This window comes from Bidens hawaiensis, unplaced genomic scaffold (genome assembly GCF_021521415.1).
Source record: "Bidens hawaiensis isolate Kalapana, Puna unplaced genomic scaffold, B.hawaiensis_p1.1 tig00009618_1, whole genome shotgun sequence".
Lineage (NCBI taxonomy): Eukaryota > Viridiplantae > Streptophyta > Magnoliopsida > Asterales > Asteraceae > Bidens > Bidens hawaiensis.
Genome location: NW_027491719.1, coordinates 10,683 through 82,771, shown reverse-complemented (window position 1 = coordinate 82,771; position 72,089 = coordinate 10,683). Strand labels below are relative to the sequence as shown.

General features: G+C 32.8%; 4 protein-coding genes and 1 pseudogene across 5 annotated transcripts; 3 read left to right on the top strand and 2 right to left on the bottom strand.

Moving 5' to 3' along the window:
- Positions 1 to 2,754: 2,754 nt before the first annotated feature.
- LOC143533092 (cation-chloride cotransporter 1-like) lies at positions 2,755 to 14,335 on the bottom strand. Its single transcript, XM_077027963.1, has 13 exons — positions 14,143 to 14,335; positions 10,838 to 10,987; positions 10,518 to 10,593; positions 9,990 to 10,084; positions 9,734 to 9,848; positions 9,474 to 9,574; positions 8,692 to 8,753; positions 8,036 to 8,263; positions 7,843 to 7,957; positions 6,626 to 6,820; positions 5,518 to 5,918; positions 5,276 to 5,437; positions 2,755 to 3,999 (listed from the first exon to the last, which is right to left on the bottom strand). Exons 1-13 carry the CDS (start codon positions 14,286 to 14,288, stop codon positions 2,894 to 2,896), a joined length of 2,952 nt encoding a protein of 983 aa, XP_076884078.1. The 5' UTR covers positions 14,289 to 14,335; the 3' UTR covers positions 2,755 to 2,893.
- Positions 14,336 to 24,401: 10,066 nt separating this feature from the next.
- LOC143533054 (heavy metal-associated isoprenylated plant protein 8-like) lies at positions 24,402 to 29,101 on the top strand. The gene is made up of 5 exons (XM_077027932.1): positions 24,402 to 24,410; positions 25,737 to 25,962; positions 26,249 to 26,424; positions 27,332 to 27,422; positions 28,462 to 29,101. The coding sequence occupies exons 1-5, from the start codon at positions 24,402 to 24,404 to the stop codon at positions 28,773 to 28,775; spliced, it is 816 nt and encodes a 271-aa protein (XP_076884047.1). The 3' UTR covers positions 28,776 to 29,101.
- A 1,880-nt stretch (positions 29,102 to 30,981) lies between these two features.
- LOC143533053 (uncharacterized) lies at positions 30,982 to 31,846 on the top strand. Its single transcript, XM_077027931.1, has one exon. The coding sequence runs from the start codon at positions 31,217 to 31,219 to the stop codon at positions 31,844 to 31,846; it is 630 nt and encodes a 209-aa protein (XP_076884046.1). The 5' UTR covers positions 30,982 to 31,216.
- A 5,468-nt stretch (positions 31,847 to 37,314) lies between these two features.
- Positions 37,315 to 41,385, top strand: LOC143533071 (protein LAZY 1-like). Its single transcript, XM_077027941.1, has 4 exons — positions 37,315 to 37,697; positions 38,591 to 39,264; positions 40,146 to 40,380; positions 41,108 to 41,385. The coding sequence occupies exons 1-4, from the start codon at positions 37,607 to 37,609 to the stop codon at positions 41,125 to 41,127; spliced, it is 1,020 nt and encodes a 339-aa protein (XP_076884056.1). The 5' UTR covers positions 37,315 to 37,606; the 3' UTR covers positions 41,128 to 41,385.
- Positions 41,386 to 42,152: 767 nt separating this feature from the next.
- On the bottom strand, positions 42,153 to 48,437 carry LOC143533091 (sphingosine-1-phosphate lyase-like; annotated as a pseudogene). Its single transcript, XR_013135292.1, has 16 exons — positions 48,376 to 48,437; positions 48,095 to 48,322; positions 46,944 to 46,994; positions 46,507 to 46,658; positions 46,354 to 46,413; positions 46,032 to 46,256; positions 45,213 to 45,361; positions 45,067 to 45,117; positions 44,895 to 44,987; positions 44,131 to 44,257; positions 43,807 to 43,822; positions 43,217 to 43,324; positions 43,069 to 43,123; positions 42,813 to 42,959; positions 42,648 to 42,726; positions 42,153 to 42,409 (listed from the first exon to the last, which is right to left on the bottom strand). The product of XR_013135292.1 is annotated as a sphingosine-1-phosphate lyase-like (transcript).
- Positions 48,438 to 72,089: the final 23,652 nt, after the last annotated feature.

Here is a 72,089-nt window from a genome sequence, read left to right as displayed (position 1 = left end):
TAAAAAAAGTATAAAAGATGTAGAGGGTATCTCACCTCAAGTTAACACTTATAAACTGAGGTTAAGATAATATCGTGATTAATACGAATTTGAATATGTTGAAATATAGGTTCTAACTTCTAAGTTTGATTCATTAACTAAATTCAGTGTCACCATAATTATCTCTATTACATTATAATAGAGATAAACACATTTTCACCTACTAACATTCTCTCTTCACAAGACACCGGTATATTAATTGCAAATGAACTGCTCTGACTTAGTTAGTTTAAATGTATGTTAGCTTACCCATGGGGCCTGCCACCTCACAACCATTTTAACAAAATGCATCCGTCAAACCATAACATCACCATCAACGAAGGGCGTTAGCCCTTAGCGCCCCTCCCACACTTTCGACGACTGGAGTCTACTTCTCTCTATCAATCACATGCAAACACACACTTTTATTAATTATTTACACTTTTATATATTTAAATATAAGTAAAACTACAGGTTAAATGATGATTTAGTTAAAGTCCATTGTCTACGACATGAGCATAAATATGAAGGAGCTAGGGGTAGTCCAGGCTACCCCACAATTTTGCCCGGGAAGTGTAAAATTAGTTTGGAAATTCATTTTACAATCTCCGTTTTATGTATCGGCTCGGATACCCCTGAGTTCTAAGGAAATATCATGATATCCCTAGATTTGAAAAAAAAAACAAATACCCTGAAATTTTCTTATAGATCCGTTACTAGTCTACCTCGCCGTAAAAACACCTCAAGCTTTCTTTTATAAGTAGTAAATTTTATTTCTTTTTTTTTTTGTTATTTAAGGGTTGACCATAAAAAAATATACCATACAACTTTATTTTCCAGTAACGAAACTGGTTGCATGTACACCTATACTATTCTTTTAGTAGGCCGAATATATAAAGAATAAAATTTTTAATAGTGTTTATACGATAAAAATAACTTTTAGACTTTATTATATAATTTAATAATATTAGGTAATGTAAAATTTGTTATACGAATTTAAATATTAATGGTTATGGACTATTCGGCAAACCCACCCACTTTGATGTTGATGCACACTGCACACATCACATGCTCCTGTTAACATCATTAAATCAACCGTATCAATAAGAGCTGTAAAACCCCATTTGTCTCAATATTTAATGATGTGACCAAACACCTCTAGCTCTAGCCCAGCCCAACATGTGTCATGGGACCCAAATATAATTATTTCTTTTTATGACACCATTTCTTTAAATTATATATTTAAGTTTAAACTGATTTTAGGTTAAACCGTTAATAACAGTTAGGGATGCAAGTGAGCCGAGCCTTATTGAGTTCGAGTCGATCAAGAGCCTCAAGTAAAGGTAGTGTGATTTTCAGGTCCGAGCACAAGCCTTGTATGAAAAGCTTGTTTGGACACGTCGAGCTTTAACGAGCCATGTGTATTTTTAAGTTTTAACCCTTTTGGACATGTGCGTAATAATTTCACATTTCAAAGCCGAGCTTTGGCTCGTTTAAGGTTAAGGTTAAGGTACCGCACACGAGCTCGATCCGAGCTTAGGCTTGCTAAGGTTTATATCAAATATATAAAGAAATTAAGTAATAAACGAGCCGAGCCCGAACCTAGTTGAGCTCGGGCTAGAGTGGTTCATTTACATATTTTAATCCAGACTTTCAATATAGGTATTAGTACAAGGTAGATTAATCTAAAACTTCTAATACCATGTAATATTGTAACATATTGATTGATATGTGTTGACTTTTATAGGTAAAAAATAAAAATATAACTATAAGTTGAAAGATTAAATAACTTTGCCATGCCCACACAAAACATGTGAAAGTCGATTTTCATTTTGTTACAGAAAATGTTTTTCAAATCTTTGTGCAGATTATGTCGACAAATGATTAGATTACTGATGTGATGTCTTTACAAAGTCGTTACTAAATCTGACACTTCTCTAGTTAATTACAGCAACTACTGGTTTTGGGTTGGTTGTCTAACGATAAAGACAAAGTCTTTTAAACATTCAAAGGTTATGGATTCAAGTCCCGATAAGTAAAAGAAATTTGTCTTAATGTAAGACCATCCGTGGTGACGCTTCCCACACAACAATGGTGATGCTTGATGGTGATTGGCGGGTTTGGTCAAGGACCGTCTGACATCGGCTCTATAATAAAAATAATCAATTTTTTTAATATATAAACCATAGCTACAACAATTCTCACAATTTTATAAATTCTCTCTATAATTTCATAAAATTCTCTCTAAAATCGGATTCTCCATCTTCCTCCGAGATAATCAAGCGATATTTGGCGAATAATGATCACGCGGCCGATGAGAAGGCGGTTACGAGTGCAATAACACTCGCAACAAAGTATATGCAATCTATTCATTCTTCTCGTCCGGTCTCGAGAAGAGAATATATTGAACAAGACATGAGAGTGCAAACGATCGTTTTTATTTTATTTCATGAAATGTGGACTTGTTTTATTTTAAAAAAATTAATAATAAGTAATGATTGAGAGGAGGATTATCCACTACACCCCTATTTTATATAACCACATATAATGATGTGACGTCACATAACACGCAACCAACGCTCAAACAACGCTCCCTAGAAAGTTTATCCACTACACATGTTCTAACCCTATTATACACAGTCAAATATTTATTTCTAATTTACTTTATGGGTATATGCAATGTTAACATCTAAACCGGTTTCACCTAACCATGAACAAAGCATACCCAAATTGCTTCACAATTAAAGAAGCATAGTTTTAATAATATAACAAAACTGAATTGTGTCGTAGAAAGAATGAATCCAACGTTTTAATCTACAAACCCCTATATAGATATAATAAATCAAAAAGAAACAAAACATGTTTAGTTCATCAGCTACTGCGTGAACAAAGTGACATCATCTTTCCTGTAACCTCGTACAATCAAAAGCCTAGGAATATTCTCAACCAACAAGTCCATATACTCCATGTAAAAATAAGACGGGTGGTTCACCGGTGGCGGCGGTAGGCTCACCAACACCACCGCCGCCATTCTCGAGTAGTTCATAATCGTCGAGTTCAACTTAAGCGTCGTGTATAAAAACTTCTCAACTTGTTGCTCATTCACCACCACATTCTTCCCGTCCGCCATTAGTGGTTTCCCCTCCTGTTGCGCTCGGTCCTTCATCTCCGTTAAGTAATTCTTTATCCGTTTTTGGGCGGCACTAAATGCCTCCACCGAGTCATCTTGCGTGTTTGACCCACCACCGCCGTTACCGCCAGTATGGTCCCACGTCTTCATTGAAATAACGATAACTTCCGCTTGCATTCTAAGATCATAAAGAAACTTTCTCACGTCGGCTTTAAGCTCTTCGGCATCCGAATCCTCTTCCGCGATACAAAAAACTTGAATTTTACAACTTTCAAACATTTCTTTAGTTAAAAGAAGTTGAGATAAAAGCAACATTAAACCACCGTCTCTAACGATCCAATACAAATCGATCGTCCCGTACTGTCGTTGATACTCATTCGGCCATTCATCAAGTCCCTTTACAATCACAACCGCTTTATTGGCGACAATACAGTCATTAATAATCCCGACAAAAGTGGCGGGAATTTCGGTTAAGTTTTCCCTCCGCCAAATCTCGGGATACCGTAACACAACGATATTGGGCTTTAGATTCCCAAGGCCCATTGTTTGGACAATGCCTCGAAAACCGTCTGACATGGTGGGGGCCACTACGATTTCAGCCACGCCTTCACAACGTTTGTATTCGATGTATGTTGCAAGGTTTTTGCATGCGGTTTTGGCGTCTTCTGCACAATCTTGATAGTCACCGTCTAGGATGTCTACAAATATGGACATACCACGACCTTTTTTCTTCATGCAGTTTGCAAAGTCAGCAAGTTTTGGATGACATGGCACGTTTTCGGGTAGTTTTCCCCATGGTCGACAGAAAATTAGGGGGATCGGGTACCAGTTCTTTGGATGAACATTGCTTGCTGCAAAAACCCAATGTGTATACTTAATAAACAAAGAGGTTAAAGAAGTAAAATATAAATGTCAATGTGCAATAAGTATTATTAAGGAATTTTGGATTTTAATAATCACTATTGAATTGTATTGGCCGATAATAATCCCTATTCATTTTATCGCCATTGGCGGTCCCAAATTCAAAAAAGTTGGCCCCCAATGGTCCCCCGTTAAAAAGGACTTAACGACGTTATACCTTTTTCCGAATTTGAAACTAACTTTTTAGGGCTATTAATCGGAAGAAAGATACGAGTCGAGTGATATAAAACTTAGCTCCAAACAATGATCCAAACGACTTGATTTTGGTTAATTGTAAGTTCAAACACCCGAATTGAAGCATTGTTTCGTCATTTTGAAGCACCGTTTCGAACTAAGTTTTACACCAATCGACTCGTATCCTCCTAACGATCAAAAGCCCTAAAACATTGGTTGGAAATTCAGAAAAAACTATAACGCCGTTAAGTCATATTTAACGGGGACCATTGGGGGCCAACTTTTTTGAATTTGGGACCGCTAGTGACGATAAAATGAATAGGGATTATTATCGGCCAATACCATTCAACAGGGATTATTAAAAATACAATATTCCTATTATTAATGATATTAAAAGGGTCCGATTCTAACAGTTTAGCTAAAAGTAGAGGTCGGTTTTTGAGTTTTTAAAAACCGTTTGGTTTCAGTTTTTCGGTTTGGGTTTGGGTTTGGTTTTGTCATTTGAGCTTGAAACTTTTGGGCTGAAAAAAATGGCCAAGATGATAAATTTAGGCCTAAATCTTTTTGTTAATTAATAACTAATTAACTATTATATTTATTTAATTCAGATACACTAGTTACTAAATTCTTCTAAATTAGTAAAACTAAAAACAAAAAATAAAAATATACAGATTTGGTTTGGTTTTTGCAAAAAACACAAAACCAAACAATCGTTTTGTTTCGGTTCGATTTATATTTTTTGGTTTCATGCACACTCATAGCTGAAAGAAAAACTGTTGAAATGGGCCAAACTGGTCCACCAGGTTGTTAGTCGCAAAGTCTTTACTAATGCATATAATATAGTAATATTACAATATATTTTTTGTTATCAAAATTAATGTATTAACTATTTTATTAGAAAAGACTTGAGTAAGTAAGAAGTCTTTGTGGATCAACCTGGCCCAGCCCGTTTCAACGAGCACATAAACACTACCCATTTCAACCCGAACCTGATTTTGACCCGTTAACAGGCCTGTTAAGTCGTTAACTCACCTCCCAAAGAACGAAGACTGCGAAGTGCTAGTTGAAAATAAGCACTTTTGAAACCGTCTCCCCAGTCCCCGGCTTTACCCTTAATGCTCACATAATAATATATGAGGCTAGCAAGTGCAAGGGACACCACGGTAAAGATCCAAGATATCAAAAACATGATTACTGCAAGTTAATAAAACCACTAGAGAATATAAATAATATACAAACACATACTAGAAATTCAAATAATGAAAAATGCATACCAATACAAAGAGAAGCTCCGAGAAGAGAAAGGCTCCAATGATGAAACTTCCAGCGAGGACGCCAGCTAGGCGCATCTAAAAGATCCAGAAGAAAGCAAGACAAGTTGACACCCGCGTAACATAGTAGATAGAACATAGTTATGGTTGGAGAGATAAGATCAAGATTCCCGATTACAACACATGCGATACAGAGGAAAGCTGTGAAGAGTGTTGCAATATGTGGTTCGGTTCCGTCTGCAACCTTGAAGTAATTAAGAACGGGCAGAATGTCATCATTGGCTATTGCTGCTAAAAGACGTGGGGCCCCGGTTAAGCTTTGTAGAGCAGCACCTAAAGTTGAAAGAATGATTCCTATGTATATGATGGCGGAAGATGGCCAAGCTATGGTTGCTGTCAGTAATCTGCAAAAAAAAAATAAATAAGTGCAGTTGCAGTTGAATTAAAGTAAAACCTTACCGAATTTGGTCAAAGTCAACCAATCTTTTTACCTTAGAAAACTCATTAAAGTTATGGTAATATTCCCGTGTCAGGAAAATGTTAAACATGGTCAAAGTTACTGCCATGTCATCATTTTGAAGGTGACAGGTCAAATTACCTCAAAATCAAGAATTTAGAAAACCATGTACCAAATCAGAAAAAAAGTCAAACTTGGTCAAATTTACTGGTACTAATGCAGTCATGTACTCGTCATCATTTTCACAGGGTGACTGGATCAGATTACCATAACCAAAATATTCAAAAGTTGGCTATTGTGTGCCACATGAGGAAAAAGGTCAAAATTATTGCCATGTCAGCATTTTGACCTGGCTAGATCAGATTACCATGAATCGAAATTTTTTAACTTCGTAGGTTCTTTTGGCAAAAATAAAAAGCTGGTTACCTAGCTAAAACATTGACCAAATTAGTTATGTTTAAGCAATTGGCCAATAAATAGCCCAAAAAGAGTTTAGACCATGGCCGATATGTGGTGGTAAAACTAAAAAACAAAAACATGGTTTTTTTAAATACAAGGAGCAAGTTATCTGAATAAGAAGATTCTCTGGTAACTACACATCAACTATGAAGTATATATGATCTTTTTTAAAAGTTAGCAATATAGAACAGTTACCTGTCTGTAAATAGTTTCTCCCTGGTAGCTACGGATCCAAATAGGAACACAGAAACGAAGTACATGGCGGTCGTTGTCAGTGTTGCAGCCAATGTGCCAATAGGAATAGAACGTTGAGTGTCTTTTAATGAGGAAGAACGATTTGAACCAGCCATAATTCCAGTTACAGCAGGGAAGAAAAGACCTACTAATGCACTAACAAAAAGAAAATTATAAATTGTTAAAATAATTGATCAGATATATTTTGTAAAACATAGAGTACGTATGACCACATATGCTAAAAACTGTAAACCCTAGAATAGCATGGCAAATAAAATTGGCACCATGATGACAAAATCAGAATAAATAGCTGCTGACATAAAACTTTTAACAGATACAGAAGTTGAACACACTATACACCGATATATGAATATGCAAGGTTAAGATGTCAGACAAACTTATTATCAATTATTTTAACAAACTTCACCATGGATAAGAGTTCTTCAATTTCAAGATGAAACCTATATGATTAAACACCCCAAACTGCATCTTACTTTCACCTTTTTGTCAATGTATGTATGGAATTGTTTTCACATTGTCGTAACATATACTTTTAAACTTTTTACCATTGTATGCAACTAATCTTTTATAGCATGTAAAAATGCCAATGTAGCACCAGTTTTTTAGATACATGGCAGCGTGCCAGGTAACCATTTTACCTATATTTATATACAAACTTGTCATTCCATACAACGGAGAAGAACAACTTTTTTCTCAGATACGATGACAAACAGGTGAAGCAAGTTATTATTTGGTGTAATAAACCCAATTTTGAATAACATTATATTTTGGAGTTGCAAATTTGTGTAACTAACTTGGTACTAAGCACTACAATATTTAAGGGTACTACTTCAAAGTCAACTAAACAAGCTTTCTGACGGCTGACCTATGTCGAAAATCTTCCGTTAAAGAGTTAACAAAGAATCTTCAAAAATTAATTCTTGTTCACATGTGTATTCATATACAAGGAGTATAATCATATCATTCAAAAAGTAAACATTTCATGTTTGATGGCGTACATCCAGGTACTACATGTATAACTGTATAAGACATGGTAACCTTTACATCCTATACGTCTAATATCAGCTCTGTAACTTAATAATTTCTCAGTTTTTCATCATTTGCCTACTCAGAATTGAAGAACTCAAACTCGACAAAAATACAAATCAATCACTTACTTGAAATGCCAGTATATATCTCCATTAGGATCAGGTATCCCAGCATTGTTTGTTGTTTGATAAGCAGACCCCCAATTGTCTTTAAAAGATTTCAGACTCAAGCCCGTAACTCCAACTGTTTAAACATGTTTAGAATATTAGTTTTTTATTCTCATAGAAGACATTAGGTAGAGGATCTATAATGAAGGAATACCTGCCGGGTCGTCTTTCCCTGCTGCAAACATCCCAATGAATATGCAAAGAAGCGAAAATAGAACAGGTATAAGAAAGGCTGGTGCAACTTTGTTGATCATTTTAACGCCTCCAAAAACAATAAAAACTAAAATTATAGTAACAATAATCCCGTAGACTTGCAGGTCATGTAAACTTGGAGTTGTTATAGGTTCTGCTACTGTTGTGCCATTCACCTGTGTGATGGTTTCTGTTCAACAAAGATTAACATAATATCATCTAACTGCCAACTAGAACTCAGAAAAAGAATACTGAAAACATTCACTTGACGGTAAATTTAGGGCAAAGTGCAAGAAACTGCAAGCATCATTCTGATTTGCTGGTATATATTTTTTTAACGTTTTATCGCCAAAGTATGTAATATGTTGCACCAAGTATGTTGCATTAAATGGTAAAACAGGCAAGTATGCCTCATTAAATGGTTACAAATTGCTTATCGGTACGTGACAATAATGTTGCATAAAACTGTTAAAAATAAGTCATCACGCAGATATTGGTAAAAGGGTAACAGTATGTTTCCCTATTTGCAGTTTGCCCAAAATTTTAATGCGAGGCAATTGCCTATAGAGCAATTAAATTACGTGTGTGGCAAAAAACGCATATGGTTCATATGTTTACCTCTAAAAAGTCCAGCCTTTGGCACAGCATTCAAAAATGTCTCCACTGCTCCCAAGACATACCTACAAACAGTATACATGTATTTCAATTATCACGGAGAAGAAAACAGTTAGTGAGGAACACCTTAAAATCCCCATACACTGTAAATCATACTCCTCTCATCCCAAAATTAATGTCCACTAGACAAAAGACAGTAGAGAGAATGTGCACTTAAAGCATTATATAATAACTAAATAACAGTTTTACCCCTAAAAGTGCACACGGTTTCAAAAACTTGCGATACAGTTTAGTAATTAAGAGTAGAACGAAAAGCTACAAATACTTTTGGAAGTGGACACTTTTGGGAAATTAAAAAAGAAAATTAATGTGGGGGTGGTATATACTGGTACGGACTCGAAGTGGCTATTTCGAACCATTTACTTATGAATGTGACGATTTGGGTTGCGTTTTATCTCACATGGGGTAAACAGTTGAGTCATAAAGTTTAGCTAAAAAAGCAACAGGTCAAATGGGTCAAGCATAAAGTTCAATTCTAACACATACAGCCCCTAAATCATTTTATTCAAAGACTTCAATTTATTTCTGTAACAATGTTTTTATAATCATAGTTATCACATTAATCACATATAAAAAGTAACAACTAACAAAAAAAAAGTTACAGCTTAACCCGGGCCAACCTGTCTTGTTTGTAGTCTAGACCCACACCAAAATTTGACCCTTTGCAACCCATTACCCAGCCCGCTCATTAAGCCAATTGTAGTATTAACTCGTGGTATACTCACATAGATCCAGCAACCGCATTCCCTAGAAAGAAACATAGTCCTATGCTGACTCCAACTTCTGGACCCAAGGCACGGCCAATGAGATAATAAGGTCCACCACCCTAGAAACAAATGGATCAAACAGTAAAGAACTAAAAAAAATAGTATTAATTTCATACCGATTAGTAATTAAACATGCAATAATGCTAGTAACTAGAGAAGAAGCCTATAGAAATCCAGACAGTAGGAAACAAGAAAAGAAGAAAGTAATGATTATTCACCTTCATTGCACCATTAGTTGCAATAGCACTCAATGATATTGAGGTCAAGAAAGTACACAAGCCACATAAGGCAACTACTGCTAGAGACCCGCCTATGCCTGCCATGCCAACAATCCTGCATATTTAAATCTCGGTAGAGTAAGATACTAAGAAACCAGCATTTCAACTAGCACAAATGAAAAAAAACAGATCACGGGAAAACATAACTATCTTCCTTATAACAGGTAATCATGAGCATCTACGAGAAGAAACATACCATGAAAACCTAATGTAATAGATAATCCCCAATATGTTCTGCAAGCATGGGATAAAGACTCCCATCATTGTCCCTGATTTTACAACAGTGGTAGTCTGCACATCCAGAAGTATTAAAAAGACATGAAGAAAGCAATTACTGGCATATATTGTGCATCAAAGTCAGCAAAACATAGTAACTTCACGCATATTATGCTTAGAGTGTGAAGCCAAGTGTCAAAGAAACTTCTTCAGAAAAATTCAAATACAAACTGTATCCAAATGTCAAAAGATACATTTATCTGAGTTGGAGATACATACATCAGAATATAGAAGTCATTATAAATGAGTTGGCACGACATTGTTAAAAATCATTGCTTAAAGGGTGACGCCATAATGGTTAGATTGAACAAAGTTACTTTTAATCAATTTGCTTTCTCATGAATATGAACTAGAGCGTTTGCATGTTTCCTTACGCCATTTTATAATGAAATATATAGCAAAGCAACAGAATCGCTAAAATAGGATACTTATAGTAAATAATGAGTACCGTTGGATGATGTGCAGCAGAACTATCTTCAGGACCTCTAGGACTTGTAGGTACAGGAATCGGCTCTCCAGTCATACTGAAATTGAAAAGTTTAAACAAGATTTATGACCTTAAAACTAGAAAACATAATATAAAAATCTCTATAATTAGAAGCAATTAAAGTTCAAACATTACTCAAAAAGAAAAAAATGGTGATAGCAATTACAGCTTCTTTTGTGTTTTATTATTAACCTGCCCCAAACTCGTTTGGAACAAAAGGCTAGTACTTGTTCAAACCAAAGAGAAGAGATTAAAGAGAACAAAAGAAAAGCAATGCTTACCTTTTGAGACCAAGAATGTTAACAAGAGAATCAAATCCAAATAATTCCAATTTGGACTCTGTGTGTTCACCATTGACTTCTTTATCATTTGGGTTCGAGTCTTCCATTGCACCTGCAGGCTTGCTTGGCTGAATGGTTGTTTTTACTTTGCTGGCACATGTAAATCATTTTTCAAGATATTAACAGCAGGTATGAAGTAAAAGTTTGATACCCAACAACCAAGTTACAGTGTGTAATTTAAGCATTTTGTAAGAAAGATATTGTGCTTCATGACCATTAATAATTCTGATAGGAGAAGGAAAGTCCATATGAGTACACTTACAAGCAACCGAAAGAGCTTCTCGTTTAACTAATTCACTAGATGTCATATCACATATGATGTCATATTATACAGATGCTAGCAGTTTGTTCAGGTAACGTAACATATCAAAACAAAGAAAAAGCACATAATCTAGATGAAAATATTATGGCATGCCACATCCCTAGCCATATTGTTACCCAAACTCACTAAGCCTCGCCATGAAAGCATGCGTGTGATGACAAACAAGTGAGCAACATAGCCAGCCAAAGAGGCAAGCCAGATAACCCAAGATGTTTTATGACAAGATATCTAATCTTAATATATATCTATTTATTTCTGAAGATAATAACTTTAAAAAAACTGAGCATCTGATAGAAAAAACGCCTGAAGAGGGTGTTGAGAACTACAATGTAATAGGCAATACTTATTGTTCTTCTAAGTCCTACCTAGTAAATTGGATGTTTTGATTTAAATTATCAGTACAGTGTAAACTCTGAAGAATAACCCTGAGCATAAACATATAGCCATACACAGTTAAATAACATGTATGCAACAAATCCATCTGTATTTTTCATCAGCATATGTAATCATTACCTATGTTAGATCTAACACGGTAAAGCTACATCTATATACCACTACTTCAATGCCAAAATGATAAAAGAAGAGCCAACAATTTCACTACAGAAATCAAATGAGTTGCATATGCCAATTTTGTAAATAAACTTTACAGTAACTACAGGTCTATAACAAATTGATATTTATTGATGCCATAGTAGTACACTAGAAGCAAGATCCATACCAATTTTGTAACTTAAAAGTACCATACTACTATGTCTGACAGCAGATTACAAAGCAACACCTTATGCCTCATTATTTTTCAACCAGTAATACCCTCACAAAAGCAATTTGTTCCTAAACAATTAGTCTAGGGCATGTGTAAGGTAGCCTACAGAATTCGCTAACTTTGCAACACATCACAGCAAAGGTGCAGCAATAGCAACTAAGTGGACACAGTTTTTGTTATATAACTTCAATTTACTTTAATTCTTCTATTATAAGAAATATCCCACTTTCCTGTTGTCAATCGTTGCCAGTACTATATGATTGAGCGTACGCATATAGCCACGCTCAGTTCAGTAAAATATATGCAACGAATCCTTTTGTGTTTTCCATTAGCATATGCAACCATTACCTATGTTAAAATCTATTACACAACAACAACTATATACTACTACTTCAATTCTGATGAAAAGAAGAGCCAAGACTTTCACTACAGAAAATTAAATGAGTTGCACTTGCCAATCCAAAGAGCTTATTAAACATCTGAAAACTAAATAAACTTTACAGTAACTATAAGTCTATAACAAATTAATAGCTATTGATGTCTTAGTGATACACTAGAAGCACAATCCATATCCGTTTTGTGACTCAAAACTAATATGTTTACAACAGATTATGCATCATAGCCTACAATATAAAGCAACTGGACCTGAATACTACAATCAAATTAGACAGAAAATGCCCTAACAAAAGCAATTTGTTTCTAAACAATTAGTCTAGGGCAACACATTAAAGCAAAAGTGCAGCAGTAGCAACTAATTACACTCAGTTTCCAGTACTATAAAGTTACTACGCAATTAATATAATCATGAACCGCAATTAACAGATCTAATAACATATTAGCTCAAACTGAAGAAAACTAAAAGCAAATTAGGTTAAATTAGCACATATGCAACACATCAAAGCAAAAGTACACCAGCGCCTACTTATTAAACACAGTTTCCGTTACAAAACTTCAATTCACTCTAATTTTACTTTCCTATCCTCAATCATTACCAGTACTATACGATTACTAATTTACTACACAATTAACAAAATCATGTACCGAATTAACTGATCTAGCAACACATTAGCTTAAATCAAAGAAAACTACAATCAAATTCGCCAGTAATGACCTAACAAAAGCAATGTGTTCCTTAAAAACTACTCTAGGGCAACACATTAAAGCAAAAGTGCATCAGTAGCAAATAATCGCACCAGTACAATACAACTACTACACAATTAATAATATCATGAACCACAATTAACTGATCTAATAACAAATTACATTAAATCAAATAAAACTACTAGCAAATTGTTGCTGAACAACCAATCAAGGGCAGGCAAACTCGCACATTATGCAACACATCAAAGCAAAAGTGCAGCAGTAGCAACTAATTGCAAACAGTCTCTGTTACAAAACTTCAATTCACTCTAATTCTACTTTCCTATCATCAACTGCTACACAATTACTATACGATTAATAACTTCGTGTACCGTAATGAACTGATCTAGCAACAAATTAGGTCAAATCAAAGAATACTACTAGCAAATTCGCCAGTAAAAAGCAAATTGTTGCTGAGCAACTGATCTAGGTCAAGCGAAATCACACATTACTCAACACATCAAAGCAAAAGTGCAGCAGTAGCAACTAATTGCACCAGTACACTACAACTACTACACAATTAACAAAATCATGAACCGCAATTAACTGATCTAATGCTGAACAACTGATCTAGGGCACGCAAATGCACACATTATGCAACACATCAAAGCAAAAGTGCAGCAGTGCCTACTAATTGCACATAGTTTCCAGAACTATCGATTACTACACAATTAACCAAATCTAAAACCTCAATGAACTGATCTACTAACAAATTAACTCAAACTGAGGTAAACTAAAAGCAAATTAGGTTAAATTAGCACATTATGCAGCACATCAAAGCAAAAGTACACCAATGCCTACTAATTGAACACGATTACTATGATTAATAACTTCACGAACGGCCGTAATTAACTGATCTAATAACAAATTAGCGCAAATTGAGGTAAACTAAAAGTAAATTAGGTTAAATTAGCACATTATATACTAATTGAACACAATTACTATACGATTAATAACTTCATGAACCGTAATGAACTGATCTAATAACAAATTAGGTCAAATCTCAGAGAAAACACTAACTTATTAGACGACGAAGATCCGCGATCGAATGAAGACATCTCGAGCACAACTGAATCATGATCATGTGCCACGACGGGATCGTATCTCCGGCCGACACGTGGCGGCAGTTCGTTGTCGTCGGAGCTTTCAATCTCCTCGTTCCTCATCTATTCCGGCTGATCTATTATAATTATTATTATTGTGAGTGTGTTGCGGCGAAAACGGTTAATTGTGTGTGTGTGTGTTTTAGAGATCTAATATTAATGGAGGAGAAGATTTCGTAAGATTTTGATATGAGAGAAAGAGAGAGTGGACGGGGTGTTGGGTTTTGAATCGAGTAAGAAAACAGCAATTTTTTCTTCTTTTTAGTGCTTATACAATTCTATATTTTCATGACACGGTATTGGCAGGGGTACAAACAACTCGAGCTCGGCTCGTTTCGAGCTCTATTTTTGAAGCTCGAGCTCGACTTGTTTACTATTTATTACTTAACTTTTAAATAATATAATTAATTTTATATATTTTTTTCTATTATAATTTTCTGTATAGATAATAAATATTATATAGTTATTCATTATATATATATATATTAATAATTATTAAATATATATTTTTAAAAACTATACAAATAGCAAGCTCGCGAGCCGGTTCGAGCTCGATAAGTGAAGCTGGGGCTCGGGCTCGTTTATTAAACGAGCTTACTTTTAGGCTTGAGCTCGGGCTCGGGCTCGATTAAGCTCGGCTCATTCGAGCTTTTTTAACGAGCTGATCTCGAGTAGCTCGCGAGCAGCTCGGCTCGTTTGCACCCCTAGGTATTGGTAGAGCTGGCGAAATGGTCGGGTCGGGTCAGGTCGGGTCGGACGACATTTCATATTAGAACGGGTGTGAAATATAACGTGCTATTTAAAAAGAAAAAAATTAATTTGGGTCAAAACATGTAACATCATGATTCGTACAAATATAAAGAATGATGGTTTCGCCATATAATGGAGAAGATTTCGTAAGATTTTGGTATGCGAGAGAGTAAGAAAAAAGCAAAATTTTCTTCTTTTTAGTACTTGTAATACAATTCTACATTTTCATGACATGGGTATTGGTAGACTTGGCGAAATGGACGGGTTGAGTCGGGTGGCATGCTAAATTGGAATGTGTGCGGATTAGAACGGACTGGTTTAAGTAAAGTTATTTTGTTCGGGTCAGAATGGGTGCGCGTAAGAACAAGTAATATCATGATTATCATGATGGAAACATTATATTTATGTACGGTTTTTACGTTGAGTTTTAAACCGAAAAGTTGGCAATTTGGACAATATTAAGTTTCATGTACCAATAAGAAAAAATGGAGTATAGTCTCTACTAATTTCAATTATTTAAAAATATAAAAAAAATCACATATTGTACTAATTTTATTAACAAGTCTTATTGTGTCTTAATTAGGTACCCAATTGTCAGCTTTATGCGGGTCGGGTCAAACCACATGCCGGATTGAAAAGTATGTACGTTAGAACGGGCTAATTTTTTAAAAAAAAAAAACTATTTTGGTTCGGGTAAGAATAGGTGTGAGTCATATCATGATTGGAACATTAGATTTATATATGGTCATTACGTTGAGTTTAACGTGTTTCAGCTCACTCTGACCCACTCTTCATTGTCAATATTTTCCCGGTTTGACCTGTGTTTGAGTTTAGACGGACTCAAACGGACTTGAAAGGCAAAAAAAAACTGCTCAAACCTACACTTTAATGATTATACGGGTAGTGATTGTCAGGCATAATTATTAGTGATTCAAGCTAAAATTAAATTAAACAGTCCTATTGGCTATTGTATTAATTAAAAGGTAAATAATGGTTTTTGAATCGACTAAGAAAACAAAAAAAATATTATTCATTTGGTGTTCCCTTTCACCTCTTTCGTTGAATATGTGACTTGAATATAGGTTGAGTTTCAAACAAAAGTAGACATCTATAACTTACCTTGGCCCATTCTTGTCAGGCGGCAATGCAGAAGTGACAACACGAACGCACATACAATATATCACGCAGAATCTACAGAAAATACAAACGACACAAGAATTGTAATGTGATTCGGTCTCAACGATGAACCTATATCTGCATGTTACAACTATAAACATGATGGCCCGTTAATTATTTATTAAACTGGCCCAATCTTTTTGTTTCTTTCAAGCCCATAAATTAAGCTTTCATAATCCTAACAATTATAACCCGCTAAGGCGCTAAGTAACTTGTCTATGCCCATTCGAACATGCTCTTCCTAAGAGTTTCCTATTGTGTTCTGTTTGACCCGTTCTTAAGTTTAGACATACCCAAAGGAACTCGAAAGGCAAAAGGTTGCCCAAACCTGTCCGCTATCGATTTTCAGTATTTTAATTTGACTTTTCAGTCAGTGTGGTTTCATTTTCGTTTAAATTATATTTGGACATCTAACAACATCTTAATATTTCGTCACCTTATATAAAAAGACAAAAATATACATGTTTAAAAGATTATATATAAAAATAATAATCAGCAAATAAATAACAGGTCCTTTCTAATGTGGTGTAATATAGGAAGCATAACTTCTTAATAGAGACCTAAAATAAGTGAAATAGAATTTAAGACCATGGAACTAAAACTACTAGACTAATGGTTATCTTAACCAAACCACATGGATCAAAACGGGGCTTAGTTTGGGCTTGGGCCGTTAGGTTTGTGGAAACTTGAAAGCATAAAAGAAGAGAAAAAACTAAAATAAAAAATTGTTCATTTATAAGTGTTTCACATCGAACAAAGGTCAAGTTTAAGTTTGATAGAAAGTAAAAAATGATATGGTAGAGGTAAAATAGAACCTTCAAAACTAGAGGTGTTCATTACTCAAATACTCGGTTACGAACATAATAAACCAAAAATCGAACCAAATTACGTATATGGTTTTTGGTTTGGTTTTACCGTAAACCAAACTAGATATTCGCTTTGAAAAGCTAAATTCAGTCAAAACTGAATAATGAGTAATAGTATACTAAAGTTGGTCAGTTAAGTCAACCAAAATGTAGCTTTAGGCTTTAGCTCTGTTTTATTTAACACAACGCATTCCAACAACAAATAATGGTCAAAATTTTAATAAATAAATAATAGTATTCCTTCGAAACCAAAAACCAAACCCCGAAATCAAAGTTTCGGTTTGATTTTGCATTGCGTAATTCGGTTCGTTTTTTTATGACAACCGGAAAAACCTTTAGACCGACTAAATTGAACCGGTTAACACCCATAGTCAACATCATCGTCGATTGAACTCCTATAAATGGAGTTTAGATCCTTCTACTTAATTGTTTTTACATATTCACACGTTTGTAGCCGTACTTGTAAAGATCACACATGGGGGTTTCCAACTACATTTTCAAACACATTATACGCTCATTTGGTTATGTGACATTGGCCATTAAGTTCAACGTCGATTGTTTAGACTAACTAAAACACAATATTTTGGTTCAAACACGTTTTATTATGGTTTTTTAACAAATTATTTATGTCTATGTTTGATTGTAATATGTCTAACTTATAGCCCACTATGTTTAACAACAATTTTGATATTTTACAATACGTCGTTACAACTTTTAAAATAATTACATTCAAATTATACCGACATAATACAATAAATAACTTATCATTACTATAACTTATGTACAACTATAATCGTAACATCTATACCCAGTAAAAATCTGTTATATTCCTATTGTTAGTAGTATCTGAAACTCTGAATTATAATATTCCTATATTACAACATGTGGTAAACATAACAGCTTATTTTTCTTCATGTTGCTGTCTATTTTTTGTTTATATGCTGTCATATATTTTAATAAGCGTAGCAGTTATTCCTATTCTGTTTATTTTTTGTTATATATGTTCGTAGGCCCAAGAGGAAATATATTTTAGTTGTCAAGAAAGTAATTTTGGGCTTATACTCTTTCTATTTATAAAAAGTAAACACATTAATTGTACTTTAGTTTAATTTATTTGCCTTCGGTTAATAAGTTGTTTTGTAACTTTGTTATTCATCTATATAATTACTTGTCTATTACTATTTCATTTGATGTTTTGTGATTATAGTTTAATTGTGCTAGAGTTTATTATTTCTTGTTTTGTTTTGATTGTTGATGTCCAATTTTGTTTACTTATTTGTTTAAGTTAAAAGAGTTTTTTAATCGGATCACTTTGACGGGCCTGCTTTTTTACTATTCGTAAAAATACTTCTAGATCCGGCACTTACTGAGTTACTGGCAACATGTAACACAGTAAACACATATAACATGAGTTTATGTAGAAAAGTAATTTAATTGTATAAACCTCACAAAAAATTACACTCTAAAACTAACCATTTGATACAATTTTGGAGTGTTTCATCTCAAGAATTTTACTTTCTCAAATAAATATGGTATATCACTTTTTTCTTCCCTATTTATCACGCAATTTTTAAGTAATAACATACAATGGAATCTAGTGTTTATTTTTTATTAGATTGATAAATTGGTGTAGGTTCAAGTGTTACATAATAGACAATAAGTATATTTTATTGGGTATGTATAATGTATTCATCATTAAAAGAAAATGATAAGTTCATTTCATTTAAAACACGGTTAAATTAAGCTAGTGTTATATAAAAGATGAAATGGTGCCTTATTGTGTTATAACTAGTTGGATTACCCGTCGCAACGACGTAGTTGGGCTGCCAAACGTGTGTTGGGGCGCAAACATCTAAAGTTTAGTCATTATTGTTGTTACTAACATATGCTGCATATTTGAGTTACATGATTGGTGCTAGATAATTTCCAAAAGATTTTACTTCTACATACTAATACCCAAGTTGTCTTTCAATGTCTATTTAGGTTTTGCTTGGATCTTCATACGTTGCCATTACATGCACTACATGCTTATAGCAGATGCAATGAGTACCAACAAAATATGGCCTTGTGTTGCCAAAAGTGTTGTCTTTGTCATTCTAGAAGCCGCCTATGCACCCATGTTCTTCAATGTATTTTTGCCTCTTTTCTCCTAGCACATACTCATGGCTGCACACAATAAACAAAGTTGCCATGCTGAGAGTTAAGTACCATCATAGCCTAACATCATTAGATTGGTTAGGGTGAAGGAACAAATATCAATAGCAGATCAACAATAAGCATGCTTTGCAAACCAACATAATGGAAGGTTTAAGAGGTGTGTAAGTGGCAAGTAAACCAACATAACACAATAAACATTATTAAAAACCAACAGAGTTAAACCTTAGGTGGTTTAACTCAACATACTTTCCAACATTCCAATAGTACTCCTCGTAGTCAACCATAAACATGAACTGAAGTTTGACCCGCAATCCATCATTTTAACATATTTCAAAACTGCCCTTTTCATCAAATTATAAATTTGACTATAATACCCTTGGTACTAATCTTTAAAACTGATACAATATGATAATTGATTTGCAATAAACATCATAAACTAATTTTGACTATCATATCTATTCTTGCATTTGACCTTAACCTTGTCAATTTCCACATGTGTGACATCTAACCAAAGTTGCTCATATTATATATTATTGCAACTTCAACTTAAATATTTCTTATGATATTACTACCAAGTAAATGTTTGAAGTAGAAAACAAAAGCTCAACCAAATTCTATAAGCTATTAGCTATTGTACCTTTATGTCGAGTCTGAGAGGTTGTGCCCATAGATAAAGCATATTGAACCCTAGACCAACGCCACCTAGGGTTCTAAAATCGAACCCGGCAATGAGTACGATAGTTGGTGGTTAACTTAAAATGATGTACATGCTTGAAGAAAACATGTAGATGAAGAAGAAAACTGGGATTAGCAGCTTAAACGATGGGCCAAGAGAAGACACGCACCTACACGTGCTATCAAATATGATGATATAAAAGGTACAACAGCAGAACCACAACTTACAACTCCTTAAGCTGCAACTCCCCCGTAAATATCCCCTCACTTGAAAGTTAATGGTTCCGAGACACGTGATGGACATTTATACATGTTAGAGCAGATTAGATTGTGGTTAAAAAAATGTAAATAATTTTTTTTATAAAAGTTAATGATAGGAGAAATAAGAACACAAACGTAGTAGAATATAAATTTTGTATGCGTATTGTAATTGCTAGATTCATATACACACAAAAAAAGGCACATTATCTTTTATTAAAACAAGGTTTTTTTAATATCTAGATCATTTTGATTTATCATGTTGATTTCAATCCGTAAACCCGGTCACAAAACCCAGTTACTAAGCCAAAGAAATTGTACTATTTTTAACTCGACCGATTTAGTTCTTGTGGGCAGTTCGGTCAGTTTTAACTAAGGATGTAAACAAGTCAAACCAAGCCCAAGCTCGCCTAGGCTCGAGCCCTATGTATCTCGCCTCATTTATTATAAATTAACTATATACATTTATATGTATTATAATATACCTTTATTATAATTCTTATATGTACCATAAGATATAGTATGTGGTTAATTATTATCGTAATGTTAATACTTAATACATAATAAAAACTATTATATTGTTTTGGCTCACGGGTTTAGTCTAACGGATCGATAAGCTCACGTCTAACCTCGTTTATTAAACATATTAATTTTTTTTAAGTCTGACCTTATGCTTAAGTTTGTCTAAGTTCAGCTCGATTTAGTTAGAGTTTTTAACGAGTCAATATCATTTATCTCGTCGTTAATTTAACTCATATCCTTAGTTTCAACTTTCAAGGTTACAGAACTCACTGTTGGAGTCTTGGAGAGGGTGAAATTTAGAGGAAAACTAGACAAACATTTACTTTATTGGAAAAATAAAAACAGGTTAGGAAGAACCCTAACATAGTAACATACACCAAATTTGGTTAATCCCTGAAAAGCTATACAATAAAAATAAACCTTTATTGTCTTATATGCACGCTATTGGGTGTATACATATATATATTTTTTTTTGTAGTTTTGTAACTAATATGATGATTTTATAAATAAGCTATTTAGAAATATTGCATTCATGCTATTTATTATTTTTTTAATTTACTTTTTTTAATAATATTTATAAGTTCAACTCAAACTTATTTATTTATGTGCTCATTTTATTTATGAGGTTTTGAGAGATGTCAAGGCTTTAAGTTTCTTATGGCCTAAAAATAGGACTAAGAGTTTTGATGGAAGTTGGGCGAATTGGTATAAAAATGCTTTAATGTGGGTATTTTTATAGTAGTAGTGGCTCCTCCGTGCTCGGTGGATGGGTCCTGATAGCTCGTCTTTGTATTTGGCTTTTGTTATTGAAGTGAACTTTTCTAAAAGAAAAAAAAAACTATTTAGACTGAGGACGGTATCCGCCTAATGAAGTACTTATTTCACCTAACACTTGTAATTCTCAATCAGTCATTAATCTAATCATTCTCATTTTTAATATTTTAATATGCTTTAATTCTAAATTAACTTTTTTTTAATAGAAGTGAAATTTATGTTTTGTTTGTAAATCTTATTTTTGTTTTATCAGCTAATCAGTCTCGTTTCAAAAGCAAAACCTTTAAAACGCCAATGAGTTAGAAGGGCTTGAGTTTAAGTCTCCCAATGATAAGAATTTCGACGTTAAAAAAAAGTTCGTTTCAGAGAATGTTTGATTATCCTTCTCTCTTTTTTATTTTAATAGAATACGTTTTATACGAATATATATAAATATAAATACAAAAAAAAATGTATCATTGTATCATGAACTTTGAACTAGAGAAAAATACGTTTTACGGATAGGTGAGCTGCAAATTAGATACTAGTTTGTTATCATATAACAACATAGTCATTTGTGTATTTTTCATAAGAAAATAAAATATAAAATGTGATTTGATTGTTAATTAAGAAACAAGAGAGAGTGGGTGAATAAACATATGACACATGAAATAAAATGCATCAAACTGCTATAACATTTACAACAATAAACGTTCACTAATCATCACATAAGCTCTACATCATATTTTATATTTTCTTTAAAACCATTTAAATTCTTCTACAACAACAAAGTTTCACATACCTCATTAAAAACAATATATAATATAGTATATATATGTGTTTGTGAGAGAGATGACCCACCTCACTCGTCCGAACTATATTCACGATTTTGGACCACTTTTTTTACTAACATTTCTTTTACGGTTCGATTTAGGTTGGTTTAGGGTTAAATCCGAACCAAAAATCAAAACTTCGGTTTTTATAATTTTGAAAACAATTCGTTTATGGTTTTTCAGTTTTCAGTTTGTTTTCATCTTTGATTATTTAGTCATTTAAGCTTGAAATTTAAACTAATAAATGAAAGATTCGTTTTTTGTTTTATTTCATTAATAACCCTAAATTAATAAATATGATGTAAGCATAAATGCTAATCATTTACATTTACAATAACCGTTACAAGTCACATTCATTCACATTTAATTAATAACCACATGGTTACATATCACATTTCCATATTACTTGGGGCACAATCTATTATCTATTTGGATTAAAAAAAAAGTAAAAAGACTCAATCTTCCACAAATTGTTCTCGTTACATCAAATTACTAAACTACCCTCTTAGAGAAACACTTTTTTAGAAAGAGAAAAAAAGAATAAAGCACACACCATGTAATAAGAAAGTCTCAATGTAGTGGTGTTTTTTTTTCTTTTTCTAAATACCGAACTCGACTCGTTTCAAGCTTTTTTTTAAAAAAAACTTAAGTTTGAGCTCGGCTCGTTTATTATTTTATAGTTAATTTTTATACATTATTAATAACTTTTATGTATTTGAAGAGAAACTTAAACAAGCCTAAGCTCGGCTCAAACACATATAGCTCTCAAACGAACTGAGCTCGATAATGTAGTGTAAAGTTAACAAACAAAAGTCTAAAAAGGACAAAACTTAAAAATACATTAAGCTCTACTAGCCTGAACAAGCTTCCCATACAACGCTCGAGCTCATGACTCGATTACTAAATAAGCTTTGTTTGTGACCCAGGCTTGGCTCGAGCTCGAAAAAGTTTGACTCATTTCAAGCTTTTTATCGACCAAAGCTCAAGTAGCTCACGAGCAAATCAGCTCGTTTGCACCTCTAAATCTGTACACAATAAAGCTCGACTTACATAATAAAATTTAATCATTTGCATTTATCGTTACAACTTGTAACTTACAAGTCACATTAATTGTCACATTTAATTTGTAATCACAATATCACATTTATGTGTTCCTTTGTATAAAATCATAAAATCTTCAATTTGATATTATACCACTATGTAGAAAACACCTTTTATTTTATAAGAGAGAGAATAATAATATAATATGGTTAAACTTTTTTCTATCATCATCGTATATTTCTCAAATATCAATTATCAGTAACTTTAGATTCTCTCTTAAATTTCTTTAAACTCACTTATTTTAAACAACTAATTACTTGCCACGTGTGGTATATACCGTCGGCTTTACTTATATATCGTCGGAAGATGGTATATATTGTCGGCCTCACAAATATACCGTCGGATCTTAACTTAATAATTTCTTTTGTAAAATTATTTATTTTTTTAAATCATTTCCATTTTTTTTGCAAGGCCGACTGGTTATATGAGAGTTCGACGGTATGAATGACACATGACGAATAGCTATTGGTTTAAAATAAACGAGTCTGAAAAGTTTAAGACTGGTCGCTATGGGGCTCCAAAGGCTGAGCTGGCTGGCGCCGATGGGCGCGAACACCGCAGTGGGGCGCGGTTCTTCGTTGGGCGCCGATGATTTGGTGGTTCAAACGGCCGGCGCGGATGAGGCTTGGATGGTGGGGCCCTCTCTCTCTCTATCTCTCAAACACACATACATACATATGTATATATGTATTAAAGGGGCTTCGAAGCCCCCCGCACCATAGAGGGGCATCTTTCGGGTGGGGCTTCGAAGCCACAGTGCCCACGTGGCGCTGACGTGGCACTAGGGAAGGGCTTCGAAGCCCCTCACCATAGCGACCAGACTAAGAGAGGATCCGACGGAATTTTATAACGTTGTTCAAAATGGACCCTTTTATTTTATAATAATAATAATAATAATAATAATAACAACACACACTGTTGTACTATTAGTGGTCTGTGTATCCATATATATATATACACACTGTGGTGTGGGTGGCTGCCTCATACAAAAACTGTCAGGCTCAGTTGTGCTCCCTTAATAACCTCTTGCTGCCTGATACCACTACCACTACTGCTGCATTTTGCTCGTATTCGACAAACACGCCATGGGAAAGGTACACTTCACACACACACACACCTGTGCTCTGATTTTGTTGCTGGTTTCTTTTACACCATTTGTAACTTTATGTTTAATCAATCAGCATGCTTCATTGATTCTGATTTTGTAGATTAATCACAATGTTTTAGGTTTCATTTTCGGTTTATTATGCATCGGAACGTGTTTTTCTCGATTATTGTTATTATTATTATTATTATTTTTTACAATTTCTCTGAAATGAACTCGAAAATGAGATTTCATGTGTATTGAATGAGTTTCCGTACAAATTTTACGGATGAATTGCAGTTGTTTATCGATGTTTTTAGGTTTAATTTGCGATTTAATGCATCGGAACGTTTTTTTTTTAACAATTTATCTAAAAAATGAACTCTAAAATGTAAATATCACGTGTATTATACGAGTATATGTTTGATTATAACTGATTTGATACAAGTTTTACGGATGAATCTCAATGTTTTAGGTTTTTTTTTCGGTTTTTATGCATCAGAACGTTATTATTATTATTATTATTATTATTATTATTATTATTATTATTATTATTATTATTATTATTATTATTATTATTATTATAACAATTTCTGAAAGAGCATGTTTGATTAAATCTGATTTCGTACGAGTATTACGAGTATTATCGATGAATCGCACTTGTTCATCGATATATTACGTTTTTTTTAGCTAATTCTCTAAATATAAACTTCAATATGAGATTTCATGAATATTGAATCCGTACGGATAACACTGGTTGATTGATATTTTAGACTTATTTTCTGATTTGTTGTATAGGAACGATTTTTTTCTCAATTTTACTTAAAGTTATTTGTAAAATGAGATTTCATGTATATTATATGCATTGTTTGATTGAATCTGATTTCACATACAAGTTTTATCGGATGGATCACACTTGTTATCATTGTTTTAGGTTTATTTTCCGATTGGATTTATAGGAAGGGTTTATTTTCTCTATATTGGTACGATTTCATGGAGGAAAAACACGTGTATGCGACTCTATGATGCGATTTAAAGATCATACGTTCGATTGAGCGTTCGATTGAGTGAATCATAGCTAGTTTTTATCATTTTCGGTTTTAGTACTCTGTTGCTTGATTTTTGTTATATTTGTGCGTTTTCATGATAAAATCAATCGATGATACGCTCGATTGAGTTCATCATGATTCGTTTCTATTCAACTTTGCTTATAATAATCTGTTAACACAATAATATATGAATGTTGTGTTCAATTTGCTCTACTGTATGCTTACTGTTTGATTGAATATTTGATATCATTTAACTAGCTTCTTATACTCACTGTTAAAAATTGCAGAACAAGAACAACAACAACAATAATAACAATAACAACAATGACAACAGCAACAACACGGAAGAGCCGAAGCCTGAAGAAACTAGCAACAAAGCTGATGGGGCAGATGATAAATCCAACAACCAAAAATCCGACAAAAACAACAAAGCTGGAACGATCGTGTTAGGCGTTTATCTTCATTGTCAAGGCTGTGTTGAGACCCTTGTGAAATCACTCAGAGGATTTGAAGGTAACTGTTTATTATAATTAATATTAAACATTAATTGTTTCTTTTGTAACATAATACTACAATTAGTATCTTTGAATGTACCAAAGATTCTAATGTATTAATTTATAGTAACAGTAACAGTAACAATAACAATAATATGTTATTACTATTATTATTACTAATTACTGGCCAATAACCGCTATTATTCTGATCATGAATGCTCATTAAATAAGATTGATTATCATTCAATATGTTGATTTATTTATTTAATTATTATTAATGATTGGTGCATTGATTAACTGTTTAGGCGTTGAAGAAGTTGAAATTAATGCAAAAGATCATCGAGTGACTGTGAAAGGCAAGTCTGCAGATCCGGTACGTGTTGCAGAACGCGTGAGGCGTAAAACAGGGAAGCATGTTGATATCATCTTTCCAGTGCAGAAGAAACAGCAGCCTGAGAAGAAACAAGAGAAGAAACCTGAGGTAATTTCAGTTACTTTAACACTAATTGTTGTTTCAAGTTGGCAATTTATTAGTTATCATAAGCAATCAAGTAGTGTAAAGTGTAAACGAGCCATGCCGAGCCCAAGCTCGACTCGTTTTGACTTACGAGAGCCCGAGCTCGGCTCGTGAGTTGTCTTTTCAAGGTTGAACTCATTTATTATTTACTAATAATCAATCGATACACATGTCAATTTGGCAATTTTCAGTTATTAGAAGCAATTAGGTGGGTGTAAACGAGCTGGGTTACGAGAGCTCGGGCTAGACTGATTTTGAGCTCTTTTCTTAAAGCTCGAGCGCGGCTCATGAGTTGTTTTTTCAAGCTTGAGCTCGGGTTGTTTATTGTTTATTAGTTAATCAATACACATTTTTTATTGTTTAAATGTATTTTGAGAAAAACCTTATCGAGCATAAGATTGGCTTGAGCTCATGTACAGTTTAAACGAACCAAAGCTCAACTCATTTGTTATATTTTATTAAACAATATACATTTTTCAGTTATTTTTATATATTTTAAGAAAAACTTTAACGAGCCAAAGCTCGGCTCGAGCTCAAGTTTAGTTGCTTAAACGAGCCAACCCTCAGCTTTTTTGTTGTTGTCTCAAGCTCGAGTTCGACTAGTTTATTACTTATTAGTTATTTGAAATACATTTTTACTTATTTGTATAATATTTTGAGAAAAACCTTTACAAGCCTAAGCTTGGTTTGACTCATGTGCAGTTGCTTAAACGAGCCAAAGCTCGGCTCGAGCTCGGCATTACAGTGTGAAAATAATACATAGAAGTCCTAAAGAGTTAAAATTTTAAAATATATTAGGCTCGTTAAGGCTCAACGAGCTTAAATGTAAAAGAATCTTACATTTTTAATTAATTTTATATATTTGATATAGGCACCAAAAGTGCAAGAGGTGGCATTGAAGATGCATATTCACTGTGAGGGTTGTGCAAAGGATGTCAAACACTGCATTCACAAGATGGAAGGTAAATTTTTTTAACTTTCAGTTAAATTTCATCACAATTATCCTCTGTTTTGGTGGTTAAACCACAAATTGTTTGTTTATTGGTTTCATATAATGATATGATTTACTTCTGTTTGTTCAAATTGTTGGTATAATGTTAATATAATGATAATTTGAACACAGAGATCAGAATATAAGCATTAAAGATATACATATTATACCATATATGTTCATAGTTAGTTTTTTTTATTCTTTTTAACCTATAAATAAAGATGAGATTTGAGAATGTGTCGGGTCGGTTCGGTTTTTGGCTAAAATTGAACCTACAACCATGTTTTCGGTTTTTACTTTTCACATTTATGCACATGATCGGTTTTGGTTAACAATGGTTTGGTTAATTCGGTTGTCGGGAAAATGTGGTTTTGGTTAATTCGGCTAACGGTTCGTTAACAACCCGCTTTAAAGATGTCCAGATTATACCATATATGGTCATAGTTATTTTTTTTAATTCTTTTTAACCTATAAGTAGAGATGAGATTTGAGAATGTATCGGGTCGGTTCGGTTTTTGGCTAAAATCGAACCTACAACCACTGTTTCGGTTTTTACTTTTCACATTTATGCACACGATCGGTTTTGGTTAAAAATGGTCTGGTTAATTCGGTTATCGGGAAAATGTGGTTTTGGTTAATTCGGTTAACCATTCGTTAACCGCCCGCTTTATACTGGGTGGATCTAATATGTCAAGTCACATAAAATTCAAGTAATCTTTTTAATTTATAACAAAATAAACATAACTAATATGCTATTTATAAGACAGTATTACTGTATTAGATAGCCTTTTTGAGATATAAATATTATTTAAAAAATAAAAAAAATACAAAGGATGTTTTAACTTTTAATATCGGTTAATTTCGTGAATTCGGTTATTTATGCAGATGTAACCATAACCAAACTGCATAATCGGTTTAGTTATCCGGTTTATTTATTTTTTCTCACGCGTATATGTCATTACAAAATCGGTCTTTATTTATTTATCTTTTTACTGTTATGTGATTGACAGGAGTACAAACTGTCAGTGTTGAAATGGAGAAATCACTAGTGAATGTAAAGGGTACTATGGATCCGAAAAACCTGGTGACATACATTAGCAAGCGGGCCGGAAGGCATGCGGAGATAGTAAACCCGAAAAACAAAAACAAGGAAAAAAAAGATGGTGAACAGAAGGAAGAAAACCAAAAGAACGATCAAAAAAATGAAAAGAACAAAGACAACAATAAAAATGCTGGTTCACCGTACCCAAATGTCCCCCCGGGCCTCATTTACGCCCCACAGCTCTTTAGTGATGAGAACCCGAACGCTTGCTCCATTATGTAGTTAGATGAATATGTATATGATATATTACACGTTGCGAGGCGAAGTTTAGGGTGACGTTTTCGCTTGCGAAATGATTTTGTGGAAATGTTTGAAGCAGACTTTTATATTTTGATACCTTATAATCTTTTATTAACTATGATATTGATTAGTATGAATATTTTGGGGTTTAGAAGTTTGTATAGGGGATGGTTTTATGAAGTAAATGAACTAAAGTATTAGTATATTTTTATGATGTTTTTTTATGTCTTATGCCATTTGTGTTTACATGTTGGTATGTTACAGAGTTGGTAAAATAAAACTGGTTCCAAGCCCATGAACTAGTTTTCAACCCAACCCGATGACAACCCAAAACTGGTTCCAAACTGACCCAATCCGTAGGTTCATATAGCGGTTTGATGCCTTCAATTGAGTTTTTTTTTCCTAAATGGGTTTATAACCAGGACCAAATCGGTTTGATAGGTTCAGACACTTTTCTTCCTTAACAGATTTATAACCCGGACCGGTTTGGACCAAAATAGTTTTGACCAGCTGTTGACTAAACCATTCTAGTTTATAACCCGAACCGGTTTGTACACCACTAGGCAATAGTGCACAGAATACCCGGTTTCAGACCCTTACCCAACCCGCGGGCACGACCTGGTATTGGGTTTCTACCCTAACCTGTTCCCGATACAGACCCGCCGGAGCCGGTTTCATCTTTATCCGGTCAAAACCCTACCCTACCCTACCCTACCCTACCCGGACCCTGAAAAAAACCCGGAAAATCCAATTAAATACCCGACTATACCTAGAACTGGTTCCTACCCGATCTGATTTTAACTTTTGTGACCATACCCGGAGCCAATTCCTAAAAATACCCAGTTTGTACACATGTAGCATTAGTATGTTACTAAATGTTAGGATGATTTGGGCTTTTGGGTAATACACTAAGATTGGGCTTTTGTACACTAAGTTTGTACACGTGATTTGGGCTTTTGTACAAACTTCTAACCATTGTTGTTACTACTTGTTATTCAGGTGAAAACAAACAGAAAAACAATACTCCATTCGTCTCATTATAAGTGTCCTAATTTGATTTTTCAAGTTCTTTTTGTTTAACTTTGACCGACAATATTTTTGTTTGCATTATATAATACTTGATGTAAAATATATGAATGGATTGAGTTTTAAATGTATTTTACATTGATATAATTTTCATCAAGTATTATATGACACGAACAAAAATATTTACAGTCAAGGTTGCAAAAAAAAGACTTGAAAAGTAAAAGTAGGACACTTATAATAGGACAGTGGGAGTATCATTTAATCACCCCTTGAGTATATTATTAACTTTTAAGTTGCATTTTGTTATTCACTATATGTCATAAAAAGTAATAAAGATAATGGTCCTTTCCCATTTACTAATGTAGGAAAATCCAAATATGACAAACAAGGCATATTAATCTAACAAAAAAGAATATGTTATTAGGGTGGAGGGTATGGACCACAAATCCTTATAACTTTCTAAATTCAACCAATGTGTCACATTATTATTATTATTATTATTATTATTATTCTTAAACTCACAATCTCCCCAAGTTGAAGAGTGCGGAGTATGGACCCCTATACCCCAAATGTCATCTTGTATTTATTTATTTAAAAAGTAATAATATTCAATAATTTATATGTATTAAGTATTATATTAATTTTAACCATAAAATGAATAAAAACAACATTTCATTAATTAAAAACAAATGTTGAAAATAAGAGGAAAATACAATATTAATAATGTTAGTCTTATATCTAATTATAAAACTATGTCTTATACATGATCTCATACTTGTTTCTCATTACACATTAGTTTTGCGAGTATTAAACATATCCATTTATGTTCTTACATAATCAAAACTCAAAAGTTATCCCATTGAGATACTCGATCATTAGGGCTGGCACGTGGGCCATTGAAATGAATATAAGATTTAGGTCCACAGTTAATTAAGACATCTAAATATTCAATTGTCAGACTAGAAATAAAAATATCTATTGCTTTGGTGGTAAACCTGTGTATTGCCTAGTTGCAGGTTAAAAGTTCAAGACTGGTTATTAACACTTTTTTTGGTTTTATAAACAGTTGTCATGAAATGACCACAAAATTTCATTTTAATTTAGACCTACAAAATGTTAAGCTAAGGCCATCAATCATTACATGAAATATGATCTTAAAGGTTTTATAACATGTTCAACATACCTATATTTACATGTACAACATAGTATATTAACATGTACTGTTGTCAAAATATGTCGCCACGTGTACAACTTCCAATGCTACCACGTGGCCAAACAGATCCTTAATTATCTCAGAACACTTACTTAAAAAACATGTTTATCCCTTAACCACTCACACTTACTCCAAACCTCACCACCTTAATTATTATTATTATTACTTAAAAAAACAAAAAAACATGTCCGGTGTACAACTAGCGGTGGCTCACGGCTTAGAGCCACCCAAACCCGCCGTGGACCACCACCGCCGACCCCCTAACATGATGGGTTCCATCCGTTGGATCGAACTCCAACTCGTCGCATTCGTCATGGTCTTTTCCGCCATCGGCCTAGTCCCATTATTCGACCTAGTGTTCCCCGCGGTCACAACCGCATATCTCCTTATTCTGTCGCGGCTCGCTTTTCCTGGAGCCGCGAAAAATAAGGAGACCAACAATAATAATAAAAATAACAATGATATTATTATTATTCAACCTAACACAATGTTACGTGTCTATTCATTAGTTGGGACTATTATTGGACTGTTTTTACCGTTAGCTTATGTTTTAGGAGGGTTTGCTAGGGGTGACAATGAGGCGGTTAGATCCGCGACACCACAATTATTTTTGTTGTCGTTTCAAATATTGACCGAGAATGTTGTTAGCGGGTTATCGTTGTTTTCGGCTCCGGTTAGAGCGTTGGTGCCGATGTTGTATACGGTTAGAAGGATGTTTGTGATATTGGATTGGATACAGGATGTTTGGGTTCATAAATCGCTAGATGAAAACGCGCGTGTTCAGGTATGTATTGATGTTTTTCAGCCAATGTAGTACACGGGTTTGGTTTAAACTGGTATATTTAATTAATTTAGAAATAAATTGTGAAACTATTTTGGTTTTTAGAAGTTATGATTTTACAAAGAGTTTTGAGTGTTAATAAATGATTTGTAATGTTAGAATATTCAATTTAGAATAAATAAAATATGAAATATGTAGGAAATTAAAAAATTAATATGTGAGATTTTGTAAATGGAAACTTTACTTTTTTCCTTCTATAAAAATTTGGTTTGGTTAAGATTAGAGGTGAGGTGGTCAAATAAACTAGTTAATTGAACCGAAACCTAATCAGTTTGAAGCCTATTATGTAAAAACTGGTTTTAAACTGATTGAAACCGTAGGTTTGAGACTGGTTTGTTATTTTTCCATCAAAACCGGTTAACCAAACCGAAACATGCCAAAAACTGGTCAAAACCAATCATAAACCGGTCAACAAACCGATTTTGACCCGAACAGAAACCGATCATATTTGACTATTTGTCTGTTGTTGACCAAATCGAACTGGTTTCAACCCAAACCGGTTTTTAGTTTTAAACCGGTCTGTGCACCTCTAATTAAGATGGATTTAACATGTAATGTAGTTAGTTACCATATGATCGACGGGTCAGGTCTGGTTTGGTTCCGAGGACAGTGGTTTTGGTATGAATTTACAATTTAAGCAAGAATTTGTATTTTTGTAAAGAAAATTGTTTTGAAATCCAGCCCGGTTGAGATGGACTTAACCGGTTGTGTGGTCGGTTACTATACGACGTCAGACTAGTCTGTTATGAAAACAATGGTTTTGATGTGAGTTTACAATTAAACAAAGAATTTGTATTGTTAACAAACAATTTGCAACGTTAACAAAATATGAAACCTAAAATGAACAAAATATGGAGTCTCAAGTAGTAAATAAATCAGTATATAGACTTAACCGGTTATGTAGCCGGTTCCCCATCCAACTGACCGGTCTGGTCTAGTCCCGTTTCAAGAACCCGTGAATGCTAACGTGTCATGTTTTGATTGGACCAGGATATTGCATGGTATTGGTTTGGAATGAGTCTAGCATTGGCGAATTTGGCATATTTTTCAATCAATATATTTGCATTTTTAATTCCATATTTTTTTCCAAGAGCATTTGAGGTACATTTCAAGGAGAGATATGAGACAGAAGCAAAGTTGGCTGCTGACAAAAATCAAAATGAAACAAAAGATAAGAAGTTTGAGTAATGAAGTTAATTTAGTTACTATTAAGTTATGTTCTTGTTTTCTTGATTATTTTTAGTTCACTTGTTACATCTTTTTGTTTATATTGATTTTTTACATTTTGGGTTAAAAAAGTAGCTTTTGGAAACTTAAAGTTTAGGGGTTATGCGTGACAATTTCGAGTCTTGAACGAACTTGAAGGACTTGTTTTACAATTTTTTGATGAAAAAGAATCATGCATATTTTAAGCGGGTATCATCGGTTCATGTTGCTTAATTGGGTACATCACACGTGACAGATTAACGATAATGTGGCAATGTAAGAGATAATCCACACACTAGTTGATTAAAAAACATGGACTTTTAGTGTGTTTACCTGGTGAGAAAAAAGAACACGTTTTTGTTATCTTTATTTTTATATAAAATGAGTAGCGCTAAATGTACCCAATTATCTCATTTGTACTTATAGTTGAAATTCGTGAGGTCGACATAGCCATTACGGATGCTCTAATTGATTTTTAAATAATTTGCTAATCCTATTACAAATTCAAATGAAACTACAATATTTTTTTTTATCAAACATATAAAAAGGTTTATCATAACAAATTGTCAAAAATATAAACTTAATTAACTTTTTTTGTCATTATATTTAAAAAGTATTCCTGTTTTTTTTATGATTTTTATTAAACCATTTTATGATTTTTTTTTCATATTTATAATGATAAAAAAAAAAGTGAAAACAAGAAGACTATGTAGCTTTGTGTACATATTATCCTACATATAATGAACTTATTGAAATAATTAAATGTATAAAATTTTATGTATATTAATCAAATGTCTTGAATTATTGTACTATATATTTGGAAATAATTATTGTCACGCGTATACACTAATTATATGGGCTGATGGGCCTCATGGGCCGTGACAATTCATAGTGTAGTGATATAAATAGGCACTTAGTAGCTTACATGATATTAGGTAACTATAAAACATATATTCCATAGAGAAAGCAACAAATGTAGGACATAACATTAACGTGACACAAACTATGAAATAAGTTACAAGGTAATGACACATCCTATGTGCTTCTTAGTTTAAAACTTTCCTTCAAATTTATTTTATTTTTTTACTTATAAGAATTATGATAACGGGTTGAAACATATAACTTATTTTTACTTATTAAAACATCACAGGCTAACCCATAATTAGATATTCATTTCACAAAATATTTAGTGAGATTATTTTTTTAATTTTATGAGATGTTATAACCCGTTTAAAGGCTATCTGGGTTTGGTGAAACTCATACCCGTGAATTCAGATCAAATGCATGAGAAACTTTTATTTACAAATAAAACAATCTGCTGGCTTGAGAGAATATAAGAAGCAACCAAAGAGCTTTTAAAGGTTTCGTTTACCAGAATGATAACTTTTAACTTTTAGAATTTAGTACTTGAAAAAGACTATTATAATTAAATTTTATATAAATGCGTGTGTGTCTATATTTATATGTAATAAAAACAAAATGCGTTTGAATCGAATCAAACTAAAAATCATTAATTTGTAGTCATACTTGATTACTGAAACCGAATCGAATGTGAATATCTCGAATTTCGAGATTTTTGAGTCTGGTTTCAATATTGAGCACCTCTATTGGTCGGTCCCGTTAGGAAAACATTTCAATATTATGGATGTGTATAGTAATGAAGAACCAATCTATCAAGGGACCTACATAGAGGTTATGATGAAGATCTTATTATATAATTGGCTTTCTTTTATTTGGGGCTCCTATTACCATATGAATTATAGCTTTAGAGACTAATATCATCAACATGAACTAGTGGACTTGATACCAAGCTTAACAAGAATAGACAAACAGAAGAGACACATATCAATCATTTCATAGGATTCCTTCCCTCATGTATATTTTTAATTGGGTCGATTCAGGTTGTTTTAATCTCCAATGTAAGAAAACGAGTTAAAAGGAAACACGTTAAAACTCGAAAGCGACATATATATTTTTTCCTAATAATTGTTTCCAGTCAACAAATTTAGCCCGTGTAATATTGATATCTTAGCAGAGGTCACAAATTCGAGTTGTATACCTCGTTTAGGGTTATGTTTTATCTATAATAATTGGTCTATGAGCATTGCAAACGAAAAAAAATAAGTTAAAAAAGAATGAGTTAAAAGGATTGAAAGTCGTCCGAAGTGTATTTGCAATGTGTATATGATATTAATAAATTTTTTATATCAGATCTAACATTGTTATTGTTAATATTTAATATATCTTTGTGAAGCAACCTCTCTATCTTCTGGGATAGAGGTATGGTTTGTCTACATCTCACAATCTCCAGACTCTACTAATAGCATCACCATTGGAATGATATCTACTGGGTATGATTGATTGATCTTAGTGAATATTGTTTCTAGACAACCCACCATTTGCCACCTCCACATCACATTCTTAAGGAGTATAACAAGGGTTGTTCACGAGCCAAGCCAGGGCGAGCTAGCTTTGTCTCGATCTTGACTTAGTTACAAACCTAGCCAACTATGCTCGATCCATTTTTAGTTCGAACTATTAAGATAGTTCTAAGTGTTGGTAAGTTTTGGATCTCAAGTCACAACTTGGTGACCTTGGAGGACTAATATTGACAAATCAGTCATAATTTATCAAGTTTTCTAATTACATTGGAATTAGATTTGGTAATGTTTTGACTACAAAGTTAAGGTTAGTCGGTTACACAATGTAATCAAGTTTTTTAGTTATATTTCTAAATCAATAAGACGTTTGGGAGTTATTCAAATATCAATTCACCACCTTACCACATATAATATATATATTGGTAGATTTTACCACCTAGAACATCAAAAACTTGTTTGTAAAACATAAGATTCTAAAAATGTATCAATCCATGAATAGAAGGTACATGTGTATTTTCATATTCATAACTATTTTTAAGGTAATATGTTGATGTTCATTAAATTGTATTGTTCTTCTGATTTTATTTGTAAACAAAGTAAAATTATTTATTAATGTAGGACCATGCTTGATGTGACCAAATTGCTCAAAATAAATGCATCCAAATTAGCATGAAGTTGTATCTTTAAGCATTAAACAATAAAGTACAAGCTTGAATAAATGCATCTTCATGTCCCAAATTGCTCAAAATAAATGCATCCAAATTGTTCATGTTAACATCAACCTAATCATAGAGACCATTTCATTTTTAATTGTAACTAGGGGTGTAAATGAGTCTCAAATAAAGCTCGTTTAGTTATCGAGCCCAAGCTCGAGCCTTGTATGTGAAGCTTGTTTAGGCTTGTTGAGCTTTAACGAACCTTGTGTGTTTAAATTCTCTCTTTTAGACTTCTATATATTAGTTTTACACAGGGATGCAAACAAGGCGAGCTACTCGAGATCGGCTCGTTAAAAGCTCGATTGAGCCGAGCTTTTTAATAAACGGGCCCGAGCCTGAGCTTCACTTATCGAGCTAAAGCCGGCTCGCGAGCCTAAACGAGCATGTCATTGATATAATTTTTAAAATATATATTTATTTAAAATATATATTTAATCATTATCAATTAATATATATATATATATATGTATGTATATATGTTATGAAAAAATAAATAAAAATAACTAAATAATATATGTTATTTTATACATAAAATTATAGTAGAAAAAAAATGTAAAAATAAATATATTTATAACGAAATTGATAAATCGTAAACGATCCGAGTCCGAGCTCGAAAATAGAGCTCGAAAAGAGTCGAGCTTGAGCTCTGTGCAAGTTAAACAAGCCGAGCTCGAGCCTGGTCGAGCTCGGGCTCGACTCATTTGCACCCCTACTTTTACATCACCTAGTTGAGATCGAGCCGAGCTTCATCTCGTTTAAGGTACTACATGAGCTTGAGCCGAGCTTAGGCTCGTTTAAAGTTTTTCTTAAATCATATAAAATTTAATAATTTAAAGCGTATATTAATTAATAAATGAGCCGAGTTCAATCTTGAAAAAACAATTGACGAGCCGAGCTCGAGCCCTCATATGTCAAAACGAGCTGAGCTCGGGCTTGGCTCATTTACACCCCTAATTTGTAACACATAAACTAGCAAGTTCGAACGAGTTCCGACTCCCGTCACCACCATCACAACCTAATGTAACTAACATTCATGAAATGTCTTTGACAGATTTCAAATACACTGCACAAAACCTAGGATCAACTCACAAATGCATGCATATTGATATTAAAACACATCACATAATATGTCAAAACATAAAGTAAAGGTGACTAATTAACCATTGACTATTTGACCAAATTATTTGATCTTTTGCACATGCATCCAGCCCCTTAACTTTGTTATTTTCTATATGTTTTTGTCTAAAAGCCATGAATTGGAACTTCATAAACATATACTAAATATCATAATAAATAGGAACCTTTCATCTACTTTCACATTATCATACATCTTATTATTCATTAAGCTCTCTAGAGGATTCAAAATGAAGGTAATGTTTTAAATATTTAGAAAATAATATTGTTGCATAGTTATAAACTTATAATGATTCATGCTTGACTATGTTTTGTTTCAGTTACTTGATTGGATGCAGCATAAGTTTAGGCAGACGAACAATGAGCCGTCGACAGAATTCGCTCCAAGTAAGTTATTCGGCTTGTATTCAACACGACTCGTTTTTCTCAATTTTATTATTTTGTAAGTTTTTCTTTACAAAAGCATAGAATAATAAGTTACAATTAAACAATCTCAATATTTTATGTGTATCTTAGATAGTCATATAACACATTATCAAACTAACAGTATATAAGTTAATGAGCTAACAATATGAGTCTCTAATCTCTATCCACCTTTTCTATTAATATATCTATATATTTAGTAGGAGTGTTCATAAACTGTTGAAACCACCTAAACCGCTTCCTTCGAAGGAAGTTGTCAGGTTTGGTTTTAACGGTTTGACGGTTTGGAACTTGGAGCCTACGATTTATTATTTATGTTTTTGTTTTTAGGAATATAAAGCTATGTAATATTTCATATTAACAAATATCATTTCTTTTAAATTTATACAAAGTTATGCTTCAAAAAAAATTTATTTTGTTTAAAACCGACAAAACCGAACCGTCAACAGTAAAACCGTGAAAATCACCAGTTTGGTTTGTGTGTTTCCCAAAACCGTAATAACCAGTTAGGCTGAAAGTTTTGCGTTAAAACTGGCAAACCGGACCATGAACACCCTTACTATTTTGAGGTGGCAATTAAAACTTATTTACTAATAAATGGGTTGATTCGGGCTTTTTTTATATCAAACGGGCCAGAACAAATACAGCGCAAAGCCGTAGACGGGCTTAAAGTCGTCCAAAGTCTCTTTTTAATCCATACAACCTCCTAAATCTTTTTTACTCAAAGAGATTTAGATTATTGTTGCAGTAATATTATCTTGTAAATACAAAAAAAAAATCCCCAAATTTTTTTTTTTGGGAAAATGACCCGTTTTAACCCGAACCCGTTATGACAGTGTTCTATAATTAATGAGCAGGGAACTCTTGCTCATGTCTTCCGGGCCAGCCGTCATTCGACGACATACAACTCTATCCCAAATCACACTACTACGCAAAGACTTTAAACAAACCGCAACGAGAAGGGCAGTTTCGTAAATCGTTCACATGCATCGAAACCGCAAAGCAAACAACAGCCGAAGAAGAAGACTCGGCTGCTGTTTTCTCTGAACTGTTTCATGGGTTCCTTGCAATAGGAACCTTAGCTGCAGAAACAGTAACTAACGAACCGAAAACACCAACTTTTTCCACTTATAATATCGAGGAAGAAAGTCAAGAAACCGAACCGACAGATGATGAACTAAAACTCATTAATGATGAGTTGGAAAAGGTTTTGGAACCCGAAGGTAGGGAAAGTGGAGCGGCTGTTTGTCCGCTGCAAGACTATTTGTTCGGTTCGGTTATTGAGTTGTCGGAAACAGTATCAGTATCAGTAACAGCAAAGAAAGACAAGGAGCATAGGACATCACTTGGAGAGCTGTTTCAAAAGACTAAAGTAGTTGAAGAGGTTATTAATGGCGGAAAATTTATTAAAACCGAAAAGATTAAAGAGAAAGAAAGCGAAAAGTCTGCTGTTTGCTTGATGAAGAAAATACTTAAAGGAAGAACACATTCCTCTAAGCACTCCACGGGCGATAAAAAGCCGTCGCGGAAGGTATACTAGTCGTGTCCGTTCGTTTAACTTTAACTGAACAAACGATCGAACACAAACAATTAAACGAATGAAGGTTTTTTGTTCGTATTTGTTTGTGTGATTTGCTAACAGTAATTTAAATGAAAATATTAATAGACATACATAACTTAGCTAAAACCGTTAAAAGTAAATGTGAACAACAATATGCAGGGCCTAAACAGTTATTAAAACTATAAGATTTAAATTGTAATGAATATATTAACGAGCTTAAAAAAATGTAAATTAATAAACATAAATGAGTGTAAGCGAACGGACCTAAACTAGTTTAAATGAATGAATGAGACATGTATTCGTATTCACTCGTTTTAACTAAATGAACAAAAAAGCTACATTCATGTTCGTTTGTTTGCTAAAAAACGAACTAGTTTAAATGAACAAACAAGACATGTATTCACACTCGTCCTAAAAACTTAAAAGAATATATTAATGAGCTTAAAAAATGTAAATTAACAAACATAAATGAAGGAACCTAAACTGGTTTAAATGAACGAACGAGACATGTAAAATATATTAATTCGTTTAACTATATGAACAAAAAGTTAAATTCATTTTCGCTCATTTGCTAAAAAAACGAACTAGTTTAAATGAACAAACAACACATGTATTATGTATTCACGCTCGTTCATTTAAACTAAATGAACAAAAAAGTTATTATTAGACTATATTATTAGCTTGAGCCCACGGGCCCAAACCCTATATACCTAGTGGCTGGCACGTGGGCTCACACTAATTATATAGTCTAATAGTTATGTTCATGTTCGTTCGCTTTCCACCGAACGGTTCACTGAACGTTAATATTATTCGAGTACATTTATAACATGTTATGTGGAACATACATGCAGATTTTACAAATGTTTCATAGGAAGGTTCACCCTGAAGGACATCCTATTGAACCAAAGTTCGAAAATAATATAAAACATGTTGCAGAAGGCAACATGTTGTCTGAAGATGTTATATTTCCTATGGTGGATATTACTAAAAATGGTGCAAACTGCACTGTGGGCCACATGCCATCTGGATGTTGTGTGACTGATTCAGATGGGAACAGAGAATGCTGGATCAAATCAGATGCTGACTGTAAGTGTGTCTAAACACTCACCATATATTAATTAAATATAAAACATATAGATTTTAATATTTTAAGATTTATTTTTATATAATATAATATTGATAAGTCTTTTTTTCTTTTGTCTAAATGCATATATGCGTTGAGGCGAAATGTAAATGTGTAATGCAGTTCTCATGATTCTTAACATAATATTGGTTCTTAAAAGAATATGCCCCTATACACACACATGCATATCTATATGTATATGCTTTCCATATTATAATACATATAAGGAGGATAAAAAGTAATTTTACATAGTTTTAAAAGTTTAGGTGATTGCAACTTTTAAAACGATTTAAAAAATATGGTACAATCGATTTAAATATACTGTTGACTTTTAAACCAACTCCCCCTCCCCCCCCCCCCATGATTTTTAAACGGGCATAACTATTTTATACGTTAATATTATAAAATATATTACAATATAAAAACGGAAATTTTATTCTCTATAATTTGAGTATGGTATTGCAATAGTTTTTTTTCTAATTCAATAAAATTTATCATGCTACGTGATTATAAGAGTTTGTGTTCCATGTCGCATAGAGACCGTTTTATGTATGACACTTAAAGCAATAAGTATACGTGTTTATACGATTTTGGCAGTTATTACTTAAAATTGGTTTTGTAGGATCAACCTCTGTGTATATAAAACTCTAACCAAAAGCAATGTTATATTTATTATTTGTTCATGTGTAGACTTGGTGCTGGAACTGTAGAAGTCAAAAGAAAAACAAAAGTTGGCATGCAAAGGTTGTGATTGGTTGAATTTGGGCAACAAGAAGCAAGATATGATGTTTGTGAGTGCATGATATTTTATTTTATTTTTCATTTTGGTAAGTAATATAATGACAAGTGTTATATGAGCATTGTATTGTTAAAGTTTGTGAAGTTGAAGAGAATAAAAGGGAATATATATGCTTCATGTATAACTTATATTCCTTAAGATGCTTGAATTTGTGCAATGTTTTGTGGATTTAATGAAGTTTTTATTTTTTTTTATCTTCCATATAAACATATATTCATCAGAAGATTCAAAGAAACTCGGAGCGTCTAAGTTGCTTGTTACATGGTACTCAGTCTAGGGGTGTGCGTGATGCGGTTCGGTACGGTTTTTGGCTAAAACCAAACCGAAAACCAAAACTTCGGTTTCTGGAGTTTTTGAAAGCGTTCGGTTTCGGTTTTGGTTTCGGTTTTTTCGGTTTTTGCCATTTGAGCTTGAAAATTTTAGGCCGAAAAAAAAGTTAGCAAAAAATAATGAATTTAGGTATAAATAATTTTGTTAATTGTAAAATTATAAAATGTTATACATTTGATCAAAAATATTGGAGTTGCATATTTATTAAATTCTTATAAATTACTTAATATAAAATATAAAAAAACAAAAATTTAGGAATTCGCTTCGGTTATGTTTTTTCGGTTTTTTTACATGCAAAACCAAAACCGAGCCGTTAGTGCGGTTTTTACAAAAACATAAAACCAAACCATCGGTTTTCTTGGTTTCGGTTAGTTTTTTCGGTTTCTTGCATACCCCTAGTACTCACATGTCAATGACTTAGACGGACCGGGGATTTTTTTTCCCATCAGTATCTTTTTTTAGGCTTGCTAACATCTATTAACAATGTATAAACTTTTTTTGGGTAGGCCACTTTAAATATGTATAACATTCATATGTAGGAAAGATATCAAATAAAAGCCACTTATAAGCATAGTATATCAAGGTTAATATAAAAAAAAGTAATAAAAAAGATGATATTTGAATTATTTTTACATATACATCAACAAACTTTGTAATTAACAGTTTACATATCATCATCACACAATTTTCAATTTCCTTTGAAAGAATTGGATCCAAATACCCCCAAGAATCATATCATATCAGCATGTATTATCCATGTAGTCTACCAGTAACTCATTAACCATACCTCTATCGGGAATCTTCCCCGCTGCACCATATATCGGTGCAAGTCCTCCGCTTATCGGCCCAGGATTCTTTTTCACCTAAAAGAATTAATGAACAATTTAACGGTAAGATAAAACACACACACCAAACAACTAAAATTTTAATTATTTATTTTATACATTTAATATTATTTTAGGGTAGTTTTGTCATTTATTATATGTGATTACATATAAAAAACAAAAAAAATACCCTCAAATAATAATAATATATAAAATAAATAAAGTGTTTTTGAATTATTTGGAAGTTCTTAATAGGCAAGAAAATTTGGAAACTTACGGTTTGCACTGACTCCTTAAGATCGTTGAGGAATTCATCAACAACAGGAACGTGTTGGAGGGTAACGCATATATGAATGCTGAAATACAAACAATAAGGTTCAAAATGTAATTTCCTGATTTTATTTAATATTATGTTACTAAACGAAATTAATACTATTTTTACCTGTTGGGTCTTTGCAAGGGACTTAAATGCCAGCCTTTAGTGGACAATATGTCATTCACTTCAAATATGTCAATAACGTTGGAGCCAAACGCAACAATTGTCATATCGGGCCTTCCGACGATAAACAATTCAGGGATATCTTTCGCGCTACAAAAGTAACAAAACATTCAAACAATGGGCAGATTAGTAAATAGTAATTTCAATCTAGCAATAATAATAATAATAATAATAATTTAATAAAAAGAAGAGCAAATACCCTTGTTGTATTCTCTTTGATGCTTCCATTATCTCTCTTGTGTGTTCAAGGTAACCTTTGAAATAATACAAGACAATGATTATTTAACTTTATATAAAATGTAGTAAAAAGAGTGCTTAAATTATAAAATCAAAATTAAATATGTGACCTTCTTGGCCTAAAGAAATCATGGCGGCCCAAGCCCCTGCAATCATGTTTCCAGGTCAGCTACCAGCAATTGTTGGAGACACATATAGACCACCAGACCACTCGGTAACTGTGGTATTAAAATAAAATGCACTTTAAAATTCGGGTTATGCTTTATCGTTAGTGGGTCAAACACATAAGATGCGGGTTATGCTACATTGGTTTGGCTCGATTTTGGGCTCATATTGAACCAATTCGGTTTTTGAGTTCTTGAAAACCGTTCTTTTTGTGTTTTTTTTTCGGTTCTTTTTTACTGTTTTACCATTTGGACTTGAAATTTTGGATTTTTTTGTTAAATTAATGATTAACTGATTATTATACAAATGAGCCTAGTATACTTAGGTTACACTATTTATTAAATTCTTATAAATTGCTTCGAAATCAAAAAATGAAAATCCATACATTCGGTTCGGTTTATACTGCATGCAAAACCAAAACCAAAACCAAAACCAAAACCAGATCGAGAGCTCGGTTTTTACTATAACATAAAGCCAAACCATGGGTTTTTGTTTGGTTTCGGTTATGAGAAAACATAAACCCAAAGAATCTTACCAGCAACAAATTGATGCTGTTTAAGTTAGCCAAATTCCAGCACGCCAGCCACCATCAAATATGAGAAAAGCAAGGAAAGATAATAAAAATTCAAACCCAAAATAATGCATGATATACCATGTGTGCTTGTATGTATATAGTAAGAACTTATATATAGCTAAGACCAAACATCAAATTTCGGTTAGTAGATATTTTGCTAAAGAAATAATCATGGTTCACGCGTGCTATTAGAAGTTTGTAAACAGATCACACACTAAAATGTTTGAATTACAGTGACAAATTCAAGAAACATGAAACCATAGTGCAACTTAATAGAACAGTTACCTTCCGAATTTCATGGTTTCTGTATAAAACTATACTGGTCCCTTTGGGTGCCAACCCATACTTATGCACATCTGCTGATATAGAGGTCACTCCTTGGACAGTAAAATCAAACGGTGGAATAGGATACCTGAAATAATAATACTATTATTAACAATAACAATTAAGGGAGAAGTTCACATATACCCCTTCAAACTTGTAAAATATCATATAGCCCAACTTAAAGGAATGTTTAGTTTATGACCATTTTATCCTTGTCATAAATATGATCTTATAACTGTAGCGCACAACAAATTTTAACCATGTCTCTTTTTTAGACCGATTTTATAATTTTATACCTATATGTATATTTTTCTATAAAAAAAGTTATAAAAGAAAAACAGGTTAAAGATGACAATCATGACATTTTTTAATGGAAATTGTAAATCTCATATTTAAAAAAAATTAAAAAAATACATTGTTAATGAGTAAAATATAGAACTTTAAGTTTAAAAATGGGTAAAATATGAAATTTTAGAGCTTTAGAAAATTTCGTATTAGAGCTTTAGAAAAATAAGGGTGAAATGGCCATTCTTAAATTGTTTTTAATGAAACGGGTAGGTCTGATATTTTAACTACTTTTAAGAGGATACATTATATTTTAAAACATGGGTTGAGCATATATGATATTTCTCAAGTTCGTAGGGGCATATATGAAATTCTCCCTGATAATAATAACAACAATAATAATAACAATAGTAATGAATAGAAAGCTAAGATAATCACACCCGAGTTTACGTGCAAAAGGCAACACAAAGCCACCAAGACAAAGGTCTAACAAGCAGACAAATCCCATATTTAACTGCTAATTCACCGAGCTCCTGCAAGATATAACTCCCAAAATGATCACCAGTGCACAAATCATTTAATAATTTAATGAACCGAAAACTTTGACTTTACCTCAATTGGGTCAATGATTCCATGTGGAAAACCAGGAGCCGATCCAACAATCTGATTTGCAATTAAAGTTTGAGTTGTTAAGTTTTATAACCATTCAAAAAGACTGAAAAGATGACAATCAGCAGACTGGTTCAACAACCGCGTACCATTATGGTGTTTTTGTTGATATACTTCTTGATGGCTTTAACATCTGCTTGAAATTCCTTATTTACAGGAACACGCCACAGTTTGATTTTAAAATATTGACGAGCTTTGTCAATTGTCATAAGCCGAGTGTGCAGATTCAGGGATTACCCTGCACTCAAAAATTAAAACTTTTTAGATTACAGGTAGATATTTTAACGCAAAAGTCAACTATTTACTGATAACGGGTTGACTCATTGCAGCCAGTTTTACCAGCACACCAAAAGTATCTGTTTTAAACCGTTCCATTTTGACTCGTTACCCAACCCGGCCATTTGTGAAGTCCATTTTGCATTTTGACTCGTTACCCAACCCGACCATTTGTAAATCATTACAGTTAAGAAACTACCTTATTGTATTAATAATATAATTTTTGAAACCATATGTAATGTATTAGTTATTTACAAAACACAAATATTTCCGAACAAAAAGGGTAGATTTTTGGATAGGTTGGCTGTCAGCCCAACCCGACCCGAACTGTTTAACCAGCAAATTAAAACACCAACTTAACCCGAATCCGTCTTGACCCATTACCATTCCTGCCCATTTTGTCCTAATTCATTTCAATTAAAAGATATTACCTAACTAGTTTAATAATATGATTTCTATCATATGTAACGCGTCAATTCTTTACAATACACGAAATGGACAAAACGGGTCGAAAGTTAACCCATCCTAGCCCAATCCGTTTTGACCCGTTACCCAGCATGACGGAATCACCGACCCGCCCGTATTGCCACCTTAAATGGTAAACTTAGGACAAAAAGAAGAATCAAACCCACATCTCGGGACGTGTAATATTCTTTTTCGCCCTCATATAATCACGTGTTGTTTTGACAGCAAGTAATATACTCTCGGTTCCTCCTGAAGTCATATTGCCACATATTTTCCCTCCAGATGCCTTTTCTTTACTTCCAAAAAGAGCACCAGTCATTGCAACCACTTCTGCTTCAAATCTCACAACACTCTTGAATACATCTAAATGTAACGGGTTCGTATGTGCAAACCTAAAATCAAAATATAATGTTTCAATAATCGAAAAAATTTTACGATCTTAAAAACATAGAACAGAATGTGAGTTTAAAAAAATTGAATCTTACTAACATTGAACATGCCTCGTTTATTAACGAAAAGTGACCTTCAGATTCATTTCCTCCAATATATCTGAAAAAAAAAAGCGATAAATTCGAGTGTAGAAAATAACAAAATAAATATCAAAAACTAATAATATTGCAGAAAAAGGTTTGTAGAACATACACTGTACCAGAACATCTGCCTTGCCAAGCTGGATCCTTTTGTTTTAAGTCTTCTATTTCTTCTAGAACCTTAGTTCCTAATCCCGTATTTGGGAGCTCGGTTTTCCAACCATCCCTTAAAGATTTACCAGAAGATTGTAATTTTTCAACAACCTGTGTAGTAGAATATGTTTACCATTTTTAATATAATTCATTCAAAAGATGCTACATGTAATCTAACTATCAAACCTATATTAATATCTCATTTGGATTATCATAGGTTTAGTATGTTACACTCTAAATAAATTCATCTATTTGCTAGTACTTGCTACTTGGAAGTTGGAAGATTATACTGCTTGACTTTCATGTGTATCATATGACTAATAAATCACTCGAAAAGCTTGAACTCTTAATTAATTACATGTAACCTAAATATTTGCAATTTAACGTACACCATACCTTTTGTTTTTCAGCATCAATATGCCTCTGCACACCTGTTAAGATTTTATAAGCAAATATCACTGAATATTATCCAAAATCACAACCGATGATATGTGATGCAACTAGGGGTGTAAACAAGCCGAGCCAAGCCCAAGCTTGACTAGGCTCAAGCTCGGCTCTTTTCGAATTCTTTTTCTAAAGCTCGTGAGTCGTTTTTTTCAAACTCAAGCTCAACCAGTTCATTATTTATTAATTTCACATTACACAACTGAGCTCAGCTAAGCTTTTAACTCATTAAGTCTCGAACACGAGATCAAGCCAAGCTTAGGCTCATTAAGGTTTTTTTTTAAATATATAGGCATTATTAAAATGTAAATAAAATAATTAATTAATCAATAAATAGTAAACAATCCGAGCCCGAACTGAGCTTGGCTAGTTTATTATTTATTAATTTATATACGTTTTTTTATTATTGTTATATATTTTGAAAAATATCCTTACATCTGCCTAAGCTTGATTAGTATCTTAAACGAGCCTAAGCTCGGCTGTAAAGTGTGAAATTAAAGAGCTCGAGCTACTAGGTATTGATTTCACATTACACAATCAAGCTTGAGCGAGCTTTGACTCGTTTAAGGCCCTGCGCACGAGCTCGAACCGAGCTTAGGCTCGTTTAAGAAGTTTTTTAAAAAATATATAAACATAATTAAAAACGTATATAAACTAATAAGTATGCTTGCTAATTATTAATTAATTTATATACGCTTTTAATTAATTTTATATATTTTAAAAAACTCCTTAAACAAGCTTAAGCTTGGTTCAAGCTCGTGTGCAGGACCTTAAACGAGTCAAAGCTCGGCTCAAGCTCGGTTGTAAAGTGAAATGAAAGAGGCGGACTAATTGAAATGATATTATCTAATTATCGAAACATAATATATAATAAGTGAATACTGGATCTTTTATTACTCATTAATTTATTTACGTTTTTAATTATTTTTACATGTTTTTAAAAAACTCCTTGAACGAGTCTAAGCTCGGTTCGAGCTCATGCGCAGGACCTTAAAACGAGTCAAAGCTAAAGTGTGAAACTAACGAGTTCGAACTAAATGAAATGATATTATCTATTATCTAATAATAATAATAATAAGTGAATGAATGAATAGTTACTTGACTAATGTCATGACGAATTTAATAACCGTGGCTATAACTCCGTTGTCGTGAACCACTTGAAGAACCGATTGAATGACTCTAGCGATTAAAAACGTAACGATTGGAATAATAGCGATTGCTAGGGGTTCGAATTGAGATAGGAACGTGTTCATGGAAGCTCGTAGTTGAATCAGTGTAGGAATAATAATCGAAAAAGACTCCATAGTGTGAGAGATTAATGATAGGATAATGATATAGGGATAATAATAATAATAATAATAATAATAATAATAATAATAATAATAATAATAGGTTAGGGATTAAATAGAGTTTAGAGTTTGTGTGTTGCGTAACGCGTTGGGTTTAATGGAGATTTGATGCGAAATGATAGCCGAAGGTTAATCAGGCATCACTAATTTTGACGTTATTTTACTAATCACGTGAAAATAACGTTAAAAGTGGCGGAAGGTTAATCAGGCATCATGTGGTGGCGTTGATAGCCGAAAGACTAGGGCACATGCACCAATCAGCCGGTGTCCCGATGATTGAGTGTTATGTGTCTTATGTCCAAGGCTTGATTCAAAACTACTATCGAGCCGGGGGTCTCACCGGAAGCAGCCTCTCTATCCCTATGGGATAGAGGTAAGGCTGTCTACATCTTACCCTCCTCAGACCCTACCATAGCATTGCTATTGGTGGGATATACTGAGTACGATGATGATGATGATGATGATGATGATGATGATGATGATGATGCGAAATGATGATGATAACAATGTGCTCTGTCGTTTTTTACTGCTTAGTGAAACAAGTTTTGACTGTTTAGTGGTAAATCAAGCAGGCTAGTAAAAAAGATTAAAACAGGTGTTAAAAAAATCTGAATCCTACTATCTAAATTTTCGAATTTGGATTTTTTTTAAAGACCAATTAGGTTCATTGACGGACTACTGATCCGCCCAAATATGATCAATCTATCCTCAGATCTTCAGGAGGATGTCTGGTCCAACTTAAGCCCCTTGTATGGCTTGTCATCTTCAAATTGAGGTTTTTAGATACCTCATCGTAGTCAATTAAACTAAAGATCATTGACTTCATATTCGAATTCTAATAGTTACTTTGAAAATTTTTGTATATTAGGATATCTTAATTATCTGAAAATCGGATAGTTGAAATTTCGAATACGGATTTGGATAATGATATCAACTATCTGAGATTTTGAATATCCGATTTTTGGTATCCAAATTTTTGGATATTCGTTGGGTATCCAAACCCGTGTCCGAAATTTCGGATATTTGAAAATCGGATAGTCAAAATTTCATATACGGATTTGGATAATGATATCAAATATCCGAAATTTCGAATATCCGATTTTTGGTATCCAAATTTTCGGGTATTCAGTTATGAACACACCCCTAAAGTCGAGTATGAGCTTGTCTAGACTTGAGTTTGACTTGTTTAGTTTTCAAGAGATCAAGTTGGAGCTCAGCTTTTAACAAACAAACAAAAATGAACACATTTTTTATGTGTTCATTTATGTTCATGAACGTTTGTTCATGTTGGTTCATTCATATTCATTTATTTGTGTTTGTTTCTTTATGTTTAACATAAATGAGAAAACAAGTAACGATTAAATGAGTATGATTGAAAATGACAAGCAAATGAAACCATGATGACGGAGATGCTAAAAAATAGCTTTTTAGACATATATGACAAAAGTGGGTAAGTAAACTATAGGGACGATAGTAGCATTTTATTATTCTACATATAATAAAATTACTATAAATCATATATTTTATACATCAGATTAAAACTATTAAACAATAGATTTGTTTAAATCTATAGGTCTACTTGAGCTCGAGAAGTGAAACTTGGGCTTCATCTTGTTTATTATGCAAGCTTATTTGAGTTGGACTTGATTTACCCTTTTAACAAGTTGATTTCGAGTGGCTGATTAACGCTTTTACTAGGAAATATGTTTGTTTATATACAAATCTAACTATTTATATAATTGTCTACCATAAAATCCTAGGTGTCACTCTCAGGTTGTTCCCCCCATTTTCTAGAGCCACCAGATTGTCTGGTTTATGAATAGAGGCTCCTCATGCATTTGACCCGAATTCGTGGGTATGGGTCTCACCAGTCACCAACCCGGATAGTGTTTAAATGGGTTATAACATCTCATTTATTTGTAAAACTATTTCATAATCAAACAATAATTTTCATGGGTCATGGGCCTCACCAAACCCGGATAACCCTTAAACGGGTTATAACATCTCATTTATCTGTAAAATAACTCATTAATCATCAAATAATAGTTTTCACGGGTTATGAGTATTAACAAACTCTAATAGTCCTCAAATGGGTTATAAGATCTCATTTACTTATAAACACATTCATCATCAAACCCTAATTTAATTTATCTGCTTTGCATGTTCTCTGTTGCTGATCTATCATCTCCGTCGTCGGTTAACTTCCGATAATACCCACCATCGTCAACTACATCAACGCACCTTTTTCATTAGACAAATATTTGTGTTCATGTTTGTACATTTAAAAAAAACAAGATGCTCGTGTCCGTTTATGTTTGTTCGTTAAAAATATAAAAAACCTAAACATCTCAACTAATAAAACCCAAACGTTAAAAGATATAATAACAAACTAATATATATGTATTAAATTAAAACAAAACTGCGTTAAATCGATCAAAAACAAAATTTTAAATAAACTCCCGTAACACAGGAGGATCAAACTAGTACCTAATATATTGAAACTAGGTTATAGTTTGCTTTATGATATTAATTTATATTTAACAATATTTAAGAAGAATAAGAAACTAAATATCACATAAATACAATGCAAATAAATATAAATCTAACTACACTAATAAAAGAAAATAATGAGGATGATGTGACAATCCCACATTCATTATAGCCTAATCTCTCTTCTCATTCATTCTACTTATCCACGGGTTATAGAGCAAAACCATATTAACAAATGGGTTATAATTTCCTTTCTAATTCTCTAATTTATCATCTCATTCATCTCAACTATCCATTGGTCATGAGCAAAAATAATTTTAGCAAATGGGTTATAAGTTTATTTCCAATTCTCTAATTTCTTATCTTATTTATCCCATATATCCATGGGTCATGAGACAAAACAGTTTTGAGAAATGGATTATAATTTTTTTTTTAATTCTTTAATCTCTCATCTCATTTATTATTATAGTTCACGGATAATTGGTCAAAACAATTTTTGCATATGTTGTACATAAAAAAATCAAATTTGTAAATTTGATATTTTAGACTTCTTAATGTTTATACTATATATTTTATCTTCTTTTTACCTATATTTCTGTTAATTTCTTTTAGATAATGAATTTTTTTATTTTTTATTTTTTATTATTTGACAAATTCCGTGTAATACACGGGTTCAAAAGCAGTTTCTTTATATAAAAAAATCCCACAATAGATAAGATAAAGGAATAGAAGAGTTGAATTTTAAGTAACTGTAGGAAATAAGTTTTCCTTCAGAATTAATGAAGCATGTGAATAGAGGTGCACAAATCGGTTTTTTTAAAAAAACCGGTTCGGTTATTAACCGGACCGGTTTTTTTTGGCCCGGAAAAAAACCGGTTCGGTTAATAACCGGACCGGTTAATAACCGGTTTTTGTATGTCAAAACCCTAACCGGTCTAACCGGTTAGGACCGGTTTAGAAACCGGTTAGAACCGGTTAATAACCGGTTAACCGGTTTTTTTTTAAATTAACCGGTTAATAACCGGTTTTTTTCATAATAACCGGTTTTAAAAAAAAACCGGTTTTTCCATTAACCGGTTCGTTAACCGGTTTTGGATCTAAAACTTGTAACCGAAATACGAACCGGCGGTTTGTAAACCGGTCAAACCGGTTTTTAAAAAACCGGTTTTCGTAAAAACCGGTTTCCGGTTTAAACCGGCAAACCGGTTCCCCAACCGGTTTTTTTGACCATCTCTACATGTGAACCCACTCCAAAATAAATAAAAATGTGAAACACGGTACGTTTGATGGCTACATTTAGCTATTTGTGTCTTTTCATATGAATAAATTTTTGAAGAGAATTGATACATGAACCTCGTACTATACATGTGGTCCATGATATGACATTGTGTTTGGTCGTCTGGTGTATCATAAAGCAAATATTTTCGAAATTTACAATTTTTCCGTTTTAATCACACTTAGAACATTCGGAGTCGTCTAGAGATAAAAGCACATTCAAGTTTTCCTCGATCGGGAATATCACCCTAGGTTCCGGTGATTTTTTTTGTTCTTGTTCACCATTTCTTACTGATCGCATATTGATTTTCTCGGTTTAACTTGAAATTCATAAAACGGAATTTAACAAAATGGGTGCTCATCTGTCTGGTTTGTTTGGGTTGTAACTGGGCTGATGTTAAATATTTAATGAGTTATACAAAATCTATAGCCCAATATATAATAAGGTGGTTTCCTTGGTTTAGATAATTGAATTCCTTAAAATCGAATATGCAATTTGGGTTGGTTTTGAACGGTTTTCGATTCAGTTTGTTTTTTCTGGTATAACTGGTTTGTAACCGAATATTAAACACCCCTAATGTTTATCATGTATCTTAAAAGCTCGATCTTCTAACCCGGTTCAAAACCGGAAAAAATCAAACAAACCCGAGCCGAAAGAGTTTTGTTAAACATGTTCATTCTATTGATGATTTAAGATTTTAACAATCATACACACAACTGAAATGCCCTAACCATGGTGCTCGATCATTGACCGATGACTTAATCGAGCCTGCTTTATTATGACGGACGAAGACGAACATGGCCGGAGTTCACAATGTATAAGTTTAAGTGAGAAGTTCAAACCAACTATGCCCGAACCGGTCCATGCCGGTTTTAAACTTGACCATTTGAATCCAGGAGCAGCGAGATACCAACCGAAGCTCAAGGCCCGAAGTTCTCCAAAGCTCAAGGCCCGAAGTTCGGTTTGCTGGCATATAATCTGGGCTAGTATTGAAACTATATTTAGGCCCGTTGTGGAGAAAGCTTAAGCCCATTAATTTTATTTTTAACTTTATATATATGGAATATTGGATTTTAATAATCCCTATTAAATGATATTGGCCGATAATAATTCTTATTCGTTTTATCGTCACTAGCGGTCCCAAATTCAAAAAAGTTGGCCCCCAATGGTTCCCTGTTAAAAATGACTTAGCGACGTTATAGTTTTTCTGAATTTCAAACCAATTTTTTAGGGCTTTTGATCGTTAGGAGGATACGAGTCGATTGGTGTAAAACTTAGTTTGAAATAGTGCTTCAAAATGACGAAACAATGCTTCAATTCGGGTGTTTGAACTTACAATTAACCAAAATCAAGTCTTTTGAATCATTGTTTCGAGCTAAGTTTTACACCAATCGACCTGTATCCTCCTAACGATCAAAAGTCCTAAAACATTGGTTTGAAATTCAGAAAAACTATAACGTCGTTAAGTCATTTTTAACTGGGGACTATTGGGGGCCAACTTTTTTGAATTTGGGACCGCCACCGGCGATAAAACGAATAGGGATTATTATCGGCCAATATCATTTAATAGGGATTATTAAAATCCAATATTCCTATATATATATATATATATATATACTAGGTTAGTTACCCGTGTAGCACACAGGTTAAAATAAATAAAATTATTTAAATAATAATATAACGTCAAATACAAAAAACATGTTCAACAGAAATAAAGATATATTATACGATAAAATAAATTTTACATTACACAATATGAAAATAAAAAGTTAGAAAATTCATTAATCTCTAAATATTTCTTTGTACACAGTATTTATAGTTTTACTTGTAACTTTACTTCTTATATCAAAACTTAGTAGTTTCACATTGTTTGTGATTTTAACTCTAGATAATGCAACTCATAATTGGCCACAAGTTAAAATAATTTGTTAAAAAATAAACGAACCATCTATAGTGACTGACCTTGGATTTATTAATCTTAATTGCAAAACACAAAATAAAGTGAAAATTTCGTTGTTTGAAATTAAGCATTTCATCTAAAGGTGTAGAAATTTTCTTTTTATAAATAAAAGTATGAGTTCCAGTACTATTACTTCTGAATATGATTTTCGCTTCAATAACACGGTTATCATATTGTATTTTCACATGTATTTTAGTTTCATTGCATAGACCATTTAACCGTCATCACTTTAACATCATGTTTCAGGACTAATCTATAACTTGACAACCTTAGATTTTGAGGTCATATAAAACATCAAGAAATAAGTAGTTTCTTGTAATGTATCATTGTATGTATGAGAGATACCATATGAGTAATGGTAACATTTTTCATCTCCCGGAAACATGGATAATAAACATTTGCTAATTTCTTGAATGAACTCATTTTTTGGTGCAAGTATAACTCGTTCACTAAAGAAATTAATATATTTGAAATGTTTAAAAATAGAAGGATATACAAAGTCAATTTATCATATGATTAACAATGTGTTAATGTCTAACGTTTGTATTTCTAAGGTAAGAAGTTGATTTATCCATCTAAAAAACCAAAACATGTAGTCTAGTGTTTATATATTTTTGTAGATTTTTAGGATGATAAACTTAACATAAACGATGGGTTGATTAAAAAGTAAATTAAAAAAAGAAGTTGCAAGTGACTCTTTTTTTAAACCAACCCGTGGGCCGAAACTCATTCTAATTATAAATTGTTTTAACCTGAATCATGCTTGATACTTTAACCAGTTATAAAAACCCGCTCATTTAAATTAACATCAACACTGATAATACATCAACAATAAATTTGTCTTTTAAGGGTTTGAAAGATAAAAACTTGTAATTTAGTAAATATTATATATATTTAATAAGTTAAAGTTTATTAAAATTTAAATTTTAAATTAATTTTGTCTCTTCATCTATAATACCATTTCTTATAAAACCTCAACATTAATTAACTAATATAATATATTTAAAACCTTACTTTTTGAAATCATTATTCAAAATTAACATGAAAATTAGTTACTTATAAAAACCTAATATTAATAACTAATTAGGAAAGAATTTTAAAACTTTAAATTAGGAAAGAATTATAAAAATTGTATAAATTGGATGTGGCTCAATGGTAGAGCACTCACTTTACAAGTGAAAGATAGGGGGTTCAAACCTCACCATCACCAAGTTATATGGGAGATATGAGGGATGACCCTGGTTTGCCAGGGTTCGAGTCCTGATCTCACCCGGTTTTACCGGCTCCTCGCTGTCGTGCCATTTGGCGGGCGTGGGGGTCGAGTTTTATCCGGTGAATCCCTCAATAGGTGGACCGCTAGGGGCTCCGTCCGTCCGGACTAATGGCCGGCTCGGGCTACCTTTAGCCAATGGGGGCCGCGTACGGAGTATCCGGCGTTACTTAGTTGGTCGTTTAAAAAAAGGGAGAATGAAAGATTGAAAAGAAAAAAAAATATAATTATTAATAAGAAAGAGAAATTGTATTTAATATGAGTAAGAAGAGAGAAAATTTTGTAAAGATCATCATGGTAATAACATGTGACACTTAAAAAACTTTGTTTATTATATACTATAGATTTTTAGCACATGATTTACAAGTTTGAGACCAAAATATTTTATACTCTGTTGGGCTCACTTGTCAATTGCCATTAACGTATTGAATATTTTTGTTTGTTTTTGTAATATGTACATTTAATGAATAATATCAATATCTTGTAATGTTCTTTTAGGGCTAACTATTAAAATAAACAAGTTTGATTTAAAAAATTTTCATAATAGACATGTTAAATTTACCCTACATTCATCCAATCATTAAGCTTTTTGTCCAATAAACATGTGACATGTCAGCGAAGCCAGCCAAGCCTTAGCCGCCGCTTTATGGGCACGGAATTTTGTGAAAAGTAAACGGGGCCCACTTTTAACATATAAAACTCGACACGTGTCAAAGACGGTTAAACTTAGCCTACTTCTCTGGTCATTTAGCCGGCTTCGAGATACGTGTCTATTCACTTAGACGGCTCTATGTATTCCTTCTTAGCCATTCAATTTTTTTTTTGTTTTAGCGGTCAAAGAATAAAATACTTACCTACCCAATTAAATACATAGCTAGCTTTCATATTTTTCTCTCTTAGGCGTAATGTTTTTAGGCGTCAAAATTAAATTGTTGGTTCAACATCAAACTCTAGGTATGATCTCGATTATCCCTGTTAGTTGTTTGAATCTGAATCCGTTTGCGTTTGATTTTGTAATGTATGATTGATTAAGTAGGTTTTGATTTATTATATAATATAGAGCTAGCTAGATACTTACTTGCTTTCTTATTTAGTTAGGGTTTTGGTTAGAATTAGGGGTAAATGCTTAATTATTATTATCATTATTATTGAAACAACGTATTTACAACAGCAGTCGGTTATCGGTGGTGGTGTACCGCTGCTAATAATATCAGTGTTTTAACACTTGATAATTAATTGTCAATTGTTAGTGTTTAATGTTAGCTACTATTATTAATCAAATCAGTTACTACTTACTTGCTACAACTGTTAGTGTTTTGCAAAATGATAAGTTGTTGATAGTTTGTTTGTGTAGTTAAATTGCTAGGGGAAAGTTTAAAAAATTGTTACTAAACAGTGTAATTATATATACGTGTAGAACATAATTAGGCTTTCTTTGAACCTCATTGACCTGTACCAATGTGTTAACATCCAACGTCCGACTTCATTAGCTTTACCTGCATTTGTCATCAACAAAAACAAAAATTAGCCAATGCTAAGTGAGGGTTAAATGAACACAGGTTATTAAACATCTAGTCGCTTTACAATACAGTCGTTTGAAACACACGTCACACCACTTTCAAGTTTTCCGATTCGTCCAACTCTGTTACAACTTTGCCCTACCTGTTCTATTTATTATAGAAGATCGCACTCGCAAAGATAACTAAATCTCAACGTTTACAACTGTGTTTTTCCTTAAAAGTCACACACACACACTTCATGACTGTTCTTGGAATGATCACATTTCTACTCTGTATTTCGCTATTCCATATTTAATCAGAGCTCGGTAATTCACTTCAATCTCTAATGACCACACGATGAAAATCCGGCAAGTGTTAGCATAACATAGCAGTACACAAATTAGAAACACTCACCTTCACAATGCCATGATCCAGCTCAATTTACCATCTCTTGGGTTGCGTATCACTCTTACAACCCTACTAATTTTCCATGACATCCCAACCTTAACTAGCTTGTTAATAAAACACAAAGACATATGTAGTAAAATAATCAGGATTAATGATAATGCCTCATAAATGATGGTCAATAGTTAATATAACATCCCTAATTACAGAGCGAGTCATTCACCTTAGATTGAGGGTTCTTTAGCGTCTTGAACGGTATTCCCAAACCGTTGACTTCCTGAAGTCAAACACGCACTAAGATAAATTGATGAATCTGATTTTGCATCTGTCATGTAAACATATCATTTATCCAAGTATCACACCCACTGTTTCATTCTTAAACCACTCATATTGCTGTATAAAAGATTCATTTTATACACATTATAATTATAATTTATAATATAATGGTTAATTAATGGTCAACTTTGACTTCCTCCTTTTGCTCGTATCACAATTTAATTTGTTGAAATTGTCATTATTTATATTCTTAATTAACATCAGGGGAGATGTTAAGTGAAACGGTAGGCTGCCTTTTGCTGCACAAAGTAACAGCACTCGAACCAATCAAGAAAACATACCCGGATGTACACCGTCTCGTGTCCGGATCTTTAGCATAATCGGCATCGCAAAACCCGATTAATTCCATACTCGACTCCCTCTTAAACTTAACACCATAACTCGGAGTCGACTACACATACCGTAACACTCGCCGAGCAGCTTCAAGGAGCCGTTTTCTTGGAGCTTGAACAAATCTGCTAAGCACACCAACGACATACGCAATGTCGGGTCGGGTCAAGGTCAAATAAATAAGAGTTCCAATTATTTGGCTATACATGGTTACTTCTTCCAACTCTTTTCCTTCTTTGGCTCGAAGAGACCCGTTTGGTTCCATGGGTACCCGTATTGGTTTGAAAGTTTCTATACCAAACCCATCATTCTCGTACTCGAGCTCAAGACCTAAAAGTGCTTTAATTTGAAAAAACGAGTGCACAGATTCGTTTTTAGCTGCTCCACTACGTAGACTAAATCACCGGTTATAATTAAGTTGTCTACATAAATGACGACAACGGCGGTTTTGTCACCTTCGGCTCGGACGAACACACTGGTATCGGCTATTGTAGGAACAAATTCGTTGATTTCTAAAAACTCACCGATCTTACCGAACCAGGCACGCGGTGACTGTTTTAAGCCACAAATTGCTTTCTTTAACTGAGAGGCATAATTAGGAAATTTTTGACTTACAAAACCTCCCGGCTGATCCATGTATATTATTCGATCCAAATCGCCATACAAAAAAGCATTACTCACATCCATTTGCCATAAATCCCAACCTTTGCATGCGACAATAGCTAAAATATCTCGAACCGTAATGAGTTTAGCTACGAGACCAAACGTATCTTCATAATCGATCCCGTACTCCTGGAAAAACCCCGTGCCACTAATCAAGCCTTATATCTTTCTATCGACCCGTCGGCCTGTCTTTTAATTTTAAAAACCCACTTACACGAAATCGGTTTTACATCACCCGACTTCGGAACAAGATGCCAAGTCTCGTTACTGGCTAATGCTTCTAACTCTTGCTTCATGGCTTCCATCCACTTTGGATCCCGTATAGCTTGTTCTACCGTATCCGGTTCTATTTCTTGACTAACAAGTAAGGCGACATTTGCATACTTTGGGTTCTGTTTTCTGACTCGATCAGACCTCCGGACAACCTGTATGTCACCTTCGGTATTGGTATTAACTGGTTCAGTTGAAGCGCTGGTTTGACCATTTGTTTGACTAACTAACGACCTGATTCGCCATGGATCAAAACGTGGCCCGTTTCGTGTTGCTGAAAATTCAGGTTCGGTGTTAATTGTTAGTTCAGATTGTTCTTCTAGGTCGTTGTCACCAACCTGAACCGTAACATACTCATCATACTCTTTTTGTAGGTCATGTGTGTCGGGCAAGACTTCTTTACTTGGTGACCACCATGATGAGTTTTCATCAAATATCCCGAGACACGTAAATTCGCCCGGTGCTCGGCTCACAACATCGCCACCCTTTCTTTTCATTATCGTTACCAACAAAAATACTGCCTTTTTCTCCAGCTTGTGTCTAAGATGCCCCGGGATGAACACGCAACACACGCATCCAAAGACTCGAAAGTAACTAACATTCGGTCGGATTTTGAACATCTCGTATGGTGACTCGTAGTCCATTCCTTGTAGCAATCGGTTACTTATAAAAGCAGCGGTACTCATTGCCTCCGCCCAAAATCTCCCCGGTACATTCTTGTTGTGCATCATGATTCCGATCATGTCGGTTAGGGTCGAGTTCTTTCTCTCCGAAACCTTGTTTTGCTCGGGGGTATTAGAACACGTTAGTTGGCGTTTAATTCTATTTTCTTTTTAGAAATAAAGAAACATCACAAGACGTATACTCGCCTCCGTTATCGGAACGAAGACACTCGATGCTCCTCTTTAGATCTCGTTCGGCTTCTAACTTGAAGTCTTTGAAACGCTCAAACGCACCGCTTTCTCCTTCATGAAATATACCCACAAATATTTTGAATAATCATCAATAAATGATATCATATAACTCATACCTTTAATTGACGGTTGTTTCACCGGACCGAACACATCATTATGAACTAGCTCGAGAGGTGCTTTAGCTCGATAACTAGAGTTCTCAAACGGTTGCTTATGAGCCTTTTCAAACTGAAAACTGCCACACACCACATCCGTTTTTTTACTTCGATTTCGGGTATTCCCGCCGCCAACTTATTTTTCACGATTAATTGAAGTTTATCATACCCGACGTGACTTAAACGTTGATGCCACATGTTAAATTATCAGAATTTTTTTCACTAAACCATATGTTAATTAATTGATTTATCTGTTTAAATTATCAAAAAAAAAATAATATTCTAACTGTTGTGTTTGGTGTGACACAGGGAAGATGATTTTGATCTCGAGATGAACCCACTTGTGGATGCGGATGAGCACAAACCATTGGTGCAGAAACAAGCTGAAGATGATAAAAGGTAACACCCCCCCCCCCCCCAATTTAATTTTTTTGTTGTTTTTATCTTTTGGTTATCTAATGTTTTTTTTTTCTTTTTTTCAATATCAGTTACAGGAAGAAGTTTCTTGACAATTTGACAGTCATGGGCGGTGGATATACGTTGACTTTAGTGCTGTTGGGGAATCTTCAGTATATCAGCGACTTCCCGACTTCCCTGGTCGCGGCAGGTTTACTGATGGCATGTTTTATGGGGTGCTTTCTTTGGCTCTGTCTGTTTTCTTTGCAGCCTTCTCCATGTTGGTATACACGACAGCCTCTAGAGACCCTACTCGATATTTGTTTGTGAGGATTATTCTCGGTATTTACTATGGCAGTGGCGGGATAGCCTTATTCATGTCCATTGTCGCCCATGTCATGCGCCGGAGAGCCTTGATTTGGACCTATGTGCTTCTTCACTCTACTGTTGCCATTGTGTGGTTTGTACTTGAGTTGATATACTTTGATTCCATCGTCGTTCGTTTTTTTCAGCGTTTTAGACGTTGAAAAAAACGTTATATTTTGTTTGAGACCTTGTTCATGTTATTGGTAGTTTGTACTAGACGATTTACATTGTATGCCATACATAGATTTTGAATGGGTTTCCTTTGGATCATACTAATTGAATCATATCCACAACCATAATCATATTCCTATCCAATATTGTTTTATTAACATTTACTTTAACCAACCTTGTGTAAGTGATTAGTTTGATGGATGTTTCATCTTCTCTATAGACTTAGCCATATGTATAACTATATTATATATGAATATCATTATACCTTTATAAATCTCGCATTGCTTTATTTGTATAAAGCCAGCTTAAGCTTAACTATTAACTTGTATTTAGTGTGTTTGACCATGTAACTAGTCTACTAATGAGCCATTAGGCCATGATTAACATAAACCTTGGTCTCTTTAGTCTCCAAACTCCACATTTTCACCAAATTAGTCATAACGTTAGTATTTTTGTACATAACATTATTATGTATTTGTGTAGTCTTCATGCATATCACCCTTCTAAGTAAACTTTTACATGTTTAGTGTATGAATATCGTCATTTTAGACAAAGTGGGGTTGTTTAAACAAGATTAATGACTTTATTAGTGTATTCTTAGCTTGTTAATATATCATTAGTTCGTATTATGTATTTCGGTGAGCATCCTTATCACATAAACACTAACGTATAGCATGTAAATGGTGGATTAAGGACCAGAGTAGCTCACTATCAAAGGCAATCTCCTATGATGAGCTAAAGAAAGATATCTTTGCAATTGTAAACACCTTTGAAATCTTTGTATGTATGTTATAACTTATAACCCTTGATAACACTTGTTTAGTTGTATAACTTCCTTAGATCTTATACTAAGCCATAATGCTCCTTATGTAAACCTTGAAAGTTGAATGTGACAGTGTTTGTGGTTGAATTCGGCTAGGATAACATCAAGAGAGAAAGTGTTGAAGCGTGTATGTATATAGAGCCTTAGCGTTTACTTAAATTGATTGACATTTGGTACAACTAAACTTCATTGTTGTTTCAAGAAAAGTTTACTTAAATTACTTGACATTTAGCTATTTCTCAAATCTTATATGAAAGCTATTCAACTACTTAGATTTTCGTACTTTTTGGCAAAGCTTTTGTTTCACGAGTCTACATGTGACGGGATTTCAGCCATCCCCAATTACCACGTACTTTAACACAACAAAATTTTTCATGTTCTGTACATACAAAAACAGGTGCAGTTAATTTTTGCTCTTTTTATGTTGCAAATGTGCTTTATGGATGCACATCTAGTTTAGTGTAATATGATTAACCATAGTTGCCTAATGATAACATCAAAATTATTTATCAAACATAGATTGTGTTAACGACATGAGGCCAAATCTGATCAAAATCAAATGATAACTCATATATCCCGTCGGTTGCTTTATGTAGTGCATAAACCGGTTCAAGCTTCTGGATAAACATCATAGAATTTAACTTTCGTCAATAATTTTTGTGATGTGTACTGAATCGAGGCGCCAATCACCTATCAAAGACTCGTTCTTCGACTTATCACGGGAACAACCGAAGGGTATGAAGCAATCACGATGCTACTTCAGCAAAGCGAGCCCCTTCTAACTAGATTTTGTTGAGGCTAGTTCAAGGTTATGTATGGAAGAAACCCAAAAGGCAGAGTTCATTGCCCATTAGGGGTGTTACCCGGGTTGTATTTTTCGGGTTTCTTGGGTCGGGTACCTAGGGTAATCCCGGCAATACATATTGCTTCGGCTGTTGTGTACCCTGGGAAACAGACGGGTTTGCGGAGATGGCTCGAAATCTGTTTAATTGATTAAATAGTTTGTTATTAGTTAATAAATCAAATAAGTAACTATTATATATTTTTCGGGTTTAGGTAAATTAAGAGTGGTTTTGGGCTTGGGCCAAACTACTCCGGAATTCCGACACCACTAATACATCATCTCATCATCTTTAAACCACGTACACATTGATCTAGAATGCTGAATTTTTAGACTTCTAAAAGTACCAAAAGGACACGAGAATCATATTCCATATATTTATGTCTCATTTTGATCATTCATTTTCATAAACCTTTACAAACTCGTAAACAAATTTGTCATGTGTTAAAATACTTAATAGCGTTTGTTCTGAACGTTTTAAGTTTTGAACTGAACATTTTAGTTTTGTTTGGAACGTTTAAACATAACATTTTGAACCCTAATCAGAGCTCAATTGAGTATATTATTCTACAATTTCATAATCGAATGATTCTAAAGTCTCCTACATATCAATTCGATTGATTAAATCATCAATTTTTTAATATCAATTTGAAGATTCTTGATGTTAAACGACGTTCTTTTTTGACTTTTGAGATTTCATACTTTAAGCTCTGATTAGGGTTTAGAAATTGAATGAGATAGAGCGAGGAGTTCAGAATTGGATTAGAGTCATTTTATAATCGATGAATTTGATCACGAACTAGTTTTGTGTTATTTACGAAACTGCCACCGCGTGTTTTGTAATCTAATGCTCTGGAATGTCGCATACGTAATGTACGATAAACTATTATTGTATAATAACCCATCCATATATATATATATATATGGAAAAATTAACGTACAAATGAAATTAGTGTGCTAATTGTGAGAAACAGGTAGAGTAATTATATATAAAAGTAGAATAATCATGTAATTAATATATGATGTAACTAGTTTTTATCCCCCGTATTACGAAGGTTGTTTTATATTATTTGTTCTAATATTTATTTATTTTTTGCATTTATATTTTTTTACTGTATGAAAGTTGATAGTATACTTGATGATAAATTGTTTGACAAATAAATGAGATTTTATATCTCGGTTTAAAAGCTATATGTTTTGATGAGACCCAAGACCCGTTTATTTCTTTTACTATAAAATTGGTTTTTTAATTATAATTAATATTTATGAAAATTAATAATGTACTTATGGTTTGATGAGACCAAAGACCCGTTAATTTTTTACTATCAATTTGGTTTTTTAATTTAAATAATATATATATATTTTTTTAAAATAAATAAGATATTAATTTTTAGTATATCCTATTTTATAGGATTTTTACATCAATAATTTAGTGAGAATTAATTTTTAATTTAATGAGATGTTATAACCCGTTTAAGGAATATCTGGGTTTGGTAAGACCCATGCCCATGAATTCGGGTCAAATGCATGAGAAGCCACCATTTAAAAATCAAGCAAATCTGGTGACTCCAAAAAAGGGGGGAGCGACCACATCGCGACACGTAGGATTTTTATATTTTCGTTTATATATATTATAGATTACATAATTACTCTACTTGCTTCTCATAATTAACATGTTAATTTCATTTGTATTTGATCACAAACTCTCTCTCTCCACACACACACACATATAAGAGGGTTCAAATAAAAAAACAATTGTTTTGTGAGAAGTGTGATAATGCTTTAAAATAAACCACACAACCTAAATAGGACACTATGGTTTTTAGAAACTACTAATCTCAACCACTAGATACTATATTAAAAGGCCTAGATCTATTCTTATTCTTCTCACAAAACTATTGTTTTTTACATTAATCTTACCATATATATATATATATATATAAAGGCTCACAAGACCTAATCCTTAGTTTTTAATTGGGTAGGTAAATATTTTAAACTTTGGCGGCTAAAATTAGACGGCTAAGTGAAGCTTTAGGCTACAAGCCGAGTTGGAGCCGGCTAAGAGGAATATATGGAGCAGTCTATGTAAATAGACACATGTCCCGAAGCCGGCAAAGAGTCAAGGATGTCCCGAAGCCGGCAAAGAGTGACGAAGCGAAATGTGTCGAGCTAATTGATGACTCACACTCTCGTCAATATAAAGACTCCAACCCAATAAATGGAGTGTCCATTTCGCGTAGGATTCGCGCACACGTTAGAGAGAAAACGGTTCAAAAGAGGGTTGAAGCAGGTACGCGGGCTAAGGCCCATACGTAAACTTAGTCGGGTGCATGGGGCAAGCCATGCGTAAACTTAGTCGGGTGCATGGGTTAAGCCCATGCGTAAACCCATTTATCCAACTACGCGAACACTTATTAAAGATTGAGCCCATCATTACAAACAACACAAGCCCAATATGCATATATACCACAGATAAACCAAGTTATAAAGCTAACTATAAAGTATAAACCAACTAATCACTATGAAAACATGTTGAATGTTGGATTGTAAGAAGTAAAAACTAGATAGATGACATTTGTTGAGTGGATCCACTTTTGTTAATTTTCCTTTATAATGTTTTGTTGGGTTTTTTCTTTCGTTTGGTCTTTTGTGTTTTGTACGTTTTTCCCGGCCTATCTTCTTGCTAGTTTTAATATACACCCACGTTTGAAAGTTTTATACAAAAAACCAGTCAAAACTGAATTCATGTTCCACTTAATCAATAATCTTTTTTTTTTATTTGAAAACATCAAAATTTAATCATCAATGTTTTTTTTCTTTATTACTCTTTGGCTTTCATTTAACAATGAATTTTGTTTCTTTCTATTTTTAAACCCTAATTCATAATAATTCAAATATGATGTTATTATCCATGATTATCATCTTTTAAAGGATGTCATAATAATTCAACACTGGGCAGCTACATATGTACCACACTACCACCGTTCATAATTGGATTATATATTTATTTCCTTTCCTTTTCTTTTATAAATAAAAATATAAATATAAATATAAATATAAATATTCACCATGACTCAATTAGTGGTCAATTATTTATTCCAAATTTCCAATATATTATTAGCGTGCATTATTTTTTTCATCTCTTTTTAAAAAGCAAAATGATTTAAGAGTTTTGTTCTTATATCGGTTTTATATAAAAGATACTTTAATTTTAAAGAATCTACACATAAATATGCTAAACTTTTTAAGATGCCTAGCATATCAAATTATTTTGATATCATTTTTTTGGTTTTTTCTCATTCAAAAAACTCGTGGAAGAAAATAAAATATTATTTTCTATTATGTCTTTTTGAAAGATTAATTAAATACTTAAATGCTAAAATTATAAATTGATGTTGTGGACTAAAAATGTCCAACTATAAGCAGCTAGTGACACCTCCACAACCCAATTTACTTTATCACTACAATTATTTTGGTGATTTTCTTGTATAAAAAATAACACGTTTAAGGTCTAATTTTATCTAATTTTAATAGGTTTCAAGTTTAGGATATATAGTTTTAGTTTTTAATACTTATGAAATCTAACACACAAAAGGTTGTAATTGTTGTGTACTTATTGGGTGAGATCCAGTATAAATAAAATTAACATAGTAAGAATACAAATAACTAGACTAATTACATTTTTTAACTAGAGTAACTATTATATAAATGTGTTTACACTTTAAAGTGAAGTAATACTTTTGTAACAATAAGTTTCAAAAATATTTATGAGACAATTGGATGCAATATAGTGATTTTTATACTACAAGTATGAAAACTGATAATGATATAACTACTTATATTGAATTTACATCAGGGCCGCCCCAATAGCTTTATTGGGTCAAGCAAAGGCTTTAGGTTTCAAAAATATGAAGGCCCCTAATTTTTTTTTAAAAAAAAAAAGTTTATATATTAGGTTTTTACAATTCTGCAGCTGAGAGTATTTCTAATAATTGAAGCGGCAATTTTGGAACACTCCAGTACACACACACGATTTAGTGAAATCAATAAATCATCATTCATGGCTATCGGTTCTATAATTTCAATCCTCAATTTCTGTCATGTTTATCTTTATATACTCTTATGGTGTAAGTCTCAAGTCTCTGTTTATTTAACTCAATTTTTGATATGTGAATTATGATTTTTACGAAACTGGTGTGCTGTGTAAATAGCCTAATTGTTATTTTTTTTCTTCCGATTTGTATATGTGAATTGAATTTGAGTCATTTGACTATGGTCAACTTATTTTGGATGTGCTGGTCAAGTATTTTGGAATATGTGTTTCCTTGTCAGCCGATTGAGGTCAGCTACATGACACCTTATATCTAGTTATTTGGGAATATATAATCTGGACTAATTTTTGCTCATTTTTTAATTTTTTTAAATATGTCTATTTGTTGTTATATTTTGCTACTTGAATATTGAGGTTGAATATTGAGGTTATTTGATTTCAAATTACAATGTTATTTGCTATTTGTTTCAACGTCAAATCGACACCGAATCTAGCCCGGTTATGAAAAAATAACCCTAAAATTGGAGGCTCTAATTGAATTGCCAAAAGGAGATATTTTAAACTCCGACGGCAATGGACTTTTTAATTTATTATTGACAGTCCCAAATCGTTATATAGAAGGATGGTTTATATTAAAACGATTTTGAAAAGGCCCCCAAATTATTAATTAACTTGAGGCCTCTCAAAACCTTGGGCCGCCACTGTTTTACATATTTATAATGCATTGTGAATGTGTACACATTTATTTGTGTACATATTGACAACAAAATACCTATTTTCTTTGTGGGAGTTTTGTTATATAGTACGCATACAACACATTAATATCGTGGGAGAATCAATGTGAAAATTCTTGTTGTAATGTTCATATCACAAAATAAATACATTTCATGAGAAATATAAACATACAATACATAGCGAAAACCTAAAAATTGATAAGACAAGCTACACGAATTTTTGAATCGTATCAATTTCTTTACATTTTCGTAACTGTTGTATTTTATAAATATACATCAAAATATCAAATGTTATATAGCATTTTTTGTAACTGTTGTATTTTATAATAAAAGTTTGTAAAATCATATACTATTTGTTGTAGTTATTTGAAAGTATTATAACTATTAACTTTTTTATTATTTTTTTTTGTGTCTCATATAATAATGATATATTTTACTATAAAACGATTACAATAAAGTGGCAGGCAAACGGACAACAAACTGAGCCGTAACCCCCTTTTGAATAGCAAAACTAATCCTGTCAAAAACGAAGCTAAAAAAAATGAAGGTAAAAGATTTAATACAAATGTTTTTTATTATACAAAGTGGTTTTATTTAAAACAAATTGGTGGAGACATAATTGTGATTACGGACTCTGGATCACAAGCAATTGTTGGGTTTTCAAGTTGCCCAACTTTTTATACGATATTATTAGAAAAATACACCATAAATCAGACTTTTTCATACGTAATTATTTTTCATCATTGTGTGAAAAATATAATGTTTATGCATAATTTAGGTTTCATATTTATAATTACATCACCACGTTAATTTATATAATAAAAAAATTGTATGACTAAAATCCTTTATACAATACCTAAAATGTAATATAATTTTATTAATATTTTGATGATCTTGCTTTAATATCATTTCATCTTTGACTTAAATCTTCTAAAAAGAATCTAAAATTCCACAATTGTCAAATGAAAAATTACATTACAATGTACAAACTCAAGGCACTAATATTATTCTAACAAATAATCCAAAAGGTTATATTTTTAATAAAAGAAACTTAAAAAATTGATTAGATTGTTGAAGAGGATTTGATAAGTTAGTGTTATTGGTCAGCAATGGGTGGAAAAGAAATATGTTTGCACGTGTTTTTGACCATATAAATCTTTCCATTAATATTGAAAATGATATTATTTTTTATATGCTTTATTTCATTAAAACAAAACGCCATCGCCCAACTTCTTTGAATTATCAATTCAAAACATTTAACCATAGATAAAATGTTTGGGTCGTCTTCTTATACCTAGGCCGAGTAAAAATAAAATGGTCTATACTATAAACGATTAACAATAAAGAGGTCTATATAAATTAATTATTTTAAACGACGTTAGCATCATTCAAAGAAAACGTGCATCGGCCAAGGGTGTCGCTCACACACCTCAAGAGCCACCTCTGATAAAAAGATTACATGCTTTTATATTCTTTACCATTTATATGATAAGTACCACACTTCCAAAATAAAGTATGATAACTAAGTTACAAAACCTGTCTCGTTGTGGTGGCGTAGCGAGTTCGGTCGATATCGGTTAGGTTTGTAACGGTAAGTGGTAATGATAAAAACGTAACACCTAGAATAATATAGGCACTCTTATAACTTATAGATAAACAATATATAAAAGGACTTGTAGTCAGTTGGTAAAACCCGCACAGTGCGGCTGCGAGTCAATGTAAATTCGGTCGGTATTTGGTTACGAAGCCGGATTAAACCAAAAAGATAAATTTATCACTGTCCAAATCCAATAAATTAACATATGTATTCGTCAACGTGAATTTGATCGGTATCAAGTTACGCACTAGAACTAAACCAAAAACTAAGTTAGTCAATGCCCAAATACAAAAAAATTAGCATATTTAAGAAAACAAAACCACAGAGAAGAGGGGGGGGGGGATACCAACACGACCTCGGTCGGTATTGACGATAACATAAATTATTATTCTTAACGGAAAATATAGAAGTTTTTTTAAATAAAAAGAAAAACAAATGATGACGTGGCACCGCTATAGGTTTGCCACTTGGTTCAATCAACAATATGTGAAACTATCCTCATCAACAATCTCACAATCTCAATCTCATATTATAAAATTTATTTCTCTCTCCATAATCTACATAATTTAATTTATCCCAATCTTTTACACACATTCACAACCCACCAAACTTAAAAAAAATATTTTTTTTAACGAAGTCCGTTTTAAATAAAATTTATGTCGGAATGTTCATAATTTTTTTTTAAGAAATATCGTGTATTTAATTATTTTTTTTAGTTCGAATATTAAAAGTTAATTGAATAATTAAGTTATTGGGGGTTAGTTTGGATTGCAATTTGGGTTTGCTCTACCAACCCAGATTGCCAATCTAGATTGGTAAATTTTCTTTTTCAATTTTTTTTTAACTTTGGGCCCACCAATCTTATTATGAGATTGCCAATGGGAGTAGTCTGACACTTGTCTTTAATTTTTATCTTATAATAATAATAATAATGATAATATAACATAATATATTGTGAATTTGTGAGATACAGAATATCTATGAAGATAAAGACGTGTGGACGTATTTGGAATAATAAGTTATGTACGAAGAGTTAAAATGATATTACCTTTATCCTTCTTTAAAACGTGATTAGATTTCTTAATTCCATATTTGATTTAATGTTTTATTGTATTATATTCTAAGTTTTGATCAATTTTCTTGTAGTTACAAACCTCATTAATTGTCATCTTATACACACTAAAACTAATATGGCAAAACTCTGTCTTGTTGATTTTACGGGTGAATTTTTTACAAATCCATCCAATTCATCTAATCAACTTGACGATGTAGAAGCCACATGATGAAAATTCTTGTTGTGGTCTATATCTTCGACTTATTGTTGAGGAGACATGGGCAATACCAACGACAAGGTGTTGTTGAGATAAGGGTTGTTGAGAAAGAGTTCGTTTTTTGTAGCGACGTCTCACGTGTGATACCTTTCAAGTTGAATAAATCATGATAGACTCTTGAACACATTCCATGTGACTTTGTGAGGGGTATGTGTAGTTTAGGCTTCGTAAAAATTTGCATCATATTGTATGTATGTATGTATGTGTGTGTGTGTGAGAGAGAGAGAGAGAGAGACAGAGAGAGAGAGAGAGAGAGAGGGAGGGGGCCTATAAATTCATTAGGTCGTTATTTGACTTGAACGTAGTTTTGATTGGTAATGGAACTTCTCTATAGGTTTTTCTATATAACTTGGATTATAAGATAGAGAATTGCGTTGATAGGAAGACGAAACGAACCAACCCATTTGTCCTGATCGAAATGATTGAAGAAAGAAAGAGAACGGTGTCCCCTTTTCTCTTTCAGGTTAGGGTTTTTATCATAAAAAGACAAGGGTTGTTTGGTATTGAGATAGATGAGGATGAGGATGAGGATGAGGATGAGGATGAGGATGAGGATGAGGTTGATACATGTTTGTGTGTTTTGGTGATGAAATTGATTTCATGGTTTCTAAATCAAGTTTATAGTAGGATTGCATTGAGTTTGGTATTGATGATCAAATGAAGAAAATATAATGTTCAAGTTTCATGTTAATAGCCTTAAGAGCATTCTCATACCATCCCATCTTTCGCCTTTATTTCTATAATTACACTGAAAATTAATATATTTTTGTCTCTAATTTTTAATTAAGTAATCTTTTATATACATTTATCACTACCTTTCTCTGTACTCCACTCACAATTATTTAAAAAATAGTAAAAAAATAAACGAGGGCAAAGAATGAATTAACATATTAAGAGTTAATCAACAATATAGTACAAATAATACAAACTAAATTAACATATTAAGATTTATTGTATTATGGATGTGGATCCAACAAAATTTTTGTGTTATAGAACCAATATAACAAAAAAAAACTTATGACATAAAAAATCAACATGTTTAGGTCTAAATTTAGAAATATTTTGTGGTCTCTTTCTAATTTGAGAGAGAGACTCTTTTATTGTGATTGTGTGATTTGTTTATAAAAATTCACTGTTTGAAAAAAAAATTAATGATCGATCTATATTCTATAGAGATGATAAAATAGATCAATTATGATTTAAGTAATTCGTTCAAAAAAGACTATTAGTAGGGCTAGGAGGCTATTGTTAGGTTGACCCCCAAAAACTGTGTATTATTATGTTTCTCAAGCTCTATATAAATTAACTTAACATACATAAATTTAAAAATAATAATATAGAAGCTATAAATAATTAACTTAATACACATAATTTAGAAAATATAATATAAATATTTTAAAATTTTCTCGTTATTAGGCGTGTAATACATAGTCCGATATATATTAAGTTGAAAATTTTCAAAATATTATAAATGCTTGTAAATTTTATTTTTACTATAATACATAAGACTATTATTTAACTGTCTATCGTATTTTATCATAAATTAAAAAAATATCACGTATAAGTTTGTTGTAAGGTTCTTACTTCATACACGCGGTATTCAATACGCGATATACGTTTTTTACAAAGTTAAAGTTTTTAATGAATATAATCACACACGCGGTATTCGATATGCAATATACAAGTAAATCGTCAAAATCATGTGCTAATCTTTTCTTTTTCTTTTCTATAATAAAATGGAATTCCTTTATGAGTCAAATTTGGCATGTTATTTAGTTATATTATAATAAATGTAGTCGTTTCCCACCTGATTCCTTAAGTTTTTAGACCATCTTTTGCATGTGGTAATTTAACTACTACTACTTAATTAA

Excerpts from the sequence above, each read along its gene's own strand:
- LOC143533092 (XM_077027963.1), bottom strand. The coding sequence starts at position 14,288 with ATGAGGAACGAGGAGATTGAAAGCTCCGACGACAACGAACTGCCGCCA. Across the intron at positions 10,594-10,837 it reads AACATTCTTGGTCTCAAAAG|TATGACTGGAGAGCCGATTC; the intron begins GTAAGCATTGCT and ends TTTCAATTTCAG. Across the intron at positions 10,085-10,517 it reads CTGCTGCACATCATCCAACG|ACTACCACTGTTGTAAAATC; the intron begins GTACTCATTATT and ends CTGGATGTGCAG.
- LOC143533054 (XM_077027932.1), top strand. Across the intron at positions 25,963-26,248 it reads ATCACTCAGAGGATTTGAAG|GCGTTGAAGAAGTTGAAATT; the intron begins GTAACTGTTTAT and ends TTAACTGTTTAG. Across the intron at positions 27,423-28,461 it reads CTGCATTCACAAGATGGAAG|GAGTACAAACTGTCAGTGTT; the intron begins GTAAATTTTTTT and ends TGTGATTGACAG.
- LOC143533053 (XM_077027931.1), top strand. The coding sequence starts at position 31,217 with ATGTCCGGTGTACAACTAGCGGTGGCTCACGGCTTAGAGCCACCCAAA.
- LOC143533071 (XM_077027941.1), top strand. The coding sequence starts at position 37,607 with ATGCTTGACTATGTTTTGTTTCAGTTACTTGATTGGATGCAGCATAAG. Across the intron at positions 39,265-40,145 it reads ATAAAAAGCCGTCGCGGAAG|ATTTTACAAATGTTTCATAG; the intron begins GTATACTAGTCG and ends ACATACATGCAG. Across the intron at positions 40,381-41,107 it reads GATCAAATCAGATGCTGACT|ACTTGGTGCTGGAACTGTAG; the intron begins GTAAGTGTGTCT and ends GTTCATGTGTAG.